Source organism: Schistocerca piceifrons, chromosome 8 (genome assembly GCF_021461385.2).
Source record: "Schistocerca piceifrons isolate TAMUIC-IGC-003096 chromosome 8, iqSchPice1.1, whole genome shotgun sequence".
In the NCBI taxonomy this organism is placed as follows: Eukaryota; Metazoa; Arthropoda; class Insecta; order Orthoptera; family Acrididae; genus Schistocerca; species Schistocerca piceifrons.
This window is the reverse complement of record NC_060145.1, coordinates 318,502,069-318,565,501: the sequence shown is the minus strand read 5'-3', so window position 1 is coordinate 318,565,501 and position 63,433 is coordinate 318,502,069. Positions and strand designations below refer to the sequence as shown.

At 41.6% G+C, this 63,433-nt stretch overlaps 1 protein-coding gene across 1 annotated transcript; it reads right to left on the bottom strand.

The window, feature by feature from the left end:
- Window positions 1–4,659: 4,659 nt before the first annotated feature.
- On the bottom strand, window positions 4,660–48,316 carry LOC124711574 (charged multivesicular body protein 1b). The gene is made up of 4 exons (XM_047241721.1): window positions 47,946–48,316; window positions 41,701–41,945; window positions 14,289–14,509; window positions 4,660–5,960 (listed from the first exon to the last, which is right to left on the bottom strand). The coding sequence occupies exons 1-4, from the start codon at window positions 47,965–47,967 to the stop codon at window positions 5,843–5,845; spliced, it is 606 nt and encodes a 201-aa protein (XP_047097677.1). The 5' UTR covers window positions 47,968–48,316; the 3' UTR covers window positions 4,660–5,842.
- Between the last annotated feature and the right edge of the window lie 15,117 nt (window positions 48,317–63,433).

The window sequence follows — 63,433 nt, the reverse complement described above, 5'->3', positions numbered from 1 at the left end:
ACAAAAAGGCCATTCTGGATTAGCTAAATATCTGCTGTATCACTTGTGATAAGCTACAGAACATAACTCCAATCATAGAATTCAAAATAAAATGTTCTGTCCACTGTTCTATGAAATGTACAATGCATTGTGTTACAGACATTCTGTGTTGAAACCCACATGATGACAATACATAAGTTTACATTAGTAGGCACTGTACATATGAGACATCCTGCAATTTGAAGGGAGCACCTGGTCAGGAGGCAGTGACCATTATCTGGCTGGGTTTATACACAGTATTGATGGCATAAGTCCTAAGGTGGACAGCCATTCGAGAACCTTTTGTCACAAAAAAATTTCTGAACAGAAATTCAATTACTGGGATGTCAAATTGAAATCAATTGTCACTGTTATTTCCACACACAATCTTTTTTTTAGTATACTGATGTAATACAACACAAAAATTATGCAATGGGTGACCAATGTTGGATCTTCACACTATTGACCACTAGACCACCAGCACAGCAAGTCGGTGAAAGAGGACAGAAATTACAATGTTGTATGTCTAGTATATTGCTATCGCCAACCACTTTCTAGCTCAACATCTACACCATGCAGGAAGCCTACCCTTGGCCCACAGTTGCTTCTCCTGCAGAGACTTAACTGGATTCACTAGTACATTGTATGATGTGGACACACTACTCATTACAAACAGTCTGATGACAGGCCAAATGCTAGCAGGCACCGCCAGGGGCACCATCGTCACTCACAGCCAGTGCACATGACAGCACTGCAATTTAAGAAACTAGCTTGTATCTGTGGGTCAAGTGCCTGTGACGTTCTTCCGTCTGCTGTGTATTTAAATGTTGGCTCACCCACAGCAGGCAGTACTTCGCTCATCTCCAGGCCAAGAGCGGGCCACATCCTGCGACCCACCTGTGGGAGTCTACACGACTCCAGTTACATCCTCCACCCATCACCATGGATGATACTACACGACTGGACTGGTATTGCCATAGTGGAACTTTGACTGTGTAGTTGTGCTAGTGTGATCATTGTGACCATCATCACTGTGGACTTGGATTCTGATACTCTTACCTGATCAAGGATGATCATCTCAGTTGTTCTGCAGTGGGATAGATAAAAAACTTACTCATCAAGAGGCAGTAGGATAACACACAAATAAAGGTACCAAAATACGCAAGCTTTCAGAAGCAGTAGATGCTTCTTTTCACAGAAGGGTTGAAGAGGAAGTAAAAAGAGGTGAAAGAAAAGGGTTAGTGAAGTTTAGGAAATGGAGAGTTCAGAAAAGGTGCTCAGAACCGCGGGTCGGGAGACTTAAAAGATGGGATTATATTTTCAAAAATTGATTATTTCAGTTTTTATTATGCTGAACTCAGATTTGTTGTGATGCTGTAATAAAAGTGTCTTTAATAGCTATCTGGGAATACTCCTCAATCATTGGTGTGTTGTTTAGAATAGAATCATACAAAAGCCGGCTGGTGCAGATCACAAATCTGACTTCTGAAGACAGTCTAGTTTATTCTCACATTAGCAACTGACTTGGACTTCATCTCTGTGGTGGCCAGTTTTCTGCCAAATCAAAGTGATGTGAATCCCTACATCTTCTTACCAAAAAATGCTACTTGCAAGTGAAGGTTATAAAAATGAGATGTTGAATGTGAAAAGTACAGATGTTGTGCAAGGTTGTTATTTGTAATTGCATGTGGCGAGCTATACCGAGACACGACGCACATCTTCAACACGCAACAGTGATCAAAGTAAGTTTGCAAGAGGAAGTTCCTGCTCAGATATGGGAATAAAATTTCCCTGAATTGCCAGCCTGCCTTCAAAATATGCTGAATTCCAAGGCACAGATATCTGAATAATGGATGTTACTTAATGAAAGACATTAAAATTATCTTTATTAATTCATTCTAATTCTGCATACTGAACAAAGGAGATTGATATAATCTAATTACTGTATGTTTGTGATGGCAATACACAAGTTGTTAAATTCAACTGAAATTTCACTAGCTATTTGGTAGAACTGCAGATGTGTATTAATTCTACATTATAATGCAATAACAGGCAAGGCAGAAGCCCAGGAAGCGTACAAAGCCACAACGGTCATGGTTGAAAACAAAGACGATATAAATTATATTTGAAAGTTAGCTGATATAGAATGCATATCATAGGCAAGCAGCATCCATGAACAATGCAAAAGTCGTGCAAAAAACCGAAAGTCATTAGGGCAGAAGCAAAGGTGGAACTGAATATACGTGACATGAATCAAAAGGCTACATTTGAGATAGCATGGACTTCAGAAAGAAACCAAATGTATATGGGAAGCTAAAGGGTTATTACAGAATAATTCGAACAACATACCAAGAATTCTGAGAACAAATGGCTAGGTATACCGTATTTACTTGAATCTAAGCCGCACCTGAAAAATGAGACTCGAAATCAAGGAAAAAAATTTTTCCCGAATCTAAGCCGCACCTGAAATTAGAGATTCGAAATTCAAGGGGAGAGAAAAGTTTTAGGCCGCACCTCCAAAACGAAACAAAGTTGGTCCATTGTAATATGAGACAATTTAGGTCGAACGAATGACGATACAGCTACAGTAGTTTGGTTCAAGTCGTAAACTTAGCAGTTAAGCTTTACCAGGTAGCCACTGCTATGCGTCAGGCACTCCGTCTGTATTTATACGGGTACCCTTCCTTTTTCACGTGCTTCGTCTGGGTTGAATTGATTGCTTATTTTTCTTTGATCTGATAAGTGCCATTACTTTGTTATAGGTGTTTACGTTACTCTAAGCTGAAAATGCATTATTGTACTGTGTCACGCATTGTTTGTCGCATTCTGATAATGAGTGAGTGTTTACGACCTGTCGCTGCTCGCAGCATGGCTTGCTTTTGTACGCGCTACCGCCGCTTCCAATTGGAAAAAATAAATAAATAAATAAATAAAATCATCTCATTAGCGAAACAATGGCAAGAGACTGCAATTTGTTGTTACTTACACTGCTGCTTTCTTTGATAATGATCAACAAGAACCAAATAATAGACTGCGTGTGATAGAAGATGTTGTGAAGGAGAGTTTAGCAAAAATTTTTCTCCGTTTGAATATCTTTGCAGATGCCTCTTTAGTACATTACCTTCTGCACAGAAATTAGTCATCTTAGATTTAAAAATCTAGTCAGTTGTCGTGCTTCATTTCCGACTGTATCTCTAATCGGCGCAAGAATAATACTAATATAAACATGGGATGATATGTATATTCTTCCGCGATTGCTGTTGTCTCACTCTAGTTTTGTAGTTTATTAGGCAGGCAGGATTTAAATGAACTAGCAGCAAACACAAAAGAATACATGGCAAAATGTTTATATTCGTATTATTCTTATGATGAAGAGAATACTGCATGTGATTCACAATTCATAAAAGTTCCTATTAGCAACCATCTCTTGTCACAGGTAGGAAAAAATTCAGAACGTAGAGTTGGCCATATTGACAAACATCCCAAACAGTCTTGCCAGTCGGATTTTCGTAGTACATTGAAAGGCTGCTACATTCGAAGATGAACAATACGGAATTTGTATTTACTTCGTTGAATAATGTATGAAAATGCAGTGGTCGAAACTCGGGGCGGAGAAAAAAGTTCGTCTTCCACCTTTTTCTTTTTTTAATTTATTTACTGACGCAGAGGTTTTGGCGCCAGTATTTATCTTTGTGCCTGCAAAGCATGCCTGTGTAGCGCTACGTATATTCGACGGCAAAAGTTACTTGTGGCAGCACCTACCAACATTTTACAGAACTTCCCGCTTACTTTGCACTCGATTCTAAGCCGCAGACGGTTTTTTGGATTACAAAAACCGGAAAAAAAGCGCGGCTTAGATTCAAGTAAATATGGTAACTGAAGATTGTATTGAAATTAAGTTTTGCACAATAATGGTTCTATAGCAAGAACAAACATTATCTATGGAACATAGTACTTTATAGAGGAACACATAAGATACAATTAAGTACAGGTTGTGCGTAGCACTGAAAACATTGACTGGACAACAGCAATACAGGTTACAGAGTAGGCCGAGCATTCGTTTGTGATCACAGAAATAATACTGTTTCTTTGGCGGCTCACCAGAGCGTGCCAGGGTGCGACCCAGGTGGCCTCTACAAGTGCATCTGTGAACTGTATGGATGTACAATCTCTGAATTTGCGCACATCATGAGTGAAGGTACATCAGACAGAAGAGGGTGAATTCAGCATGCAGGCTGCTTGCCGAATATACCCGAGAAGTTAAGATTCGTTTCAGCACAATAAAACCAATATCTTACTCTAGTGACTATTTGATTCATGGGTTACATAACTGTACTGTGTTACTAAAACTGTATAAATGAGCTAAAAGCAACCAGAAAAAAAAACTCTAAATGCCCAATATATTTATGTTCTCATTTTTAGTGATTTTATTCCAAAACAGAAATTCTGAATATCACACTTAATTAACATATAAACACCACAATGTATTTTGGAGATACTCTTCTGGATAAAACACTCTTAGATGTTAACAATGATTCGAGACTGAGAAGTAACTGAAGTGGAGTGCAATAGGAAATAATACTACATGTGGAAAATCAGAGTTAAAAAATATATTTATTTTTTGAAAGCGAACTAATCAAATTAATAACTGCAAGCACAACTCAACTGTTTTATTATGTTCTTTAACATTCTGTGAAGTTAATATCTCTTGGATGACAGTTCATATTTACAAAAGAACTAGTGTATCAAAACAAGTGCAATGTTTGTTATTATCAACAGTAGGAGTGCAACATTTACAAGCATCATATCTTCACTAACAAGAGCAATTTTTTATACTTTATTTCAGTATAATCACAAATGACAGTGGCCATACAAGGACAGTCTACAAATAGGTTTTCAGATTATCTCTCCGATGCAGTCGCATAATAAATTTTAAATTCTATTGTGTCTTCATATCAGGATCAAGTCATCTGTAACGAACACCCAAGCTTTATCTGTACGTCAGAAACTGAATGTGACACTGAACCAAGACTGGAAACAAGCAGTAAAGGTGGGAAAAGCCGTCAAATTCCCTACACTTGAAACCATATCTTCCATTAGTGCATTATATAGAGGTTGCCATGGGATATGAATCAAGTCACAGCACACTGAAATTCTATTTGACCATTTTCAGTTTCTAGAAACACAAGATACCCTTGTAATTAGTGTTTAAATACCTTCAACTAATGATGAATCAGACAGTCCAAAGCACATTATACACAGGCAGCATGAAACCACTAGAAAAAAAAAGTCCTTACAATACACAGTTTATGATTGCGTTTCCTTTATAAGGAGCTTTTGTATCAAAATTAAACTGGTAGTCACTATGACAAACTAAACACAAGAATTCCCAAAAGAAAGTGCAGGGTTCAGTGTGCCTGCAGATATACTGATAAAAATATTACCGGAGGTCATCTTTTGCCTGTAGCTGTAATACCTGCAGAAGCACATTGGCCTTCTGCTAAAGAACAAAATGTACACAGAACAAAATTAATAAAAATGAATTTAAAAGATCTATCACCTTAGCAAGTCACTAAAAATAAAAACAGCACTCATGCGCACTCACAATTTTACTCTCACTCTACACACACACACACACACACACACACACACACACACACACACACACACACACACACAAACACACACACACTTATTTCTCCAAAACTTCACTGACAGATTATGAACAATGGGCCATACATGTACAATATACAAAGATATATTAATAGGCAGGGACTAAAAGAGGCACAAGCGATTCCAGCACAGCACCAGTCTCCTGCACTACTCAAACTTGTCGCAGACGAGCCAGGCGCTGAGTTAGTTCATCCTGCTCCTGAGACACTTGTGTCGATGCCCCAACAGAGCCTAACTGACCCTCTGGCAGTTCCATGTTCAATTCCAACCTGTATAGAAGAAAAATCATAAATTCTTTCAGCACCATAAAGACCAATTGTCATCATATACGCTAATGAAAACCTGCTATTACATTTTTTTTTTATTGACAACTTACCCAATAACTTTCACATAACATGACAGCAAAAAAATGAGAATACTATGCTATGAAATTACAACCATGATAGCTAATATTTCTCATGTAGGCAGACAGTTGAAAATGTAAATTGCACAATGAAGGTTTTATAGCATTTGTAAGCTTAGAGAAATATGAAGTGTGTTCAAAAAGAAACCAACTTTTGAAATAGCGCACCAACCAGCAGAGAAAGTGTGGTGCAGCTACTGAGCACACCTAGTAGCAGGTTTAGACAGCAAACTGCCATTGGCCTCTTGTCGTTCGGACAATTAGCAAGCGAACCACAGCCTCTGAAGTAAGCATGTGTACAGCCTGCTCGCTAAATTAGGACAATGAAGGAGCTTGAAGAACAATGTGTGTGTGTGTGTGTGTGTGTGTGTGTGTGTGTGTGTGTGTGTGTGTAATTCTGCTACAAACTTGGCAAAACTTTCACAGAGATATTTCAAATGCTTAGCCAAGCATACGGGGAGAACTGTATGAGTCGCACATAGTGCTACGAGTTGTTTAAATGTTTTCAACATGGCAGAATGTTCGCCTGTGACGACTCCAAGTCTGGACATCCTTTCACATCAACATATGATCAGCATAAGATCATGCCAGCAAATTTTGAGTGAAAAACTTGAGACATGTTGTGTCAGTGCCAAATTCGTACCGCGTTTGTTGACTGAGGATCAGAAACAGACCCGTGTTGAAATGTGTGAGGAACTACTTGCTGCTGTTAATGACAGCGAAAACTTTCTTAAAAACATCATAACAGGCGATGAGATGTGGGTGTACAGCTATGATGCTGAAATGAAGATGCAGTAATCGCAGTGGGTGGGCAGAGGGTCACATCGTCAAAAAATAGCATGCACGAGTTGGTCAAAGATCAAGACAGTGATGATTGTGTTTTTTTACTATAAAGGCATTATGCGCCAAATTTGTGCCACATGGTCAGACTGTAAACAAGAAAGTCTACCAGGGAATCCTAGAGCGCATGCAGGATGCTGTGCACAGGAAGACACATGAATTGTGGGAAAACCAGAGTTGGATATTGCTTCATGACAACGCGCCAGCTTATGCGTCACTCCTTGTCTGCAGCTATCTAGCGAAACACCACATTCCCGTTGTGCCCCATCCATAGTATTCTCCGCATCTAGCCCAAGCAGAAGTTTTCCTGTTTCCCAAACCGAAAAATACGTTGAAGGACGTCGTTTCCAAGCCATAGAGGAGATACAGGACAATGTGATGAGAAACCTGTGCATCATACCACAAATGTGTTCCAGGAGGCATTCCAAGACTGGAAGAAATGATGGGAACAGTGTATTTCCAGTGGAGGAGACTATTTTGAAGGGACAGTGCTTAAAATGTTGTATAAACCTGTACAGCTAAAGTTCGGTTTCTTTTTGAACACGTCTCTTATTTTGGCAATCCCTTCAAAATTCTGAAACTATCAGGGATAAAACACACGGAACAAAAGGTTATCTATAACTTTTACATAAACCAGATTGCACTTATGATAACCTAATAATATGAAAAGGAAGCAACACTCAAGGAAGTAAGACAGGGCGCTAGCTTCTTCCTGAAGTTCACCGTGCACAATGAGCTAAATGTGAAGCAAATCAAGGAAAAATTCGGAAAGGAAGTTAAAAACCAGGGAGAAGGAATTACAACTCTGAGATTTTGTCAAGAGATGATAAGCGACGAGAGCAACTGAACAAAGCACAAAGTGTCTTGAAAAAAGGTTGTAAGATGAACATCGATGAAAGTAAAACGAGGTAATGCAATGTAGTCTAATTAAATCAGGAGATGCTGAGAAAATTAGATTCGAAAATGAAACCTTAAAAGTGGTAGATGAATTTTGTTGTTTGGGCAGCAACATAACTAATGGTGGCTGAAGCACAGAGGCTGCAATCCACACACTGGCAACCGCATAAAAAGCACTTCTGAAAATGAGAAACTTATTAACACCAAATATAAATTTAAGTGTTCTTTCCTCAAGGTGTTTGTCTGGAGGGTAACTTACTGCAGTGGTGAAACATGGACGATAAACAAGTAAGAGAAGATGCTTTGGGAATGTGGTATTTCAGAATAATGTTAAAGATTAGATGGGTGTACTGAATATCTAATGAAGAAGTACTTAAACAAATTGGGGGAAAATTAAAACTGTTGCATAATTTGACTAAAAGAAATAAACAGTTGTAGGACACATCCTGAAGTATCAAAGAATTGTCAGTTTTGCAATTGAGGGAAGTGTGGAGGGTAATAACTGTATAGGGGACAAGGTAAAACTGTATAGGGAGACCAAGAGATGAAATCAGTAAGCAGGTTCAAATGGCTGTAGGTGTCAATAGTTATACAGAAATGTAGAGACTTTCACAGGATTGACTGGTGCAGAGGGCTCCATCAAACTTTTCTTTTACACTGAAGACCACCACCACCACCACCACCCACAACAACGACAACAGCAACAACAAAAAATTGCTGGTGAATTATCTGTCAGAAGAACAGAAACTAACTTTGCGACATATCTGACTGGCATAAATCCCCCCCCCCCCCCCCCCCAACATTGCTTGCTACTATTTTGCAGTAGATGCTTCACAGTGAAGAAGCAACATTAAATCTTTTCTTGAGTGTTGAGATACTATTTACCTTGATTTTTCTTGCTGCGATATTGGTAACAGAGCGAAGTATAAGCCTTTTAGAAATAGTAATTGTTACCACTACAAAGTTGGAAAGTAGTAATACCTTCAAGACTGACATAAATGAAATACAACAGTCAATGTAAATCTGGTACATACTTGTAAAAGGAACTGTTTCCATATACAAGCAATATACGGATGATACCCTTTCTTACAGTGACATAGTTCAAGAATGACACTTGCAGTGATACACGCCACTTTAAGGGGGTGAGGCGCATTCAGTTCTTACTGATGAATGATGCTTGAAATGGAAATAGGATTAATGTATTTCTCAGATATTGCCAGCCTCTACATCTGTATGTGCATGTGGAACAATGTATTTGGGGACAAAGCAACAAGTCTTCAGAGAGAGACAGTAGCCATGGTCACTTAAAAGGGCATGCCAGGAAGAAGTTATTGCTCTGGTGCAGTAACAGAGTCTCTTTGGAGCACAACGTTCTACCCTGGAAGTGTGCCAAGATCCCTGGAGCTTTTATAAAAGATTATAAAGAAAATGAGAATGAAAATAACGGACTATCATATATATGTGAATAATCCACACCACTGAATAATCTGCACACCATAATTTCATGGGGGAAATTTGCATTAATTTATGTTTTGTTTACAAAAAAAATTCTAACATAATGATTATATTCGTCATCACTTGTGAAAGAAGTGATTCTCACTGCTATCTTCCCACAGAGTGTCGTACTCAGTTCTGTCCAGTGAATTTCTGATACTACACTTTTGGTTGGATTTTTTTGACAGTGGTATCAGAATGGGGTCCCATGCACATTTCACCCTCACAAATCTGTGACAAATTTGGTCGCTTGATTTTTCCACTCAGCGTGAACTTGTGGCTTTCATCGGCCATCCATCGTGCATGTTGCTGTTTACCTGCAGCGTCGAATGGCCGACTTATACTCACATCTAGTGGTTGCAGAACAGATGTTGAGCTTTCACAGATAACGACCAAGTCAGTTATTCCTTTTTTCAACTTGTCTCGCACACCACTGTACAACTTTGCTTCTCATTCCTGCCAGTTCATATCATGACACTTGATTCTCCTTTCCTGTTCATGGTGCTGTTTAGCGGCATTTCAAAATAACTGGTGTTTGATCCGTGTTACCAATTTGTGATAATGTATAGGAATGTTCACAGTGCAAATTTATCACATAGTGATGACAATACACTATTTTTCCTCATAATCACATGGACACCATTGAGCGATGGTACTTTTCCTCCAGAAGCCTAATCCATTTCAATTGAAAAATCTTGATAGCCTGCCCTGACTAGCTTTGAAACTGGTGATGCATAGTTCTTTTGCTAAAGCCAATGCTTTGAGTTGGCATATTTGACTAGTTACTGCGCATCCATATATTTGCTTCTCATAAACATAATCGAAAAGCCTTTTTTTGAAGTCCAGATGTTTCATTTCTTGGCCGCATAATGCACGACGATCACCATCCGTTTCTTGAGTTTTTTAATGCATCCTTTGCTCACATTGCACTTTCTTTCCACAGCCTGGTGTTCAACGTTCTCTGCTTTGTTAATAATTTCAAAGTTTTTCTTTTTCTTTATCTGTGTATGAATGGTAACAAGAACTTGTAGCTTGTAGCCATAATTAAGAAGTTAACACTTGGTTAATACTTCATTTCTAACAGGCCACTGACATCACAGACCAATGCGACAACAACGCTATTTTATAACAGGCTCTATTGTTGGAGCCTGAGCAGTACCAACCTTATTACAACTAAACTGCGCACCCCAGTTTTTACTCTTTAAATGTGGGAAAAAATATGCATGGATTACTTGTGTATATGTGGTAGTTTGGTCTGTTGATGTGGAAGTAGTAGTGCTGTAGCCCAGCATAGGTTGTATTTGTCCTTTGAGTAATTAATATATGAAACATTAGACAGAAGCACTGGTGTCTGCCAGTTATTTAAAGAGAAGTATGTGAGATAATATTACAGGTAGTGTATGATCAGTGTTACAGTTTTATTTAAGCAACAAGATCATCATCAGAGAAGAAGTTCAAGTATTCATCATAGGAAGTTGTACAACCAGGTAAGTTTAAATAGTCCGATGTTAAAAGTAAATACATTGTTATATATGCACCTGGTCAAGTAACACTGTATATACTTTTTATAGTTTGTTGGAACTCACAGTTACCATTCACAAATGTGCAAGGCAACCAGATTTAAAAACTGAAGCATTGGTATAGTATGAATCAATGTGGACTTTATGATCAATTTAAAATTCATATAAGAATGGCTACTTAAAAAGAAAAGCTGATTAACACTTTAGCATCTCGATGGAACAAACATTACATTAATTATAAAAATATAAAAGTTACAACAAAGTTAATGGAATAGTGTTGAAACACACACACACACACACACACACACACACACACACACACATTAACCAAGCCCCCCGTCCCCCACCACCTCGTGTCTAAGTATAGTTCTGTATTTTATCAACTGCTGAAGTATTCATGTTATTGTCCTTTTTCTATCTATGGCATCACTTCTGCCAACTTCTTCTTAATGGTCTCTGGAGTCCGGAATGCATCACTTCAAGATATCACAAACTTGTGTATGAAAGTTGCTCCTTGGTATATTCAGGAGACAAAGCCACACATTACCAAACCATGTAAGTCTATGAATAATAGACTCTTGCCTCCTCCCTCCCCTCACTGCCATTCAATGAAGGGTCCCAGGACTTACAGAAAGTAATTATATCTGTTTTGCACAATATTTTCTTAAAGACCTCCTTCATCTTTTCCTCCTCTTAAAGGAAGGCTACATTGTGGCAAGTGGCATATCATATGATAATATGCCTGCCATTTCTTACCCACCCCCATCCCTTCTCTAACCTGCATCCAAAGCTGATTTGCAAGACCTTTTCAGGAAATTGGAATTTGCCCACAGGCACAATGCCTACTGTGACTGTTAAATTTACGATGATGCCAGTTAAGAAGTCAGATGCATTACCTACTATACATATTATGCACACCCCTATCAAAGGGCACACAACCTTACAAATGAAGTTCTATGAAATACCAACAAATATCTGCACAGAAGATCCCAAACTACTGGAAGCATATTAGCAAACATCTTTAGATATAACATCACAACTCTGTTTACACAAAGGAAAATTGTAACTGATATGGATGGACGGACACACACACACACACACACACACACACACACACACACACACACACACACACACACCTAATACATGCACATGCACTGCAATCACATGCATAAAGATGAACAGTATATTCATAACTGATTTGCTACTTATTATTATTATTATTATTATTATTGCTGCTGCTTGGTCATGCAAGTATGGCACAGACACTTCACAAACTACTTGACAATCAAACAAAAATTGTATGACATCCACAATCATGCCCTTAAAACAAATCTACTAGTGCTGAGCACTGATACATCAATAAGTGGAAAAGCACAAAATTAGAATCCAGATAGAACCTTACACTTCCTAGCACTCCCTCATTAACAAAACTGTACAGCTTTTATATGCTCAAAAAGATATATGAACAAATATTATTATTATAACATCAGGAAAGCAGGCAGATTTAATTTATCACTTGTTTTGAACAAATCAGAGGTAATGGGAAGATATAGCAAAATACTGATGTCCCCTGATCACTGTCAGCTTGTAAACAAGAAGGAGACAATAATGATGATAATAATAATAATAATAATAATAACAATAACATCATCATCATCATCTCCTAACCTTCTTCAATTATTATTATTATTGTTAATAACTACAACAACAACAACATTAATTCCCTGTTACGGAGAGCACTGCAATACAAGCAACTTTCATCCAATTTCTTTCTGTCTCTCTCCTTTTTTCTTCCCAAAAAACCTCTTCTGTATTCACTGTGTTTCTTCTTTCTCTCTTCTGCCCAATTCTTTCCTGTTTTCTTCTCTTTGGGCATTTGCCAAAATTTCTGTTCTCTGATGTTTTCTCAGTTTTTTCCCTCTTGAGGTCTCCCATGATTTTCTTTACCCATTTGGTTTTCAATGTACTAGTTGTTACTAAGTTAAAAATTTTCTTGGTCAATCTACTTTCGTTCACCTACTTTCGTTCATCCTATGTATGTGTCTGTAGAACTTTGCCCTTCTTTTCCTGGTGATGTTCGTAATCATCTGTGTGTTCGTACAGTTCTTTTGTTGGTCTCTCTCTATCCAGATCAGCTCTTTCTGAACTGGCCCGTACATCTTTCTCAGTATTTTCTTCTCTTATTTTTCCATTTCCTTGGTTTTTGTTCTTTAATCGATTACTGTTGTATCTCGGACACACAAGGCCTCTGGTAAGGCTACTGTACTGAGGTAGTTTTGTGATCCCCTCTTCATTGGATGTTGAATTGAGTCCTGTTTTCTGTATAATCTCTCCCAGGTATTTGAATCTATCTTCTTGTGTTATCCCCCTCCACATGAGAGGAGGAAAAACAGATGCTAATAACTACAGAGGAATTTCACTATTGCCTGTGACAAACAAAATTCTATCAAAAGCTCTATTAAATCAGCTAGAGCCTCAAACAGAGCCACAGATAGGAGAATGCCAAGGACGGTTCAGAAAGGAAAGATCATGCAGTGCACAGATGTGGCACCTGAGAACGATACTGACAACAAGAAAGTTCAGGAATACCAAAATAAAATTTGTTGACTTCAAGAAGCTCTACATCTACATAGACAGAGAAACATTCTTCAACACACTGGAACAAATGAAGGTGGTCAACAAAACCAGAGAGTTAATCCAGGAAACATTAACAAATGCAATATCCAAAGTGAAGTTTACAGGAGAGATCTTTGAACCATTCAAAATCAAGGAAGGAGTGAGGCACAGGGAGGGCCTGTCACTCATTCTATTTAACTTGGCTTTGAAGAAAATAATCAGGACATGAGACAAGGGAACCAATGGGGTAAACATGGGGAGAGACAAGAACCATCAACGTAACATGTCTGGCCTTTGCCAATGATACAGTCATCATAACAAATACCAGAAAAGAAGCCAAGGAAGTTCTAAAGACACTACATGGAATCTCTGTGGAAACAGGATTACAAATCTCATATGAAAAACACATTACATGGACACAAAATCCACATACACCCACCCACTGGTAACAAAGTATGGAAAGATAACAAAAATTATTATTATTGTTGTCTTCAAGGCAAGCAATACCGAGAAAATTCATTAACCAATAGATATGACAGCAAAAATTGGGAACTCATTTCCGTTGTTTTGAAACCACCTGTCTTGCCTTTAGTAATGTGAAAATTGACTTCCTTAAAGGAAATACTGGTCTTTGTACATTGCATACTAACTGGGACATATCAAACAATTAAAAACAAATTAACATCAAAGAATGAAATTATTATGATCGTAGGAATATTCCATTATTTTCAACCACTCGCATTACACTTCACCACTTAACGCAATTTTACTATGAATTATTCCTTCATTGCAGTATACTCCAATAATTAGGTAAAAATACATACCCTGCCTCATCAGCAACCTGCTGCATCAGGTTTTCGACATCACTCTGTGGCACTGTTGTGGTGGTTGTCTGTGACATGGCATTTTCCATATACGAACTTTGAACATCCAGGTCTTCAAACTGGCTCTCAAATTTGTCCATAAGGCCTGATATCTTTTCTAAATTCATACTATTCATGGCAGCATCCATTGCTTTCACGACTCCTGCCATTGACTGAGTAACCTGCAAAAAGAAGAAATGTGATTGCATTTCAACTGTAGATGAAGACAGCGAAATTCGCAAACTGCACAAATCAGAAAATTTATGTTCTCTTACAAACAAGCTTAAAAAAGAATATATATATATATATACACACACACACACACACACACACACACACACACACACACACACACACACACACACTCCTGGAAATTGAAATAAGAACACCGTGAATTCATTGTCCCAGGAAGGGGAAACTTTATTGACACATTCCTGGGGTCAGATACATCACATGATCACACTGACAGAACCACAGGCACATAGACACAGGCAACACAGCATGCACAATGTCGGCACTAGTACAGTGTATATCCACCTTTCGCAGCAATGCAGGCTGCTATTCTCCCATGGAGACGATCGTAGAGATGCTGGATGTAGTCCTGTGGAACGGCTTGCCATGCCATTTCCACTTGGCGCCTCAGTTGGACCAGCGTTCGTGCTGGACGTGCTGACCGCGTGAGACGACGCTTCATCCAGTCCCAAACATGCTCAATGGGGGACAGATCCGGAGATCTTGCTGGCCAGGGTAGAGCACGTTGGGTGGCACAGGATACATCCGGACGTGCATTGTCCTGTTGGAACAGCAAGTTCCCTTGCCGGTCTAGGAATGGTAGAACGATGGGTTCGATGACGGTTTGGATGTACCGTGCACTATTCAGTGTCCCCTCGACGATCACCAGTGGTGTACGGCCAGTGTAGGAGATGGCTCCCCACACCATGATGCCGGGTGTTGGCCCTGTGTGGCTCGGTCATATGCAGTCCTGATTGTGGCGCTCACCTGCACGGCGCCAAACACGCATACGACCATCATTGGCACCAAGGCAGAAGCGACTCTCATCGCTGAAGACGACACGTCTCCATTCGTCCCTCCATTGACGCCTGTCGTGACACCACTGGAGGCGGGCTGCACGATGTTGGAGCGTGAGCGGAAGACGGCCTAACGGTGTGCGGGACCGTAGCCCAGCTTCATGAAGACGGTTGCGAATGGTCCTTGCCGATACCCCAGGAGCAACGGTGTCCCTAATTTGCTGGGAAGTGGCGGTGCGGTCCCCTACGGCACTGCGTAGGATCCTATGGTCTTGGCGTGCATCCGTGCGTCGCTGCGGTCCGGTCCCAGGTCGACGGGCACGTGCACCTTCCGCCGACCACTGGCGACAACATCGATGTACTGTTGAGACCTCACGCCCCACGTGTTGAGCAATTCGGCGGTACGTCCACCCGGCCTCCCGCATGCCCACTATACGCCCTCGCTCAAAGTCCGTCAACTGCACATACGGTTCACGTCCACGCTGTCGCGGCATGCTACCAGTGTTAAAGACTGCGATGGAGCTCCGTATGCCACGGCAAACTGGCTGACACTGACGGCGGCGGTGCACAAATGCTGCGCAGCTAGCGCCATTCGACGGCCAACACCGCGGTTCCTGGTGTGTCCGCTGTGCCGTGCGTGTGATCATTGCTTGTACAGCCCTCTCGCAGTGTCCGGAGCAAGTATGGTGGGTCTGACACACCGGTGTCAATGTGTTCTTTTTTCCATTTCCAGGAGTGTATTTTTCAAAGGATATCCCACAAAAGCCTAACTAGTTGAAATCTGAATAATGTACCATTCTTGCAGCAAATAGTATACTCATGCTTCAAAAAAAAAAAGCCATTAAGGTCCTGTACTCACACGTTGTATGGGGATTCCTCAAAATTTGGAACCCTCTGTATATATCAATTGCTGTGCTGCAACAGTCTTAACCTTCAGTTGGCACTGTGGGATCTCCCCAAACCTCACTTTGTTGTTACACATTTGGAGCATGAGCTAACCACATTCACTGGCCACATGGCTTTGAGTACCGTTTCCATCAGTTGCCAGCCAATTGTGAAAGAGAGCATGTCACTGACCAGGATACATAAATATAGTTGTTTTGAAAAATCGGAGACGAGGTCATTGTGGGGTCAGTGTGGATCCCACAGTACCTTGTATGGAACTGCTCTTTCAAGTGGGGACTGGATTGGGTGGAAACTTACGTTCACAGGCTTTTAACCTATTACTGCAAACATGCATTCTCTTCTGGTTGACCTTTTCTCTTTCGTAGAAAAATGGAGTGCATTTATAAGGACAAAGACAGTATAAAAGAGCTACAAAGGCAAAATTAGGAGAACTGTGTGGTAGTGCTGATGATCCTGAAGAGTTGTACAGTGAAGTAGAAGACAATGTCGAAATTCATGACTACGACCAAGATGATCAATTCAATGTTCTGACTGAGGACAAAATCTCACTCCCAGAACATTTTCCATCATCTCAGCCTTCTCATCATCCTCTGGCGATGAATGCAGAACTTTTAATTTGGTGAAATAGCAAACAACTATTTGGACAGATAAACTCTATTGCACTTATGGTGTACCTGGTAGGAACATCATTATTCATCTCCATGGAGCTAAAGGAGATGCTAAAGTTGCTATCACCAAGGTGGACTTTTTCACTGTTTATAGCTGACACAATGGCTGAGACTTTTGTCCTTTACACTAATGAACAGATAGCCTGCATGGAATCTACATACGAACCTGGACAATCTGTCAGAGGGCTCAGAATTACTACTGAACTGAAAGCTTTGATTGGTTTGTTGTTCTTCCCAGGAATGCTGAAAGATTCAAATCTTAATCTTGATGCCTTGTACAGTCAGAACTTAAGCAGTTTTTTTTAAAAAAAAAAAAAAAAAAAAAAAGAGGGGGCATTCGGTCAGGAAATGGTGAACCACCGAAGGCTGATGACAATGGGCACGAAGTGGTGGGGGCTCACCACTTACACGGCAATGGCTAAAAAACCAGTGCCCTATATGTAACCTAACTAAAATGATCTCCTCACAATGATAGGAGGTCGGCCAAGTTGCTGTGAAAGGCTTAATTCCCCAGAGCTTGTTCCTGTGAACAAAAGACCAGTGGTGATGAACAAGTGACACCATCTGTCGAGAGACGGCAACACAGAGATCATGCCAAGGAATAGAAGAGCTAGCAGGGCAAGTTAGAAGGACTGCAGCCTTGGCAGCAGTGCCAGCAGCTTCATTTCCCATCACACCAATATGACCAGGAACCCATATGAATATCACAGTGGCTCCCTCAACAGTGAGCAAATGGAAGCTTTCTTGAACCCACTGCACTAAGTGATGGACTGTGTACAGCACACAGAGGCGCTGAAGGGCACTCAGAGAATAGAGCATATGAAACAATTAAAAAGTTTGTGTCACCAGATGTACTGGGTGGCCTGATAGAGGGCGAAGAGTGCTGCTGTAAAAATTGTGCAGTGTTCTGGAAGCCAATTCCGAAAATGGTAAGTGTGAATGATGAAGAGACACCCAACGCCACAGTAAGCCTTAGAGCCATCAGTGTACACGAAGGTGCCATCGCTAAGTTGCATGCGAAGGTTGAGAAGCTTCACTATGTATCAAACCTGGATTACTGACCTTACAAAGCAAATGAAGTCCAAGATAAACACCAGCCGCTGCACGAAGGCAAGGCAGTGAAGGGTTGGGAACATGACAAGTAGCATGAAGCTAAGCTGCTGCAAACAGTAGATAAAGCAAACTCCAGGACGGGACAAAGAAGAAGGGTGCATCCCATACTGCAGTCAAGGGAGTTATCGAAAAAGAGGACATGGATAGGTGGCAGGGCATGGCAAACAAATGGCATGTATATCTGCTGAGGAAGACATCACACCAGTAGGACAGTGGTAGTTCAGCAGCTTCTGCATAGAAACTCTCAACTGGGCTGGTGTAAGAGACACCCGTGGCCAAACGTTTTCCAGGATGGTGGATTATTTTGAGACTGCGTAAGAAGGATGGACATGCATATCAATGAATGAAACACCCATCATCTAGTTTTAAACAGACAAGGGATCAGTACAAAACAAAGGAGGGTTGTCCAATCGGCTCCCCAGGAAGTCCCGCTTAGGACACTAAAGGACTGGGTGCTGCGTGCGGCCAGGTGAGACACGTGGAACGACAAAGAAAATTTCCTATCAAGCATGAGCCCAACGAATTTGTAGTTTCAGCAAGCACAAGAGCAACAGGCCAAAAATTTAAGGACAGTGGAAGAAACTCATTGACATAGAAATTCTTAAAAACGGTTTTGCCAGTGGAAAAGTGAAAGCTGTTGTCGATGCTCCATAAGTAAAGATGATTAAGACATCGCTGAAGATGCCACTCAAGGAGACAAGTCCATGGAGAACTGCAACAGACTGCAAGGCTTTCCATGAAAAGGGAGCCAGAGATGCCTGGTAGGAGACAGTCCTTAACAGGGTTTATGGCTATAGCAAAGATGACGACACTCAAGATAGAGACTTAAGGCACCCTATTCTCCCGGATAAAAGTCTTTTTTCTTTATGGTTTTTGGGCGCAAAACTACTATGGTCATAAATGCCCATTCTGTGGCTTAGGGAAGGGTAAAAAACCGAATACTAAATCAGCAGCAATGGGAGCGAAACTCAAAGAGAAGGGAAACTAAAAACGGTAGGATATCTTAGAAAACCACTACTGAAGGGGGAGTTGTATTCCCCAAAAAAGAACTTCAAATGACCGATGTCATCTCACTGGCACTGACAAACTCAAGGACGCGATCGGCTGAGTGCATGTCATCTTCTAAAAGGGAAGATACATCAGGTGACTACAGTAAATGGGCACATAGCGGATTAAAATAGGGGCACTGAGGTAAAAGGTGTCTCGTCCTCCACAGCTGAGAGCAGTGGGGGAAAAAGCGGGACAGCATCACCACTTAAAAGATGTCGATGGCTAAAAAGATAGTGCCCCAATGTAGTGCTTCGAGAATTTTTGAGTAAATTCTAGAACCACTCGATCTTCCACTGTTTCGAACACCCGATATTTTAGAGGTAACTGGGAGAAATGAATACGCCCTACTGTGCATCGCCTATTTGTATATGCAGGTCAAAAAACAGTTACGAGAAAAAGATGGACCTGGCGGCTGAACGGCGGCAGACAAGTACCTGCTGTACGGTCCACAGAGTTTCCATGTACGGGCGGGTGGTGAAGATCAAGAAAAATTTATGTAGTATTCTGTGCTCTTTAGTGCCTGTGTTGACTGTAAAAAGACTAACGAACAATTGAATATAGATTTCTATGTACATTCACGTCTTGGACTTGCTAGAGGCAAGACGTAGTTCACATTTTGTGAGAAGAGGAATGGTTATTAAGCCAAGTCTCTCATAAATGTTATTTAATTGGTCTCTGGAAGTTATATATTTAAGTGAACATGAAGAAACTTATTGTGATTTGAGTCAACTACATCGTTAATCGACGAGTACGTTGACAGTAAAGCTTGTATATGTGATCATCAGATTACGGAAATAAGAAAATATTTTTTGCCACACATGTCAAAAAATGTTAGAACGTGGTGACCCAAATGACAGGACCCAAAGAAAACAGGTATTTCAAGACAGAAACGGGAAGAAGATATTAGGTGTTGCCATAGCAACCAGGCCTAACAAGATACGAGAACTGTTTCCAGTATAGTATTGAGTCAAATAAATCAATGGAAGAAAGTTGAGCGTGCAATGCAGTAAAAGACGTGGGAAAGTAATAGCAGCAAAAAAACGGAGAGAAAACCTCAACCTTTCGACTACGAAGATTGGGTGTGGAGAGTAAGCCATCTTCACACAATGTACATCGCACTGACGCTGACACAGTAACCAGCCACTGATGCCGACTACACCAGCTGCTGCTCACTGGTGCAGACTCTACGTCCGCTTGCCGACAACGATGCTGAAACCAACATTCAATGCCGCCGGCACCAGGGTACGGCGCCAGTGCTGTACACTGGCGCTGATTGCACATTCGCTCACCAACGCAGCTAGAACTCTACGCCGGGTGAGTGAAAAACGATAATTATTTGGTAAAGTTGAGGGAACTGTTGAATGATAAACTGTTAGTATAGTTATTATACTCAGAGGTGAATTTTTTTTAAGATCACCAGAGCTAAGAGATGGATCAAGAACATCAACTAGCAGAACCAGTCACAGCTATTAAAGTGACTAGGGAAATGCCAGACTTGTCTGAATTAGTGAATTTAATTAAAGCCTAGCAAGTAGATTCAGCAGCTGTAAACGCTCAAATTGCTGCTTTAAGAAAAGAGATAGGCTCAGTATATTCTAGATTAGATGCTAAGTTTGATGACCAGAAGGCTGATTCAGCCACTCTAAGTGAAAAATTAGATGCTCAGAGAGAAATCTTAAGTAATCAAACTGAAATCTTGAGCAGTCAAGCAGCAAATATAGTTTTATTAAAGACTGAATTTGACTCTCTAAATAATAAGGCAGAAAATCTGAAGTTAGATTTAAAGAGTGAACTCACTAGTTCTTTGAATACTCACGTTAATAAACTATTTACTGAATTTAACCAGAAACAGGATGAGCAACTTCAAGATTTAACTAAAAAATTAGAATTTGACATTTAAGATAAATATAATAATATAGAATCTGAATTTAGTGAAAAATTAAAATTTTGTAAAAATGTATGTAATGCTAAATTTATTTCCATAAGACAGGAAATGAATACTTTGAAAGAGAGCACAGATCGACCTAAGGAAGTAATGTCTATTATTCAATTGAAAATCCCAGGTGTTACTACATGCGTTGTTAGTTCGCAAGTAGATAATATAGGACGAAGTTTTAAAGGAAAAATATCCAACTTTGACACTGTAAATGTAAGTAGTTTGGCGGAACCGTTTGAATTAATGAAAGATCGAGAAGTCACCGAGAGTATAATCTCCAGAAACTTTTCGACGGTTGCTTTTTCCGAACTTAATGATGCTACTAGGTCTACAACTTTGCTTCCGCGGTTTTTTCCTCGAAGTTCGGGTTTTATTGTGAAAAACTTACAAAAAAATTATGTTTCATAGTATTGCCCATTGCTGGCCACTACATTCTCCCATCTCTCAGATAGCATACAAACCCCGCGGCGGAAGAACTGGGGACATTTGTGGGGATACACGAATTGATTCAATTTTGCACTTGTTCATATGATCAGAAGTGCTGATCAGCCAGACTGTATGCCACTGATCGAAAAAAGATGGTAGAGAGAGAGAGAGAGAGAGAGAGAGAGAGAGAGAGAGAGAGAGAGAGAGAGAGAGAGAGAGAGAGAAAGAGCAAACGTTTGAAGAATACGGAGGGAGAGATAGGACTTCTCATTTCAACATTTCCATGTATATTCTGACAGGTGTTGCGACATGGGGGTTGAGCACTGACCTGCTGCAAAATTACCTTTGTGTGTCTATCGCTGTATTGTGGTTGGTTGTGTTTCAATGCTGGGCTCAAACGCATCAATCACTTCGATAATGATGTCCTGTGACTGTCTTCGTCATTTTCAGTAGCTACGAAAACGTTCTGTCTTCCACTGCCATGCTGGTCTTTGACATCAAAATCACCGTTCTTAAGGCGTTGAAAACATTCTCTGCGCGTTCTTCCACTAATAGTTCCCTCACCATTGGTCTTATCCAGCATTTTAAGAGCCACAGCCACAGATTTCTTCATGTTAAAGGAGAAAATTAAAACTTCCCCCAAATGGCGAGAAATGGGTACGTAAGTTGACATACTTAATTGAGAATAACATATTAACAGAATCTTCTGTCGGTTCTTGGTAGAACAACATTATAATAAATGAAAAGCACCAGTTTGATTTTGTTCTACAATATTACTTTTATTGTAAACCAGTTTTCGGCTTACAAGGCCATCTTCAGACATTCACACAAAATTTAATGAGAAGTAAGGTCTAAACTTGCTCAAGTGAGGTTAATATCAGATCCATGGGATCCTGGTGGAGTCACATCTGTCTCCCAGGGACGTTAACATTCTGTGTTAATGGGCGGAGTGACGACCGTCGGATTCCAAATTGTTTTCGGTGGTTCTTCTATACCCATACTATTTTTCCTGCACCAAATTCCCTTCAAATCTTAAACTAGTCTGTAGTCTATTCTTGAATTCTTAAACTATCCTATAATTTTAGCATATAGAAAACCAGATATGACAGAAAAATAATAGACAAGAGAATCGTGTATAAAATATAGTGTAAAGTGATTAACTAAAGAACTATTCGATCTTAGTGTACAATTGTCTATTTTTATAGAATATTTTATACCTTTTATGAGATGTGATGTATAGGGGAGGTTTTGTATTAGTTTTGGAAGGCGTGGGTAGTGTAAGTACAAGCATGACTAACACCAGACACACACCACACCTTTCAGACAATCCTCGCAGACATGTGCGACTGATTCTTTTCTTCACCATTTGCCGCTCCATAGAAGTTGCTAAGATTTTCTTCAGGGACTTCAAAGGTGAAGGTCAGAATGTCCGTTCTGTTGGAGGCGTTTAACATCATACCTTTTCTGGCTTCTCACTCAAGTACCGACGAAGTAGGGATCCTGGGGGAGGAGGATGGGAAGGGTTTCCTGTCTTTGGGGCTATCCTCTTTCTCTTCTTCAATCTTAGCAACCATTTCTACTTTTTTCCTTTCTTACTTCTCATCTGAGTACCGGTCTATCTTTCCCTCTTTCCATAAGCATATACTTCCATCGCTGAAGTCCTCCTTATTTTCTGTGGTTTTCAATAACCTTCAACTTATTTCATATAAGTAGGTCGAATAATCAGGCTACACAAACACACTTCCACATACACACACCATAAAACGAAGACGCAAACAATGAAAGTCCAGATTAAAAGAATGTGAGAACCGTCAAGTGTTGTAGGTGGAAAGAACGTGCACATAGAGAAATATGCACTTATGGTTGTTCATTGTGTCGGTTCTACATCGCCTAGGTACTTGGAAAAAAAAAATCATGTTGATAAGGAGCATAACTAATGAGCATAAGTCAAGAAGGAACTAATTGTCATAATTATCCAGGAATGTCAGTCTAACAAATATTCTGACGACTTGTAGGATAGTGGGACTCTTATAACCTAAGTAAGCATATTGTATATTAAACAATGTATGTAGGCATGAAGTAGATGCTGGAAACACAGAAGTTGATAAGTAAAGAAGGACTCTAGGGTATAAAAGAGAAATATGAAAAAGCGAGTGTCAAGGGTGAAGTAAGTTTTACCAGATAATATTTAGTTATAGTGTGCATAAAGATGTATACTAGTGCAATGAACCATGAGGCCTACTCATGAAGGATAAGGGGGGATGCACCAGCATGTATTGAATGAGAAGGGCAGAAAGGCATACCTAAGAAAGGCTGACCTACACTGTGTGGACAAGGGCACCAAGATGGGGGCTTGACCTGTACTATACTAAAACAGGAATTAAAAAAGGGGCACACCTACCAAAACAGAAGAGGATAAACATGTATGTGAGGTATAGGTACTGTTTCTAGAGGGGAAAGGACAGTATCGTGACAAAAGTCACAAAATTTCGTAAAAATTATTCTGGTAGCATTACTATGTTTTATGAGTGTCAATAGGAACACTTTTATTTTGCCCAGTTCCTCCAGACAACAAAAAGTTTATAAATAATAAGACCACTGCATGATAAAGAAGTAGTACAAATAGCTGGAATAAAGAATAAAGTATTTAAATGTCATGAACACCTGGAGTTTGCGACTGGAAATTGAGACAGAGTCCTAACAAATCCTAACTATTACGTAAAATTATGTACGGAATATTTGGGGTTGACGTTAACATAGAGTGAGAGTAGAATAAATGAAAGATTAGCTAAAATTTCTTCTAAATCAGTACAAAGATCTATGTTCTAATGTATATTGTTAGAGTTGTATGTGATATAAATTTACATAATGACTGTATAAAATATTGCGTGTTTGATTTAAGGGAGAGAATATATAGTGCTTTGAGAATTTCAGAGTAAATTCTAGAACCACTCGGCCTTCCCCCGTTTCGAACACCCTATATTTTAAAGGTGGGGGGAGAAATGAATATGTCCAACAGTGCATCGCCAATTCGTGTGTGCAGGCTAAAAAACAGTTACGAGAAAAAGATGGACCCAGTGGCCGAACAGCAGCAGACAAGTACCTAGGTCCACAGAGTTTCCGTGTATGGGTAGAGAAGAACAAGAAAAGTTTATATAGTATTCTGTGCTCTTCAGTGTCTGTGTTGATTGTAAAAAGACTAATGAACAATTGAATATAGATTTCTGTTTACATTCACGTATTGGACTCGCTTGAGACTAGAGATTTTTAACTTGCTTCATGTCTTGGCTATGAATGAAACAAGAGACACGTTTGATGTTCATAAATTATTTGGTTATCAAACAAATGATATTTGAATATGTGTAAATGAGTCTAATGTTTAAGGACTAAGTTAGCTTGCTGAAGTAGTTGTTTGTAGAAGTTGAAAATATAAAGTGATTGAGCTTCTACAAGTATCCACATTATTTCAAGGACAGATAAGTAGTTTAATAAATTCCTTTAACCAGCTATAGTCTTCGGAGAAGCAGCTTTTGGGAGATCGACATAACTGATTACCCAGAGCAGAGGATCGGCTACACACAACATGCAAGTTAACTGACTTGAGAGACGTGTGAGCCTTGCAACCCAATACCACACTGTCTCCAATCGTCCGAAAAATGTTAGACTATCCAGAGTCTAGTTAAAATTACCCCCTCTCGATGATGAGGCCAGGAGGAAGAGGTCCAAGCACAGGGAAGAGGTTTTATGTCCCGTAATTTATTATCTGGAAATGTAGACCGATGTGTGTGCCATAAAAAAGCAACACGACAACATAAAACGCTCTGCAATCAACGAAGGGAACCATGAGAGCACTGGCCAAGGAAGAGAGACTGCAGCCTTGGCCGCTATATCAGCTGCCTCATTTCCAGGGATACAAACATGCCCTAAAGCCATAGGAATGCCATAAAGATGCCCCTGAAGTGGAGCAAGTGGAGGCTGTCCTGAATCCGGTGGACCAGAGGGTGGACGGGATATAGAGCTTAGAGGTTGAGAAGAGAGCTAAGCGAATCCGAGCATATAATATATTGTAGCCGCTTATGGCAACAGATGTATTGGACAGCCTGGAGAACAGAGTAAAGCTCCGCAGTAAAAACCGAACACTCGTCAGGAAGCCGAAATTTATTAGGGGTGTTTAGGGGTGTCACCAACAATGTAAGCACTCCCAACACCAAATGTGGTGTTTGAACCATCAGTGTAAATAAATGTGGCATCCTCCATTTCGGCACACAGAGCAGCAACTGTCCAACGATAAACTATGGGGCGGGGGGGGGGGGGGGGGGGGGGGGGGAGGGGTTACTACCCTTTGGGAGCTGACAAAGGTCACAGAGAAGGCAGGTCCAGGGACGAAGCCAAGGTGGCGCCGTACCCTCATTTGTCAATAAAGTTTTCGCAAAGTGGAAGGAAAGAGAACATAACAGTTGACGGAAGCAGCCTCCCGGTGGTAGTAGAGAGGAAGGGCAGCCTGCATACCCTAAATCCAAGGAGGCGTCGAAAAGAAGGGCGTGGGTCGGATGGGCAGGCATGGAAGACTAGCGTAATGACTCAGTAGGACAGCTCGCCGATTGGATAGCGGAGGTTCAGCAGTCTCAGCATAAAGGCTCTCCATGTGGCTGATGTAAAAAGCTCCAGATGCTAAATGCAGTCCACGGTAGTGGACAGAGTCGAGATGCCAAAGAATAGATGGCTGTGCACAGGAGTAAACTATGCTTCCATAATCCAATTTCGAGCACACTAAGGCACAATATAGGCATAGGAGAACCACTCGGTCCACTCCCCAGGAGTTACCACTCAGAACACGGATGGTGCTGACAGATCACAGACAGCGAGCTAAAAGATATGAAACGTGGGAAGTCCAGCACAGTTTTCTGTCAATCGTAAGTCCCAAGAAAAGATGGTCTTACTGGGAGAAAATCAGAAGCTGGTTTCAATACTCCATGAGTGGAAGCGATCAAGACATCCTTGAAGACATCATTCAAGAAGGCTGGTCCATTGGTGGGCATTGAAGTTCCCAACCAGCTAAAACGGGGGGGGGGGGGGGGGGGGGGGGAATAAGCGAGGAGATGAAGGAGATTGGCTGTTGCCATTGGTATGGACGATGGAGTGTATACGGTACTAAGAGAGAAGATGTATCCAGACAGGGAAAGACGTACGGCGACAGCGTGGAAGGAACTGTTTAAGGGGATTGGGTGATAATGGACAGATCATGGAGAAGAATCTCAAGTCCCCCATGTGCCGGAGTGCCATCAGCAGAGGGGAGATCAAACAGGACCGATTGGGAATGAGGGAAGGCAAAATGATCATGGGGATGTAGCTTTGATTCCTGAAGACAGAAAACGACCGGGGAGTAGGATCGTAAGAGGATCGACAATTAATCCCAATTGGAGCGAATTCTGCAGAAATTCCAATGGATAATTGACACAGGGTGGACAGGAAAGGGAAAAACTCTCACCATGGTTGCCATCAACTCAACGATCGCTGAGAGCCGGCGGCTGATGGTGTGGAATGGTATTCAGCCACAGGCAGAAGATCCTGTTCCATAGGTTGCTCGGAGGCATCTCCTGCCGACAGTGATCGGCTGGTTGATTGGCTGTCAGTGGTACGTCTCGGCGACATGGAAGACGGCCAAGGGCGGCTGCCACTGGGTGGCACTGTAGATGAGACACGCCATGGCGGAGGAGAGGAACTTTGTTTCTTTTGAGCCTTCTTGGAAGCAGGATGTTGACAGGAGGGAGGAATCAATGGTTGGGAGGTCGTGGTATGTAAAAAATCTTTGCGGGTATGTTCTTTTTTGGAAATCGAGGCATCCGATTTTGGGGCCCATGATTTAGCAGGATCCAATTGAGGGTGATCCTTAGAGTGAATAGGTGATAGTGGGGAAGTTGAACGGGCAATCTTTGGGCTGGCCAATCTGACAACTTTGGCGCTCTAGGCGAGATCTCAAGTCTGTGTGGCTACCTCCTTAGCAGGTCGAGGAGATGCAAGGACAGTGCTATATTTACCCCCTGGGAGTACAGTGGGCTTTCTACTGGCGGATAACTTACAGGCAGCAAACGTGGACACCTTTTCCTTCACTCTGATGTCCTGAATAATTCATTCATCTTTGGAAATAGGGCAATCTCTTGAGGAAGCAGCGTGGTCGCCCATATAGTTGATGCAACGAGGGGATAGAGGTGGACAATCACCCTCATGGGCACCCCTGCCACATCTAACTCATTTGGCCAGATTGGAACACGACTGGCTAGTACGATTAAACCGCTGACACCAATAGCCGATGGATTGAGGATGTAAGGGCGAACTGAAATGATCTCATATCCCGCTTAAATGTTTGATGGAAGTTGAACTCTGTCAAACATCAAGAAGAGAGTACAGGTTAGTACCAAGTCCTTGTCAAACCTTTCCATGACTATGTACAGCCCTCACACCCTGGTCAGACAGGTAATTTTGTATGTCCTAGTTAGATAAACCATCAAGTGAGTGGGTTCAAACCACCCTGCATAATGAATTTAAAGTACGGTGCACTTCCACCTGGACAGGTAAGGTGTGTAGCAGTGTAGTTTGCAGCAATTTTTGTGCCTGGAGGGCACTGATTGTTTCTAATAAGGAAGTGCCATTTCATAATCGGGAACAGAACAATTGCATCAACACCTTACTGAATAATGAAAGGGTTGCTCAAACAGTCCACGGGTGTACTGCCAGTCCATAGTGTCCAACGGGCACAATATTGTGATGATCAGATATGTCGCCATAGTCAGGTGCGCTGATGAACTGAGCTCCTGAGGGTGGGCAGCCGTCTTAAATCCCCTGCCCCTGCAAGGTGTTCTCTCTGCGGTCTGTGGTTGCTGAGGCGCTAGCGTCAGCATTTGTGGTGGCGTCGGTGTAATTGCCTCATCTGCCCTGGTCGCCCATTTGTTTTCTTTGCTCAGTGTCTTTTTAATTAGACTCAATGCTGGTACCCATGCCTTGCTGAGGTTATAGCTGCAATCTCGGTTGATGAGTCTGTCCCTGGTACGAATTTTGATAGCCTCTCTAATAACGTTATCTCAGTATTTAGATGTCTGTGCCAAGACCCTGGTATGTCGGTGGTCCATTTCGTGATTTTAGAACAAACAGTGCTCTGCGACCACCGACTTGAAGTACCTAAGTCGAGGGTGCCTCTGATGTTCTCGGCAATGATCTCTGCATTAGAGATGGTGCGCATCCTGTGCCCTAGTGGTTTTAGCACCCCATTTCTCTGCAAAGGGCGGTGGCACCTATCCGCATGCAAATACAGGTCGGTGTACGTTTTCTTCCTGTATACCCCGTGGCCCAGGCTGCCATCCACTCTTCTTTTGACCATGGCATCCAGGAATGGTAATCTTCATTCTGCTTCAGTCTCCACAGTGAATTTGATGTTCGGGTGTACGGAGTTCAGGTGTTTAAGGAAGTCTAAGAGCTAGTCCTTTCCATGGGGCCTGATCACGATCGGGTCATCCACATACCAGAGAAAACAAGTACGTGTCCATTTGGATGACGCCAAAGCTTCCTCCTCAAAATATTCCACATAGAAACTGCGTGAGCACAGGCAAAAGTAGGCTCCCCATTCTGACTCCTCCTGTTTGTTCATATTATTCTCCATTAAAGATAAAATACGTGGAGGTCTGAACATGCCTGATAATTGTCAAATTGGATATCCGAGTCTTTCAGCTTGAAGTTGTTGAGACGTTTTACGAAATCCACAGAATTACGAATGTGATAAGGGCATTTACCCACATAAGGGCTTAGTAGTTCTGCCAGGTATTCGATCAGCAAATATGTAGGTGCCCTAATGTTGCTGCAATTGGACGTAACGGCACCCCTTCTTTGTGGACTTAGGGAGTCCATTAAGTCTTGGCGGTACAGGTCCTTGACGTGTCAATTTCTTGGTGGCACCCTCTGGTAAATCCACATCCTTGAGCCTAGTCCTTTTCTCCACCTTCTTTGTGGGGTCAGCATTGATCTACCTGTAAGATTCGTCATTTAGCAGGCTCTGCATCGTCTCAATGCAACCCTTATGGGAAAGAACAACTGTAGCATTGTCTTTGTCAGCCAGTAAGACAACAATCTCATGGCTCTGTCTCAGGTCTTGAATGGCTGCCCTCTTCCTGCTGGCAATATTCAACTTGATCGGTTTAGTTCTTGTCAGAGTACGGCAGGTTTCCTGCCGTACTTCTTCAGCTGCTATAGGTGGTAGTCACGCAGCAACCTGTCCAACTGCACTGACAATGTCCGCTACCGGCATGCGAGCAAAATTGTAAGTCCCTTCTCCAGAACAGAAACTGCATCCCCAGTCGGCTCAGTGTCCGTGAGATTGATGACCATCTTGCGTGGGGCCTCCAGCAATGGTTTGTCAGAGAGACAAGAGAATTTAGATATCTGACGTCCCGAGGCCTTCTTAAATGCAGAATCAACGGTCACCCAGGTAACACCATCAATCCAATCCCAGGACCCGGAATTAAAATGATTGGCTAGCTGTAGATGCAGTTTATGTAGTTCCTGGGAGTTGTACACAAGGCTGCGACTGGTAAAGTGCACCCTTTCACGAACCAAGGCAAGGCTAGCACGCTTCTTAATTCTCTTAGCTCGTGCAGGATCGATGTCATGCATGACCTTAGCAAAGTTTGGCACAACATCTCTTCAGAAAAGCAAGAGCACTCAGCAAATGGCTCCTTCGGGGGTGCAGCTTGTCTAATTTCTTCATGCTGTTGATACATCTCCTCCCCGTAGAGATATATGATGTGATTCTTAAATTTCACTGGGAGAAACTGAAGAATCACATCAATGAAAGGGTCAACTGTGGAGAAGTCTTGACCTTCGTCAGACTGAGAAACAACTAGGAACTTTGGCACTGATGGAAGAAGTGTCTGTGGCTGAGATTCATCTAGCTTTCTCTTGTGGGCAGAAGTTGAAGTAGAGAAAACCATTGCAAAAGTATCCCCCATGATTAACAGCATCTCCAATGGCGCGCTTCTTCCTCTATGAGGACACTCCCGCTATAGGTGATTGTCCACACTTCAGGTCACACCTCTCCAGAAACAGATGGAGGGACCAATCAGCACATTCGGAAGTTACCAGGTCAGGCATTCACCCCTCCCTGGGCCTGGCTTTTACCAGGGGGTATGTACGTGTCCTACTTGTCTACCTGGGATGGGGAATTACGCTTTACACCATCACCGGCTACGCGTGGGAATGCATGGGTCGGCCTTCATACACGCACAGGGAAGAAAGAGAGAGAAAAGGACGAACAAAGAAAAGGAAAGGAGAGGAGAGGAGAGAGGTCTCAATGCCGCAGTGGAGAAGAGGGTAAAGAGAAGAGGCAAAGAAAACTGAAGGACAAAGGGAGGACAGAGACTTTCCAGCATAGAGAGCAAAGAAGAGACACTACATCTTACAGTCGTAAGCATCCGTCTCCAGACGTAGGCACAAAACAGACTCCCAAAGAGAGGGAGAAGGAAAAGGGATGGGGCGGGTGGAAGGGAGATCGGAAACGGGGAGGGACGTGGAAAAGGAAGGTACGTAGCCCGGAAAGGAAAGAGAGCTGCACTAGCTCCGGGTCTCATGCTTGCCACACACATATCCACAAAAGAGTTGTGGACCCCCTGGGGGACTGAATGAAGGTGTCTGACAAGACCGAACCCACACATACCTTGAAAGCTCTGTCTTAAAAATTCCTGATGGAAATGGGGCAGGTAGCCTCTGAAGTGCCATATGTATAGAGTACAGAGGATACCAGTCCTCCAGCAGATGTCGTTGGCTTTCTGCAAATCAAAAAAGCATGGCCACAGTCTGGTATTCCTGCAGAAAACTGTTCATGGCATGGGTTGACAAAGTTACAAGACCGTCAAAACTACAAAACGGCATGCTCAAAATCCACACTGTGCAGTGTTTAGTAGAGCATGAGAGTCAAGCCACCAAACCAGCCAGCCATGAATCATACATTCCATCACCTTGCAAACACAGCTGATGAGAGAGTGGGACAGTAGCTAGAAGGGGGGTGTTTGTTCTTACCGGGATTAGCTATGGGTATGACAGTGTCCTCATGCCAGCCATCAGCATAAATAAGACTGTATGTACAAAGTAGAAAGTGCTTGCCCACAAGAGTAAGGTGCTGCAACATCTGAATGTGAACATCTTCCAAGGTCGGGATGAAGAGGGACCATAGTTTACCTCCCTCTTAGTAAAGGTGGCATTGTAACACTCACAATTCCGAGAGAAGGATATCACCCAAGCGACCTCCACTCGTGTCCAAGGGAGGAAGGCAGGTTGATAGTGGTCGGGACTAAATCCCAGCAAAATAGCGGCCCCAGGTGTCGCAGACAGATAAAGGGTCCACAATGACATCATCTGCTGTGGTCAGGCCAGAAATTGGGGAATGGGCCTTGTCCCAGAGAGTTGACAGATGTTACCCCCACATAACGGAAGAGGGAGTGAAACTGATAAAAGAACTATTAAATGAATTCCAGCAAGCAACAACAATGTGCACGCAACTATTTATAACGAATACGGTTCGAAATCAGAGGGTGACTGTTAAAAATGTGGGGAGCACATCTTTGTGCACGAATCGTGTCATGGTACACGTCAGTCCATAAGGGGACTGGAACATGGCAGCATGGTAAAGATGAACTGCGAGGGATGAGCCATTCTACAGTGGTAAGGATAACGTTCATAAGATACTTTAAGTTGTCATCACAAATTCATGGCTTTGGCAGAGCTGTCAATATTTTATTTTGTAGATGGGTACAAATATTTTCTGTAGCATGCCTAAAATGATGTTTGTATAACCTGAAGAACACAATTATTGATTTGTTTATTCCTGCTAAGCATGTCACCATGCTCCCACAGCCACTTGTACGCACTGCAATGAGGTGGGGTCCACGAAGACCCCATGGTACCTTATGTGTCATGTTTTCCTGATGTACCATCAGAGGATTAACTAAAAGGATGCCACTGTATCATTTGCACAGTTTTCAAGGTACTAGCCACTCACTGTAATCAATTCTCATTATTAAAGCACGAAACTTCGTCAAAATCAGCCTTCTCTTTTTTAATAACAACTAATAGTTTTTGGCATATTCTTTCACATCTGCTCATTAATTGTTCAATCAAAGACTCTCAGCATAGTGACTGAAGAGAGTAGCTGTTTGGACATAAGAACAAAGTATATAATCCCTGACATTCATTTGTTTCCAGTTGCAACCAACATTATCTTTCAGTATTATTTACTAACATGCAGACATTTTTAGGTCATATTGTTTATGTGTAATTATGGTCTTGTGACTATAATAACAACAGAAGACATACACAGTATTTGATGCTAATAACAGTTTCGTTTATTAGTACGTATGCACACCAAACACAAAGTTGCCAACTAGTTAAAGTCAACTAAGTTGGCAGTACCAAGAAAGCTGTTAGTACCAACTGACGTGATTCCATTTCTGTCTAAACAGCTACTCACATCAGCCATCAAACAGAGTTTTCCTAGAGTGAACAATTAATAGCAGGCTGTATGTTGACACCTACCAATGGTTCCGCCATTTCACTGATGGCTGAATATTTTATCAACATTTCTGGGGATGAATATTACTTTCCCTTATGAAACAGAGTAGCTTTCTCTTATCATCCCTATCTGTGCAGCATTCTAATCAGACAAAGACCTTTACCTATCATCACGCACCATGTTGGTTGTAAAACAATTTTCTTGCCATCTGGATCACATCCTTGACACTGCTCGTGTCTCCCTCTAATAGCAAGTTTTCTCCTTGGCATTTTCAACCAGTAACTACAGTGATCACAACATAGCAAAGCCCATTTCATGAATGGAAGAAAATTCTGTAAGATGATCACTCATTCCAGCAGACAGAAACGGTGAGTGGATACAAGCAGAAAAATCAGCTGTGATATCACAATATCCTAAACATGGTATACTCAGTAACATATTAAAAATGTCCTTGGTGTTAGATTGATCAAGTTTGAACTGTGTTCTCTCCCCATCATAGTTTCAATACTTTTCTACCTCGTGTGCTAAGTTTCTATCAACTCCTTGCAGTAACTGTGCAGCATTATTCCCAGCATTCATTTTCCACATTTCATATTTGACCATTCCTCAAGCTGTGTTTTTTCCATTGCCTTCTTGACAGTTTACAACTTCTCTCATCTATCCCTATCCTCCCAAGTGCCTGTCTCATCTATGCTTCCGTTTCGATATCCATCTTTTGCCCCATGCAAGATCCTTAGTTTGTCATCCTACTTTTCTACCATACACATTAACTTTAACAATTCCAGAAATTAGGCTTTCAAACTCTTATATCATGTCCATGACACACTCACCCCTATTTTGCAATAATACACAATGAACTTTTTCAGTGTCCTCCATCACTCTTATCTGATGGTTGGTTGGTTTGGGGAAGGAGACCAGACAGCGTGTTCATCGGTCTCATCGGATTAGGGAAGGATTGGGAAGGAAGTCGGCCGTGCCCTTTCAGAGGAACCATCCCGGCATTTGCCTGGAGTGATTTAGGGAAATCACGGAAAACCTAAATAAGGATGGCCGGACGCGGGACTGAACCGTCGTCCTCCCGAATGCGAGTCCAGTGTCTAACCACTGCGCCACCCCGCTCGGTCACTCTTATCTGATACAGATTTCATAACATGCAGCAATACTACAGAAAAGATTGAAAAGGTGTAGTGTAGCCAGCCTCTTTAGTATGCCTGTTGCATCTTCTAACTGTTCTGTCAATAAAACAGTCTTTCGTTCCCTTTGCCAAAAATATCTATGAGAGTGTTCAAATTTAAGTTATTCATAATAGTAATCCCTAAATAGTTAGTGGAAGTGATTTGTGGGATTCAACATGTAACAAAAATTGAACAGATTCTTTCTATGCTCAAGTGGATGACCTCACATTTTTTTCATTATTTCAATTCAGTTACCACTATCCACACCATACCCACAGCTGCATTCATATATCAGTAGTTTTGTTATAACGAGTAGCATCGCTGTCGAGCAGTATATGCAGAAGGTGATGGGCAGGAGCAGAGACCTATGCATTGTTCTATTAAAGTAGTTATACATTATAAGTGCATAATAATCAACAAATTGAACAATTTTTTTAACATGGTTTATGTACACTGGTGTAAAAACGTAACATTCCCTACTTCAACCTCTTAGGGGTTTACTACTACTACTACTACTACTACTACTACTACTACACCACCACCACCTTAATTAGCATTTGTTCCTCCTCAGGGTTTAAGCTATCTATCTCCATGCCAAATTTCATCACAATCTGTTCAAGCAGTTTTGTCGTGAAAACTTAACACACACACACACACACACACACACACACACACACACACACACACGTTAGCATTTATAATATTAGTGTGGATTAAGTAACCGGTTCCCCACTTTTTTGTTCAGGAAATTGTACTTCTCACTTCAGTATGTTGCAGGGACACACATAGGAAATGAAGTTTCGGGTATGGACAAAGTACACCTTACAATAAATCCACCACTGTCACTGACTAGCATTCTGAATTTATCATATTTATAACAAGACAGATGAGCAAGTAATGTTTAACATCCATCTATTAGACTTTTACATTCTGCTCTGTGTACTTACAAGTTTAAACTTTTTGTTTCTGATGTGGAGATGGAGAATCAGCTTGAAATTTGCCAAGACAGTGTGAGATACCAGGATTACAGAAGCATCAGATTCCATTCACCTGCTTTGACTGATGATGTCATCATTATGGCAGAAACGGTTTCTTCCAGCAAATACAAAATGACAATGACGTCATTACATACATACGCCAACAAACACGAACAAAAATAAAAATGACACAGTAATGTCTCACTCCACAAATAAAACTAAACTAATGGGACAACCACAGGAAATTGGTGGTTTACGATGGGGACATGCTAAATATATAACAATAAAAAAAAACACCGCACCATCCCAAAACATAGTTTACATCCACATTGGAGCACTAAAATCAAACAGAATACAACAGTCTACAACGATTAGGTTTAGGTCTTAGCAGTCAGCAGTTTCTTTATTTCCCAACATTTCTTCATTCGCTGTGATCTGGCTGCTCGTTATTCTGCAGATATGACATACTTCCTCCATTCTGATAGTTTGAATGTCAGCCGTGTGTATTTGTTCTTCACAAGAAGTTTCTCTTCTCTGTGTTGAATTTGATGTGAGGTGATGTTCAGTTCACCCAGATCAATTTTTGCTTCTTTAAACCTGATGTTTTTGGTTTTACTGTTCCAGAAGTAGTCAAAAAGTTGCTTTAGGATTCTAGTATTTGGTAGGTGAGATATGTGGCCAAAAACTGCAATCCTACTTTTCCGCATTGTATCAATACTGGATTCATTTTCTTTATACACTACTGAATTGGGCAAACGTCTTCACTGCCCATTAACTTGATGTTTTTTACTGATAATTGTTTGGAGTATTCCTCTATCAGCTTTCAGCAATTTGTCAGTTGTTGCTTGAGTATTTGGTCTGAATAGTGTTTCACTTGCATATGTCGCTTCTGGTTTAACAACGGAGAAGTAATATTGAAATTTAGCATTTATTGAGAGAGATCGTTTTTTGTAGGTTGGCCATGTGGTTCTCTGTACTCGTTGTAGTTTTAATGTTCTACTATCTGTTGATGCTCTTTCACTGGCATTGCAGGTGATAATCTCACCAAGATATTTAAACTTATGGGATGCGTCAACTGGGAAGCTGGGCATAATTTCTGTTTTCTCAAATGAAATTTGCAATCCAACCTTTGCTGCTAATCATTCTAGTTGTTCTATCTGAACCTTTGCTTCATCTATATTGTTTGCTAACAGTGCCATATCATCTGCAAATGCAAGGCAGTTAAGTTTAATCTTTCTTCCAATCTTAACAGATGGTGGGTATATCTTTTCCATTCATGCACAATTTTCTCCAACACACAACTGAACAATAATGGAGACAATCCATCGCCTTATCAAAGGCCAGTATGAATCTCAAAAAGTTCAGAGAATTAATTTCTGAACTTCACCCTAGCTTTGGTATTTCAAAGGGTGACTGCAACAAGGTTGACAAGCTTCTCATGTAAACCAAATTCTTTAAGAATTTACATAGAGATTCACTGTGGATACTATCGTAGGCTTTTTTAAAATCGACAAAGGTGATCACCAGCTTCTTATTCCTGACCCACTGATGTTTCATTATCCATTTGAGACTAATAATGTGATCAGGACAGCTTCGCCCTGAACGAAAGCCTCCTTGATATTCGCCTAGTTCACCGTCAAGCTGTTCATGAATTCTGAAATACAGAAACTTGGAAAAATTTTACAAGTAATATCCAACAGGGATATACTCCAAAACAAATAATATACAAAAAAAAATTAAATTACAGCATTCCGCTACACCAATAAAACCACAGGAATCTGACATTTTCCTTGATCTATATATCTCAATCACAGCCACCAATACAAAAAAAACCAACACCTACAGCTCAGAGAAGTGGAATCGGACATATCCCTTGACCTTTATAGCTCAACCACAGCTATCAATACCAAAAAATCAACACCTACAATCCCAAAAAGTGGACTCTGATATTTCCCTTGGCCTATATAGCTCAACTGCAGCTACAGATATCAAAAAATCAGCACCGACAACCCCATTTCTCTTGACCTATATAGCTAAACTGCAGCTATTGAAAAAACACAACACCTACAACTCCGTAAAGTGGAACCAAAACCCCAGCAATTCACAAACCCAAATACCCCATATTAGCTACATCAATTGAAACACAACTGACCTACCATAAATACACACCTAGGTTGGCCACACACCCACACATGCACGTGTGCGCCATATTCAGCAAGAAGAACGAACATCTGCAGAAACTTTATGACAGACATCATATCATCACCCATCTCAGAACGATAACGATACACTCATGAAATTCATTGTCATATCCATACCTAAGAAATTAGCACTCTCTCTCTCTCTCTCTCTCTCTCTCTCTAACTCACTGAAAACACTTCTTCAACCCATGTTACCGCACCAACTACCTAAACTCAAAACCACATTAGCACAATGACGACCAAAATTTAAATGAACCGAATACCACATGTTAAACTCAGCACATCCACAGCCACCACCAGAGGACAACATCAAATGCAACAACATGACATCTACAAACACAACCAACTCAAAAACTCCACATTGTAGTGATGTCACATACCACTATTCCATTACGTCACTAGTCAAAGCAGGCGGGTGGGATCTGTCACTTCCATTGACCCGAGACAACAATTAAAAACCACACTCAGGGTGGTCGCGTAATACACTTGTCAATTCAATATGCCAATTCTTATGTCAGTCTTGCAATTTGGTACTACTCGCATAATGCTACATGCTTTACTGTTTACTGTGATTAGCTTCGTCAACATTTCTGCATCACTGATGTGATGAACAAGGATATTTTGAGAATACAGACATACAGAATATAGAAAATGAGCTAGACTGCACAAAACAATCATACGCTAAAGTCATTTCAATTCTGACAAAGGTCCACTTGGTCTTAAGAGAATCTGGCATTTCAAAGCTCAGAATGTGTTTCTGAATACCGCAGAAAAATGGAATAAAGACATGCATACTTCTGCCACATAGCTGTCAGATTCATGCCATGCATGAATTGTGTCACATTCCTCCAGTGGATAGCTTGCTTTACACATCCAATGGCCAAATTTTCCCCGCACACTTCTGTAACAGCACAACTGCCTACTGAGCAATCACATCTATCAAGTTAACCAATACTCACCTTCTAGAACTACACAGAATGTTGTTGATCCAAGAAGTATTATCTTCTAGCTGAATTAATTCCAAAAAAAGGACTAACCTTATTATCACCAGTAGTCTATGGTCTCCCATAAGTCCAACCCCTCGTCCAAGTCGTGGGAGATGGGCAACGGCACAAAGTAGGGGATTGCCTTTAGGGGCGATGTACAGCGGGGACTTCGTGTGCCCCAGGACCGCTACGGTAGCTGAGAAGGCCCTATGGGAACCCTGAAACGTGACGGCTAACGGGGCTCTGGTGAAGCTGCGATAGGCCTAGCAAGCCAGTAGTGGATAAATCAACTGCTTTCAAAAAGGGAACATGCCTCGGATCACGGAACGGATTTAAAGGAAACGGACCAAGCAATGGAAAAGGATTACGAGATGGTTTACGGCTGGGCACCTTAAACATAAGGACTCTAACTGGGAAGTTAGAAGAAATTGTAGAAATGATGGAAAGGAGGAAATTGGACATCTTGGGACTTGCTGAGACTAGGTGGAGAGGAGTTGGTGAAAAACCACTAAGTAAAGGATGTAAACTGTACTGGATAGGGAATGAGAGGGGAAGAAATGGAGTGGCAATAGTGGTCAGAGAGGGTCTGCAGGAGGAGGTGGAAGGTATCAATGATCGAATGATAAAAGCCAGAGTACGGGTGAAAGGAAAAACCATTGAAATCATCCAAGCATATGCCCCACAGGTGGGGTGTACAAAAAAGGTGAAGGAGGAATTTGAAGATGACATGCAAAAGCAGCTAAATGGAGGAAATCAGATTATAATAGGGGACCTCAATGCACATGTTGGCACAGACAGGAAAGGATTCGAGGAGATAATGGGACCAGAGGGCTGGGGGAACCGAAATAGAGAAGGAAAATTGTTGCTGGAATTCTGCAAGAGGAATGGGCTGGCGATCGCAAATTCGTGGTACAAGAAGAGGAGTAGTCACAAAATAACTTGGTACAGTGGGGACTGGTCCCAAACTTCAGTAGTAGACTATGTACTAGTGGATAGGCAGATGATGAGCAGCCTCACAGATGTTAAGGTCATACCATCTGAGGCCTTAGACAGCGACCATCGGCTGTTGGTAGCCACCCTAAGAGAGAAAAAAGATAGGAGGGCAACAGATATACAGGAGAAAAGGTTGAAGACATGGATGCTGAAAGAGGATGAACGGAGGACCCAGTACCAGACACTGATCAGGAAGAAGCTGCCAAAGGAAGATCAGAGAACAGTGGAAGAAGAATGGGGCGATTTTAAGAGGGCTCTAGTTGAGGCAGCTGAGACTGTGTGCGGAAGAACTAGCACAAAGAGGAGAAGTAGGGAAACCCCATGGTGGAACAACATATGTAAAGAGGCAGTACTTCGAAAGAACAAAGCCTTCAGAGAATGGTTCCAGACCCGAACAGAGGAAGCTAGGGTAAAATATAAGGAAAGCAAGAAAGCGGCACAGACCATAGTAAGGGCGGAGAAGAAGAAGTGGATGGAAAAATGGACAAGAATGTTAGAAGAGGACAGTGAAGGGAACAAAAAAGTACTTTACACCATGGTAAGAAATAAGAGGAATGACAGAAGCGAGTGCCTGAGGATCATGGATAATAATGGAAGAGTTGTGGAGGAAATGCATGAGCTCAAAAAGATTTGGAAGGAGTACTTTGAAGATCTGTTGAATGCTGCCAAGCAGGTAACTAACAGCGATGGAGAGCCTAAGGCAGCAGACGATTATAATAGTGGGGAAATTGATGATCTAACTTGGAATGAAGTGGAAGAAGCCATAAAGAGGATGAAAGGGGGCAAGGCACCAGGTTGGGACGAAGTAACAGTGGATATGATACGAGCAGCAGGAGAAGTAGGAACCCAGTGGCTATACAGAGTGCTGAGGGTGGTGTGGAAGGAGAACAGAATTCCTGAGGATTGGAAGAAAGGAATTATAGTCCCGATCTTCAAGAAAGGGGATAAAAGGAGATGTGAGAACTACAGAGGAATCACCCTGCTATGCCACTGTGGAAAAATCTATGAAAAGATGCTGGAGAAGAGAATAAGAAGCAGTATTGAAAGTAGACTGCAAGAGGAGCAGTACGGTTTCAGACCGGGAAGATCAACAACGGACCTCATATTTGCGGTAAGGCAACTGCAGGAAAGGCACTATGAGTACGGGAAGGACTTAATCATGGCCTTTTTGGATATTGAGAAGGCGTATGATAGTATCTGTAGGGACAAGCTCTGGGATGTGCTGAACGCAAAAGGGATAGATGAAGAGATTACACGAAAAGTCAGAAAAATGTATGAGGGAAGTGAGAGTTGTGTGAAAGTGGGGAGGGAACGTACTGCATGGTTCAAGCTGGAAAATGGGCTGCGACAGGGAAGTGCACTTTCGCCTTTATTGTTTATTATTGTTATGGATGAAATCCTACAGCAAGTATCAGATGCAATTGGAGATCATAAAATGAAAGCAGTGCTTTTTGCCGATGACCTGATGTTATGGGGAAATTGCGTGAAGGAGGTGCAAGAGCAGTTAGATGCATGGGAGGCAACGGCAGCACAATATGGAATGCATTTCTCTGCAAAGAAAAGTGAAATAATCGTCACAACAAGGAAGAAGAATAGGCCAAATGTGGATATAACTTGTGGTGGGGAAAAACTACAAGTGGTAGAGAACTTCAAGTACCTGGGAAGCGTGATTGAAAGTAAGGGGGGAAACGCAATGGAAATAAATGAAAGATGCAGAAAAGCAGGGCAGTTCTACAAATGCATTAGGGGGCTTATTTGGAGCAAGGAGGTGCCACAGAAATCCAAGGGAATTATATACCGAACCTACTTTGTCCCCATATTGACATACGGAAGTGAGACATGGGTAATGCACAAAAGCGACAAAAGTAGAATACAGGCTAGTGAAATGAAGTTCCAGAGGAGCAGGTTGGGTGTAACAAGACGAGACAGATTGCGAAATTTGCATGTGAGGGAAAGACTAAAGGAGGAACCAGTACAGGACAGGATAGAAAAATCAAGACTGCAGTGGTATGGACACATGAAGAGAATGGATGAGGGAAGAATTCCAAAGAGGATGTTTGATCTGCAACTGGAGGGGAAGAGGCCCAGAGGAAGACCAAGAGATAGATGGGTGAAGGGAGTGAAGGAATGTGTGGTGAGAAGAGGAGAGAACTGGACGAAGGTGGAAGAGGGGGAGTGGTGGAAAGACAGAACACGGTGGAGAGGCTTGTGTTCCCGACAGACCCAGCCAGTGGCTGGAAACTGTCCAAGATGATGATGATGAGTCTATGGTTGTTCCGAGTAAGACCCTCAGCTATGAATTTTGTTCATAATGATGGATCAAATACACAGTTTCACAAAATGATATTAAAATCAACATTTACCCGTCTAGTTGTGAGAGCTGACTGTACACGGCTGGCCACAGCATCAATTCGGGCACTCATCCGGAGGTAGTTGAGTGCCTGGTTCTTCTGCCGAATAGCATTTTCAGCATGGATTCGTGCTCCTTCCATATTGCCCTTCTGGATGGCCTTTTTACATTTAGTCTTCTCAACTCGTTCCTCCTTCTCACATTTTTTCGAGTTTCTTTCAAGCTCTTTGACAGCAAACTTTAAATTGAACAAATGCTCTATTGTGATCTGTTAAGGCTGCATCCAGATATTCAAATTTGCTTCAGCTACACATTGTTTTTAGTAACACATTCAAGACAGATAAACCAAAATAAATTACTTTTCACCATTTATAATCCCAAAATGAAAATGTTCTTCACGGTTTACAGATTACATAACAAATCCACGGCACAAGCAAAAACCATGCTTTATACATTGGAGAGAAAATGTATTCACCACCCAGATGCAGGACACACAGATAAAAGAAGGCTATAATTGTGCAAGGTTTTGGAGCCAGTGGCTCCTCCTACTGGCAGAAGGATTGAAAGGGGAGGAAGGGAGATGAAGGAAAAGGACTGGAGAGGTCTATTGTCAGAAACTGATTGCTTTTGCTGTTATGCTACACATATTGTAATATTAAATGTAAAAGAAAGGATCAACATGTTGTTTATATTCATATAGCTCATTACTAAGTTGTAAAATTCCACAAAAATTACGAATTAACATTAATGTGCTAATACAAATATTATTAGAGTAAAAGCTATCATTTTTAAGAATACTTGTGAAAGTATTATTCTTCAATGGAGTAGACTTTCGCAAAAAGTTATTTACTTCGCACACATGTACTAGAAAAAAAGGAAACTATCTCGATTGGTCAGAAACAGCTCTGACACAAATGCTATAGATCACTGCAAAACATACTGCAAAATATTGAAGACGGTACTACAAACATCAGAGCAAATGTATAATCAGAAAAGGTAGTCAGAGCAGATAACAAACTAAAGATTTTGATAGATGCAGTGAAGGACGAGACTAGTGGAACCAGAGATGAAGAGGAGCACATAGCATTAAGAGTAAATGATGCACGAGTAATAGATGTGTGCATTGTTGCTGAAATTTTCAATAAAGCACTTGATAACTGTTACTGAAAAGATGCGGCTTTCAGGGACAGTGGATGCCGCCATGGGATATCTCAGACCAGTCATGTACAAATAACTATAGTAATGCAAGTATAACCCTCACTACTCCAGTAGAAGTAATGCCCAACATAAAATTCTTCAGATTAAGAAATTCTAGTGGCTATGAAAATATATCATCAAAGCTGATTAAACAGTGTGCCTCTTATTGTAGTTACATTTTAAGTTATTTGTGTAACCAGACTTATCAGTGGAACATTTCCTGAATGCTTGAAAGATGCTGAAGCCTGAAGGTTCAAAATTCTGTCCAATTTCACTTTTGTCCACATTCCCAACACACGTCTGCAATCTCAGAGAGCTGAAACTACCAGCTCTCAGACTATAGACGTGAGTGCAAGTTTTGTGTGTGTGTGTGTGTGTGTGTGTGTGTGTGTGTGTGTGTGTGTACTGCTGACAAAGACCTTAATGGCCGAAAGCTATGATTGTGTGAATCTTTTTATTGTGCCTATTGCGACTCAGCATCTCCGCTATATGGTGAGTAGCAACTTTCCTTCTCCCGTATTGTTACATTCCACATGGATTTTCCATTATAGATAAAAAGTTATTTTTGTGACTTCTCCATATACAGTATTAAAAAATGATGCCTATTATTTAGTATACATCTGAAAACATAATTGTAGTTATGAATGAGACCACCTAATAATTGAGAGGTAACAGGTTCAAATCATACCCCAAGCTTGACTGCTTACTTTTTCTGAATGGCACCATGCAAATTCTAAGATGATTTGTGTAACAAAGCTGTTATTCACTCACCACTTTACTGAATGAACCAATGCAATTTTTTTAAAGTGGCTAGATGTTACAGCATATTTACAGAAATATCTGTCCATGAATCAAACATATATTTTTTCATTATTTGTGAATATTTTATGATTCCATGGCAATAAACTTATAGTGACCAAGTACCAGTCTATTTGAACATAGGACTGAGAAAGAGACTGGTGACTGGTCAAAATTTTGTTTAGAAAGCTGTTTTAGCATCATCTTAGGTGATTTTGTGCAACCAACATTCAGAACACACAAATCAGTCTGTGAAGGTTACCATCATGTAACTAATGTAAAAACAGCTTACGCATCATTGTTGCAACATTGCCGGCATTGATTTTTCATTTCCACTGCATTATAAAATACAAAGCAGTTAACAAGACATTATGGATGTTATACATTCATGTGCGTTAGGATTATCCTAAAGTGTCCACAAATCCATGTCTCAAATTTTTGTTCACAAGTAATTTTATCCGGTATCACTGTTCTGAGGCAACAAACACATATCCTATGTTTACTTACTCTACTACTCAATCAGCATCATTTGATTACAGACGCACAATTTTCATGCTGTGTATTCTTAGGTTTTGTCACACTTAAGCATTTTGAACGGTTATTACATGTAACGTGTTGAATCCACTCACTGTCATGCATTAGCGTTTTTTTCCTTTGTGCAGGTAAAAAAATTAGTTCATCCTGCTGAGTCGGTGTAAACCACCCAGATGCATTTCGTTACACATGTGCAAGTAGGCTATACACTGCCAAATCACAGTTAAAAAATCACTGACTTTGTGAAACAGGCAGATCTCTGTTATTTTGGTACAGCTTAGAGACCAAGATAAGCTGGGGATCTCCATCATGTATGAAAACATGTGGAGTGTTTGAGACAGTGGAAAAATGGAGCAAAACGACATTTACATTTCGGTGTGCCTATGGTGTGCAAAGAGTCCATGAAACACCACGAAGACTTATTTTATGTAGTGAATGTGAAAGGGTTCAATAGTTACAAAAACCGTAAGTGGGAAGACCCAGATTCTGAATCTGCAAGATGACCTCTGCTGCAAAATGAAGATGTCTCCACTGTTTACTAAATTGCCTTATGTACCCTTTTCAGACAATGAAAAAATGCAACACATAGACATGGAAGCAGTGGAAGGGATCCAGTATGAGACGTCAGTTGCCGAAGTTCTAGTTTCAACAGTCAAGGATAAAAACGGTCTACAACCAGACGCTAAGATAACAGCTTATCAGACGAGAAAAGCAACTTCTGCAATACTTTGGTCAAGATGATGAACTTTTATAGCCCTACTGCAACATTTCAGGACTACTACACGAATTGGGATATTGACCACAACAGGTCCATCAAAAGCTTAAAATGCATTTTACTGCATATCAGTAAACATTATGCAAGTCTGCTAACTGTGCACTCAACATAAATTACCAAAAAATACAAAAATGTCAAAATGGTCAGGCAGAAGTTCTCTTTTCAGAAGCACCAGTGGTTTTGTGCATTGATCTCAGCCCAAGAACACTGGGAAAAAGTGACATGGCCCTCGAGGAAAATATGACACTGTATGGAGAGATGCCATCAATGAGCCATAGGTTGACAGAAGGTACATCGTACTTCCACCTCTTCATATCAACCTAGGACTGATAAAGCAATCTGTTGCAGGTTTGACTAAAGATGGCAGTTGGTCCAGATACATTTGTGAATCACTCTATGGTCTAAGAAATGCAAAGCTGAAGGCTAATTCCTTTGATTGTCTTCAAATTCAAAAACTCACCAATGATCCAAATTTCACACAATCTGTGACTGATACAGGAGCTTCTGCCTGGTGTGTTTTTGTTGGAACTGCCAAAAATGTCTAGGGTAACAGGAAAACAAGCAACTATGAGGAGTATGTTATTAATTTAAAAAAAAAAATGGGTTGTAATATGAGCATCAAAGTACACTTTCTCTATAGTCATCTTGACAAATTTTCTGAAAACCTGCGTGATTACAGCAAAGGACAATGTAATATGTTTCACCACAACATAAAAGTTATAGAGGTAAGGTATCATGGTAGCTGGGATACGCATATTGTGGTGGATGACTGCTGGCACCTACAATGAGTCTATTCTAATGAGCCACTTAAAAGAAATCTATACACACAAAGCTTAACCATAAAGTAGTTATTACAATGTGATTCAGCTTGCTGTGTATCCATATAGTTCTGTCCTCATTCTGTATTTCACTTTTATTGTATGTGACTGATTACTAGGTATAAATTTATAGTGTCATCCTGAACATTTTTCACTGGAATCTTTGATTAATGCAGAATCCCGGTACTTCTAGGTGGAAGTGACAAACATATCCTATTACACTTATTTCAGCCACTCTCAAGTCAACAAGTAGTTCCCAATCTGGAATAAAATGCACTGTTTGTGCATTAGATCTCTCACTCCCAGATTACAGGGAGCCCACTGTATTCCAAAAATCTAGAGTAAATCTGATAAAAATGGATGACATTTTCAACATCAGTGACCTTAACTTACACTATAAATATTGAAACTTTACTGACTGCCAGCCTGTCACCCCCATGAAGGAATATGTATAACCTAGATGTCTGCATGCAGTGTTATTCACATAAAAGTGGGCAAAAGTTTTCTAAATGTTCGTGAATTGTGAAGGTGAGGTGGGACTTTGCTAACAGACCAGTGGTCACCTAATGGGATGTGGGAAACCGCATAAAAACCATGTACAAGCTGGCCAGCACAATGACCTTCATCGTTAATTTGCCAGGCGGTTTTAATACAGGAGGGGAGCACACCTCCTTGCCCTGAAATGGCGTTTTAACATGTAAGTTACAGCTATATGGACAGATATTGCAACAGTAATAATAAAGATGTTTTACAGAAGGCACAAAAACTAGCCGTGTATACTGCTTAATATGGTCAGACTTTTATCTCAGCGCAAACAGTAAAGCAAGCATACATATAACCATGAAGTCTTTGATGATATCACTTTGAACAATTGTGTGTACAATGTATAATTCACAAATTATCACACCTGATATAGACATTATAGTTACTTGTAATGTCAAATATCGAGTACAAGAGAGATGAAAGATGCATTACACTTCCTGCATTGTGTTTCAAGTATGAAGCACATGCTGCATCTGGCATTGCGTGGGAACCAATACCAGGGACACAGGCTCCATCTGCAGCACACACTTTGACCCATTCCTCAGACTCTGGCAGATGGGTATGTTTTAGTCACACTAGCTGAATCAGGAGTGGCTTGAAAAGAAGTCCAGTCTGAGAAAATCGTGCACCATTTGGCACTTCAGATGGGTATGTCGGCAGCATGTGCTCAGTGCTGTGCACAAACTGAAATTGAAACTGCACAAAGTAACAGAGGGAAATCACCTGATCAGCTAAGAAACTGTTGCAACTGGCTATTGCAGACTATGCACAGTGGAGAGGTTGATTGTAAAAGACTTTTCTCTCCCTTTTAAGCATGGCTGCATTTGTTGGAGTATGTGACCTCAAAGAACAATCAAGAACAGAGTTCTAAAAATCCTCATCAGTTACATCCAGTGCTTCTGACAGGTGTGAAAACAAGAGTGTGGTGCACAATTAGGGCAGCATGAATTACTGTGCTGAACCGGTTCTCCAAACCATAACTTCTGATACATATGTGATGAATAAAAGTGCAACACCTTCTTCTCTCTCTCTCTCTCTCTCTCTCTCTCTCTCTCTGAGAACTAACAACAAAATTCTTACCATCATTTGATGTAGGTACCTAGAGCAATCATAGAGCACATACCAATGTGCCTATGAAAGTGTTACAAAGACTAATAGCACTCAATGCGCCTACTTCCTGATAATTTAAAACAGTTCTCTCTATAAGTTCACCAATCCCAGCTTCACAATGTTTTCGACAACAACTGTTCACTCTATTTAATTTTAATATCACGCTTTTTTTGCCAAGTTAAGATGTGACAACACTTTTGCTGGAATTTACATACTGTTCTTTTGTTTAAAAATATTATACCTGCAGCAAGCATGGAAATTCTTAGAAAATTCCATCTAACATGCAATCGCGACGAAATGTTCAACTAACTTCCTCGGCATAAATACAGCCCTATGTGATTATGAGTCATCGTACGTCTCATGATATAACGATAAAAACCATTTAAAGTAACGAAAACACAAATACATGTGAATGTTGATTACAGTAGTTTGGTTGACAAACTTTTGTGTACAAATACATTTTAATATAAAAATAAAGGATACTTTCCATCGACGAGACAGACATTGCTACCGCAAATGATTGGACGAAGAGCTATACCACGTAACGATGATGATGATATAAGACGTACTGTCAGATGCGTTGGTTCTTCTATCTCTCGTCTGAACAACAAGCAGACGTCTTTAATCAATTAACAAATACACTCCAAATATTAACAAACACAACTGTCACCTCGCCCAAAGAGTACGTTGAGTAAAAACTGTGGCCCAAACCACAGAACAATAAAACCAGAGTGACTGTGGTAGAATTCTGAGAACTGCTGTAAACCAGAGGCAATATTTATGCGCTCATTTTATGAATGGCCTACAAAGAATATTTTTATGTGTATATTCCAGTTTCGCATTATAAGTTTTAACTGATCAAAGATTCATCCATTTAAAACAAATGCCGTCGTAAAAAACTAAGCCGTGCGGTCGATCGGCAACACTATCTGCTGTTACATCCTAAACGAAACCATTACATTTTGCTGGATTGAGATATAGAATAATCCCCGTATGTCGTTAGCCATAAAGTATTATTGATAAAACATTCAACATGTTTACATGGAGCTCATAAAACCGGATTTCGTTAACCGCTTTCCCATAGTAACACCTTCGAAAAACGGTTTTCGAAATTCGGTTTTCATCTTACGGACGATGTGTCGCATGTAATTGTAAACGTCGTGATTGAATGCAATGTATACGCGTAAACAGAGTTTACGTCGTGCTCGTTGTCGTTATTGCACCGGCAGTGATTTGCTCTTTCGCTTTATTTTGACAAATTTTAGTGTGGTTTGTTTTTTTTGAATGAAAAAATTAATACAGCTGTCTTTGCGTGTGAAAGGTCTCATACGCTGAGACACGTTATTTTGTAACCCCAGAGAATATCGTACTACACAGGAGGATCACTTGTGTTTTAGGGTTCAAAATGAAGTTTTATATTCTTGTGGAAAAGTCTGAAACAGGTTGTTGGTCTGCACTGTAAGTACCTAGAGCCGCCCTTGCTCATATAGAAATTAAGACTTCAGTCGTCTACAGGCATTGAAATAAGTTAGTGGTGAATGTTGAAAATATGTGCAGGACCAGGACTCAAACCCAGATGCTCTACTTCTTTGGAACAGTTGCCTTAACCGTATCTGAAATATGGACACACTTCTCATCTGACTCAAATGCTTAACCTGTCATACATAAATAGCACCCCCATCCATTAGCCCCACTGTTCATAGGATTCGCGAAGACCTCCAGGGGTTCAGAGTAGGCTATATGGGGCATCTGCACTGAAAATACCTAGAGCTGCCCTTGCTCATGTATATATGAATGTGTGGTGTCTGTTCTGTCAGGCACATCCACTGGCCCTTCCCACCGACACTAGGGATCCTTTAGTATTCACTGGCCATGGTATGATGATACTTCATCAAACTAGCAGGGTCTACTATCCAGACACGCAGTGTTTAAGCTCCAGCCTCTTACATTGGTATCTGCTTCACTGATGTTGCCGACTCATTCTGCCGTAGGTGTGTCATGTAGTGTAGCGCTGAGAGACAGTGACCCAATATACCAATCCAGAACAGGATGATACGGTCTTTACATACGGACAGGCAAATGGCAATGGATGGGTGGCAGCATGACTGTACTGGGAAAATTACTATTGCCAATAGCAATCACACCGTAAGCTATTTGCACCAGCATTTTGTTATTTGTGCGAGGCAGGCTCGTTTATGTAAATGTGTAATCATGAAAGGCAAATGTGCCCTTTACAGATCCAAGTGTTGAACACTGTAGAACATAACAGCACAAGGCAAGTGGCGTGCCAGCATTGGGTAAGCCAGACAATGTGTGGAACATTCTCCACAGCAACTGCCATTATCCTTATCACTTACAGCGGGTGGACAAAAATATGGAAAAACAACACATTACTGTGGCTGATATTGTTTGGGGAATTTCATGAATCCACCACAAAACATTAACAAGTTGATAATACTGCACTTTATTAGCAACCTGATACAATACTCCTCATAGCACAAAACATAGAATATAATACACTCACAAAGAACCAAGGGACAGTCATACAGTTATGAAGAGTGCTTCACGCACTGTGTATAAACATGCACACGCCGTGCTGAGGTGCTGTCTTGGCTTGGCAGCCATTGAGAATGGAGCTCCTGTTGGATGTTACCGCCAAGTGCGAATTGCACGCAGTTATTTGGTTTTTGAATGAAAAGGGCACTGTGCCAATTGAAATCCATCGCCAATTGACGGAAGTGTATGGTGAGTCGTGCATGGATGTCAAAAATGTTCGCAAGTGGTGTGGAGAGTTTGCGGCTGGTTGGACCGAAATTCACGAGGAACAAAGGAGCGGGAGACCATCAATTTCTGAGGAGACAGTGTTGAAGGTTGAGCAAAGCATGCATGAAGATTGGCAGATCGCCCTGAATGGTCTCTGCACATTGGTTCCTGAGGTTTCCCGAAGCACCAATCACAGAATTTTAACGGAAACATTGAACTACCGGAAGGTGTGCACAAGATGTGTGCCATGCATGCTGACTGACGACCACATGCGGCAACGAGTTGATGTTTCTTGTGCATTTCTTCACCGCCTTGCAACTGAACATCCACAACTTTCTAGACTCAATTGTCATGGGTGATGAAACCTGGGCATAGCAGTTTACACCTGAGACCAAGCAGAAGAGATTCATAACTTTCTGAACAGCATGGCGGCGAGCTGGCATGACATGGGCATACAAAAACTGCCACAGCATATACAAAAATTCATCGACAGAAATGGTGATTATGTCGAAAAATAACTAAATGTTCAAGCTGTAAACTGATGTAAACCATTGTAGAAATAAACAGGTCCATGTACGGTACCTATAAAAAATAGGAGACCTTACTTTTGGGATACCCTTGTATAATATAAACAATTTCACAATAGTTTACTTACACAGCTGGAGTAGGTTTAATAGATCCAGAGTCCCCAGGCACTACCGTATGACAACAGTGGACCACTGTAGTTTAAATGGTTCAAATGGCTCTGAGCACCATGGGACTTAACATCTGAAGTCATCATTGTGAACAATCAATGATTGACATATAACAGAAGCGGAGTATTTTATATATAATACATAATACATGATTATTAGAGGCTACCCTTGCTGCCTCTGAATTGTCTTCATAATCGGCAGGTTTCAGCCGATCTATTGATACTGTGTCCATCTTGCCATTTGTCTCCACACTGAAAAAACCTTAAAAGAACCCAGTTAATGTGGGGAAAGTAGCAGCCTAACTGTATTGTCTCTGATCCAAAGCGACATATATTCAAGTCATATGGAAAAATATGGGACTTACACCATGTTTTAAAGTTTTTCGGTGCCAGAAAGTGTATATGCATCAATAGGTTGTGCAAAAACTTTACATAGTCTCTGATCTGCAAAATAGAAGGGAGTGAGGTCAAGAAGAAATCACTGGATACTGGTACTTTCAACACTTCACTGTACACTAGCTGTATGGCAGACAATCCTATGCCCTCTTTTATAACTGTATATAATTCTAGTAAAATCAGTGGTAGTGTAGAAGACTAAGATTCCACATAGCAAGTCAATGCCGTCTTCCAAGTTTGGTGCCTACATTCCACCATTCTGTTGCTGGTGGGACAGTGGCTAATAGTACAGATATGTTTCGATCCACATATTCACAACAACTCTGCATGTAATTGGCACTCAAATTGACGATCCCTGTCCCTGTCTCAAGTTGTTATCTGTGGGATGCCAAAACGCGAGACCCAATTACAAACCAAAACACGAGCCACGAAGATTGCCAAATATCCTGTGCAGGCATTGCCTCTGGCCATCTAGTAAAACCCATCATTTGGAGGGAGAGGGCCTATGAAATCCACATGCAAATGAGAACATCTCCCAGAAGGAGAGAGGATATCACCAATAGGAATTGAGATGTGCCTATTAATCTTGTACTTTTGACACTGTACGCATTCCCTCACCCATTGTCAGCAGTCCTGGTCACATGACTTTATCTGCTATGAATCACACAGTTGTCCTATTTCGAGGGTGTCGCCACTTAGCCTTTTCTTCAGATATATCATACCAGATACCTTGATTTGAACCATGCAGCTGTAGGTGTTTGATGCATAAACTCGTTGAGGCCAGTCCATCTGCCAATGGACTAGGACCTATTCTGATACCATGTCCACCCAATCAGTAGTTGTAACCAGCACACAGGAGCATTCTGCCATCACATTATCTTGCCCTGAGATATCTACACCTATATCTATAATTCGCAAACTACTGTGAAGTGCATGGCAGAGGGTACATCCCATTGTACCAGTTAGTAGGGTTTTGTCCCGTACCACTCACATATGGAGCACTGGAAGAATGGTTCTTTGAATGTCTCTGTGCATGCAGCAGTTATTCTGATCTTATTCTTGCGATACCTAGGTGATTAATGCAGAGTGGGGTTGTAGTATATTCCTAGAGTTGTCATTTAAAGTTGGTTCTTGAAACATTTTTGGTAGATTTACTCAGGATACTTCAAGAGTTTGCCAGTTCAGTTTATTCAGTGTCTCCAAGACATTTTCCCACAAATCAAACAAACCTGTGACCATTCGTGCAGCCATTCTTTGTATGCATTCAATATCCCCCGTCAGTCCTATTTGGTGCAGGTCTCACACACTTGAGCAGTATTCTAGAACCGGATGAATAAGTGATTTGTACCCAATCTCCTTTGTAGGCTGCTGCATTTCCCCAGTATTTTACCAATAAACCAAAGTCTGTCACCTGCTTTCCCCATGACTAAGCCTATGTCATCATTCTGTTTCATATCCCTACAAACTACTGTACAGGCATTTGTATGAGTTGTCGAATTCCAACAGTGACTCATGGATCCTTCCCACCAACACCAGCTTTTCTGAATTCCACAGGTGGGAGCTTCCCCTGCAATACATGCTATGTTCCCATAAACCTCTTGGCTTCAACCTTTGTTAGTGCCGTCCTCACACATCCAGCCCCTTTCCTGCTCCAATTCCAGCACTACAGAGCCGTCATTCCATGACCACATCCAGTCTCATCCCCCTCCCCCCCACCTACTTCCCCCCCCTCCCCACCTCTCCCCTGCTTGCCGCCCAAACTGTAGCACTTCACTGTCCGCCATCCCCACCATACTATCCCTCCCCTTCCTATCGCCATCCCAGCTTCCTCCTTTCCGCCACACAGTCCCCACTCCTATCATGCACTGCTGCTGCTGCTTGCAGCGTGGTTTCAGTTGCCTGAGACTGCAGTCGTGTGTGTGAGTTGTGTTTGCATGAGTGTGTGTGCGCGCGCATGTGTGTGTGTCTATTGTTGACAAAGGCCATTGGCCAAAAGCTTTAAATGTGAAAATCTTTTTGCTGTGCTTATCTGCGACTCAGCATCTCTACTATACAGTGAGTTGCAACTTTTCTTTTCATAATATTGTTTCATTCATATTACAGTCATAGAATACCATAGCTTTTCGTTTTATGAAGTGCACAATTTTACATTTTTGAACATTTAAAGCAAGTTGCACAGTCTTTGCGCCACTCTGAAATCTTATCAAGATCTTACTGAATATTTATGCAGCTAACTGCATCATCTACTAAAGACCTCAGGTTACTATCAATATTTTCAGCAAGGTCATTAATATATGACATGAACAGCAAGGGTCCCAACACACTACCCTGGGGCACATCTGAAGTTACTTCCTCCTCTGACGAAGAATCTCCATCCAAGATAAGATGCTGTGTCCTCCCTACCAAAAAGCCCTCAATCCAGTTGCAAATTTCACTTGATACCCCATATGATCATACTTTTGACAATAAGTGTAGATGTGCTTTTGAGTCAAGTACTTTTCGGAAATCAAGAAATAGTGCATCTACCCCACTGCCTTGATCCAAAGCTTCCAGTATGTCATGTGAGAAAAGTGCGAGTTGGGTTTCACATGACTGATGTTTTTGGAAACCATGGTTGGCATGGAGGAGGTCATTCTGTTGAGATACTTCATTCAGTTTGAGCTTAAAATATGTTTTAAGGTTCTCCAACAAATCAATGTCAAAAATACTGGATGGTAGTTTTATGGATCACTTGTACTTCTCGTCTTGTTGAAGGGTGTGACGTGTGCTTCATACCAAGAACTGGGCATGGTTTTTTTGTTACAGGGATCTACAACAGATTATAGTTAGAACAGGGGCTAACTCAGCTGTAAGTTCAGTATTTCTCAATACCACTGGCACTAATACTTATTTCATTCATCTTTTCAGTAGTACAAGGATTAAATTGGGGCAATTCTTTCAGGTCTTTCTTTGTAAATGAACGTTTGAAATTGGAATTAAGCAATACAGCTTTTGCTTTGTTACCCTCAATTTCAGTTCAAGTCTCATTTGCTAGGGACTAGACACCAACTTTTTGACACATTACTCTCTTGACAGCCAAATGTATTTCATTCACCATTCCTCTATTTATAGCTCTATGATTTGTTTTACACCTGTAATGCAGTAATCTCTGTTTCCTTAGAAGTTTCTTTGCAGTGACTGTATACTGTGGACAGTCCCTCCCATTATGAATTGTTCTACTGGGGTCATACATATCCCATGCATGGTCAATTATTCTTTTAAACTTGAGCCAGAGTTCCTCTACATGCCCCTGTCCTGAGCTGAAAGTTTCATGTTCCTCACTGAGATATGACGCCACTGATTTTTTATCTATTTTACTGAACATATTTATCTTTATGCTTGTTTTGGTTGTCCTTTGTACTTTGGTAATCATTGTTGCCACAACTTCATCACGATTGCTGATGCTAGTTTTGATGAGGATGTCCTTAAAGAGGTCAGGTTCGTTTGTTGCGAGTAGATCCAATATATTTCCATCATGAGTGGGGTTCCAAACTCTCTGTTCTAGGTAGTTTTCACAGAAGGCACTTAGTTATGTTTCAATGTATTAGTTATGTTTCAATGGATGTCTTATCACATCCACCACTAACAAGACCGTAATTTTCCCAAATGATTTTTGAATGATTAAAATCTCCACTGATGATTACAATATGATTATGTACAAGTGAAGGTTTTCTCTAAAGTTTTCGGTTACATCAGTAGACGAGTATGGTGCACAATAGAAGGATCCTATTATAATTTTGAACCCACCTCTGATACTGAATCTTGACCAAACAATTATAAATGCTGAATATCAGTCGAAAATTGCACAATGAATCCTGCTTGGCATACCTTCTGTGGGAAATTAAGCTCTGTAACTTATCTGAGGGTAATTATCACTTGAGGAAAATAGAAAAAAATCTGATCTTCAAACCATAGACAAAAATGTTCCACCATTAAATAAATAGCTACAAGCTCTCAATCAAAGGCACTCCATTATTGTTCAGCAGATCTAGGAAAAGGTGAAGCCCTTTTAAATTATCAGGAAGGGGTATTTGCATGATGTCATATGCTTTTCCAGATTTTTAGTCTCCTTTGTCACCCACAGTTTGTTTAGTGAAGTCAGAGAGAGCCACACAGTATTCCAGATCCCTAAAACTTGGCAGCATCATACCAAACAGATGTCTGTTTCGCAAATACTGGTCTCAAGAGTTAGCTTACTGGTACCAGTTTGGCCAGGCTATCAACAAGTTCATTCCCCATGAGCCCAAAGTGGCTCGAGGTTCAGATGTAGCTCATTGAGCATCCACATTATTCGAGGGCATACAGGGAATCCTGGATAGCCATGACCAAGGGATGGCGAGGGTGACACTGGTTGAGAGCTTGCAAACTGCTCAGGGAGTCATTGTAGATGAGAAAGGACTCATTGGTACAGGAACAGATATGCTCAAGAGTGCAGGAGATGGCTACCAATTTCACTGAAAACACTACAGCCATCCAGCAAGGAGTGCCGTTCAGCATGTCCCATGTGAGTATAAGCAAAGCCTATGTGACCAGCAACCATCGAGCCATCAGTATAGACTACTCCTGAATCCTGGGATGTACCAAGGATGGAGAAAAATTGTTGGTGAAGGGTCTCAGGATGAACTGAGTCTTTCAGACCTTGTGATATGTCAGGATGAAGCTGTGGTCGAGTAATGCACCACGGAGGTGTATGTGTGTGGACCGAGAAGAGAGGCAGTAGAGAAAACAACTGGAGTTCAGAGGGGAGGGACTGGACACAGATCCCAATCATAACCCCTGACCTGAGCCACTATTGTGGGAGATGTATTTCCATTTTTGGAAAGAGGAGACGGTAGTTTGGATGCTTATGGAAGCATAATTGACAAGCTGTTGTTGCCATCTGATCCGCACTGGAGGGTCCCCAGCCACCACAAGTAAGCTGTTCACAGGGCTAGTTCAAAAGACTCCTGTTGTAAGTCAAACCTTGCACTTGTGTATTGGATCCAGCATCCATAATGCTGAGGGTGATACTGAACTGTATGCCAGACTCCAATAATCAAGATGGGATTGTATCAGGGCTTTACAAAGCTGCAAAAGGATAGTGCGCTCTGCACCCCTGCTGGTGTTACTCAGGCAGTGAAGTCTATTAAAGTGTGGGCAGCACTTTCACTCAAACTGGCAAAGATGGGAAATCCATGCCAGCCGACCATCAAAGAGACTTCTAAAAAGTGATAAGTCTTCACCACATTGAGCAGTTGGTCGTTGAGGTAAGCTCTGGTTGTGGGTGAACGGTATGATGTTGACAGAAATGCATGGCACGAATATTGGTGGCCGAAAACTGAAAGCCATGAGTGAAGGCCCATGCCTGTGCCATGCTTATGGTGCTTTGCAGTCAATGTTTAGTGACACCAACACTAGAGGAGCAACAGCAGAGGCAAAAGTCGTCAGTATACAAGGAGGGTGATACTGAAGGACGCAAAGCTGCTGCTAGACCATTGATTGCTACTAGAAAGAGAGGGACATTCAGTGCAGAGTCCTATGGGACCCCATTCTCTTAGATATGGCAGATACTGTGGGAAGCACCAACTCAAACCTGGAAAGTATGGTGCAACAAGAAGCTCTGAATAAATATCGGAGACAGGCCCTGGAGACCCCACTCATGTAAGGTAGCAAGAATATGGTGTCACCGTGTGGTGTCATAAGCCTTTTGCAGGTTGAAGAAGATGGCTATAAAGTGTTGACATTGCGCAAAAGGTGTCTAGATGGCAGATTCCAGGTAAACCATATTAACATTAGTGGAACAGCATTGGCAAAAAACCACTGTGGAATGTAGCGAGAAGATCATGAGACTCAAGGAACCAACACAGCCGCTGGCTTACTGTGCATTCAAGCAACTTACAGAGAACATTGAGGAGACTAATTGGGCGATAACTGTCCATCTTTAGAGTGTTCTTACCCAGTTCCAGTACTTGGATGATTATGCTTTCTCGCCATTGTGATGGGAACTCATCCTAGCTTCAGATGAGGTTAAAGGTGGCAAGGATACAATGCTGACAATCCAGTGTTAGGTGCCTGAGCATTTGGTTGTACATGCCGTCTGGCCCTGGGTCTGTATCAGGGCAGTGTCTAGGATACTGATGAATTCCCATTCGCTGTATGGAGCATTTTATGGCTTCAGGGGGCATGTAGTAAAAGATAACTGCTTTCACTCCACCTGCTGTTTTGCTGTTTGCTGAAAGGCAAGTTGGTAATTCTCATTTGCAAGGGGTCAAGCATACTGCAGGGTAAAATGCTGGACGACTGTGTGTGGGTCAGTGTAGACAGCACCAATCAAGGAAATACCAGATACACCTGCAGGTGTCTGGTATCTGTAGAGATGTCTTATCTTTGCCCTAACCTGTAAAGGTGAGGTGGTCTGATGGTTGAAATGTATCATTCACACCTATGAGAAGGTGTCGGGTGGAATTTGCACATATGTTCTGGACACTCTGTGTAGTGAACATGTGTCTCTTAATATGCCTTTGGAGGTTGTGGATGTTCGGGTAAGGGCATTTCAGGACATTACCATCTGCAGTGCTTACCTTCCTACTGATGGTGAATTGTCTCAGAACATATTGCTTGCAGTGGTTTCTCAGCTCCCTACACCTTCCCTAATCTTGGATGATTTCAATATCCATAACCCTTAGTGGGGTAGAACAGTGATCACTGGCTGTGATGTCATTTTATTAGATGGCAGACCTTGTTACAGAGCCACTTAAAGTCAATGAGATGCTCGATTTACGGATGCTTCTTATGGCGTTGGAGAGTCTCTAATGGCCTCTGCGAATTCTGATGACCGCCAAGGTACTGTCTTCTGTCGGGGCAGTCCCAAGGAACAGGGGACCACTAAATCAGCCACAAAAAGAGTAGCTGTTGTTGTAGTCTGGACTGCCTCATTGATATCTCCGTGCAGTGGGGAGCCAAGGGCAACAGTAGAGGTGAGAGCACCCCAGTCAACACTGTTGAGAGCTCATCTGGGCAGGCATCCAGGGGAATGACATTGAGAGAGAGACAGGAAGATTGGGAGGTGGTCACTACCATACAGGTCATCATGGGATCTCCAGTGGATGGATGGGAGAAGACAAGGACTGCATATGGAAAGGTCAATGGCCGAATTCTGTGTGCCACCCTGGAGTGTGTGGGGGCACTAGTATTTGAGAATCCAAGGTCAAGTTGTGCCTGTAAGTCTTTATCAGAGCCAGTGATCACTGTTCCACCCCGCAAAGGGTTATGGGCATTGAAATCATCCAAGATTAGGGAAGGTGTGGGGAACTGAGAAACCACTGCAAGCCATATGTTCTGAGACACATCACCATCAGGAGGAACGTAAGCACTGCAGATGGCAATGTCCTGAAGTGCCCTTAGCTGAACATCCACAACCTCCAAAGGCATATTAAGTGGTACAAGTTCACTAAGTAGTGTCCAGAACATATGTGCAAATTCCACCTGACACTTTCTCATAGGTAGCTTGATTCTTATAATACCCCCAGTATCCATTAAGGGCTGGGGTTCATGTTGCTGAGAACCAAGTATCCTGAAGGGCAGTGCAGAAGTCAGGGGAAGTGCTCAAAATATGTGTAGCTCAGCCAGGTGGTGGAAAAAACTGCTACAATTCCACTGGAGAATAATGTTGTCGATGTACTGTGAGGCTCTGAAGGGATGAAGGAGGCAGGTTATGCCCTACAATCACCGGCTGCCACTGGCATAGATGTTAAGGCATCAACACACAAAGACTATCATTCTGTTGTGTGGTGCAACCTGAAGCCTCGGAAGCTGCCAGAATCTCCACCTCAGTCACAGGAGTGGAACAGGTGGGATCCGAAGATGTGGGGGAGGCTTGGGTGGGGAGTGGAAGGGTGGGGAACAGTGAAGTGCTGCTGGGGAGCACGTATGGATGAGGTAGAGAGAGGGTAGGGCAGCTAGGTTAGATGGAGGGCAGGGGAGAGGTGAGGAGGAAGGGGGTAGCGGTAAAGGAGAGAAGTAAAAAGACTGGGTGCGATGGTGGAATGAGGGCTATGTAGTGCTAGATTGGGAACAGGGAAGGGGCTGGATGGGTGATGATAATGACTAATGAAGGTTGAGGCCAGCAGCGTTACGAGAACGTAGGATATACTGCAGGGAAAGTTCCAACCTGCACAAATCAAAAAAGCTGGTGTTGGTGGCAAGAACCATATGGCACAGGCTGTGAAGCAGACATTGAAAGGAAGGATGCCATGTTTGGCAGCGTGCTGAGCAACAGTGGTCCATTTCTTGGCCACAGTTTGTCGGTGGCCATTCATGTGGACAAACAGCTTGTTGGTTGTCATGCCCACATAGAATGTAGCACAGTGGTTGCAGCTTAGATTGTAGATCACAAGACTAATTTCACAGGTAGCCCTGCCTTTGATGGGATAGGTGATGTTTGTGACTGGGCTGGAGTAGGTAATGGCAGGAGGATGTATGGGACAGGTTTTGCATCTAAGTCTGTTACAGGGGTATGAGCCATGAGGTACATTCCACCATCTCACCCAGTCTTTTTACTTCTCTTCTTTTTGCTAGCCCCTCCCCATCTCTCCTGTGCCCTCTGTCTGACCTCCCGATTGCACATAGCTGCCCTACCCTCTCTTCATATCATCCCTGCGTACTCCCCAGCAGCACTTCACTGTTCGCGACCCTTACCCTACTATCCCTCCCCCTCCCCACTCCAGCCTCCTCCCCAGTCACCGCTCCAATCATGACTGGCGCTACTGCTCGCAGTGTGGCTTCAGTTGCCTGTGACTACAGTAGTGTGTGCGTGTGTGTGTGTGTGTGTGTGTGTGTGTGTGTGTGTGAGTTGCACTTGTGTGTGTGTGTGTGTGTGTGTGTGTGTTGTCTGTTTTTGATGAAGACCTTACTGCTCGAAAGCTTTATTTGTGACAGTCTTTTTGTTGTGCCTATCTGCGACTCAGCGCTTCTGCTATATGGTGAGTAACACCTTTCCTTTTCATAATATTGCTACATTCAGCCCTGGATTTTGCGTTGTTTGATCTCTTCTTGGAGGATTTTGATGGTAGTGAGTGCTTTTCCAAATCAGTTTCAGGTAATGAAACCTTATTATCTTTTGGCCCCAACTGGACACAACTGACAAGTGTAGATCCCCTCACTCCAAGATGGCTCATAGCTCATCATCAGATTGCAAGATCTGGTCTTGGTGGAAAATGATGCCCTGAGCCATATTTAGACTCTTATGGTGAGTGACATTCACTGGTGTGTCACCCAGTTTGTTACAAGTGAGCAGCTCCTGTGTCTGGGCAGGGGATGCTGTTTTGATCAAAACTGACTCGGCTGTTACTTACCCAAACTTGTCTTCTGTGGTCTCCACAAAGAATAAGAGCCTTGTGGCTGAGAAAGAATCTCAATCAGTTCTTGGGCAAACCGAGTGTTGGAGGGAGTATTCCTCTGTTTGCTGCATATCCCTACATTCTCCCATGGTGTAGCCAAGGAAGGGAACATTTTAGGGCCGTATCTCACAGGATTAAATGAAGATTTTCCATAGAGACTGCTTGGCCCATAGGGCCACCAGCAGCAGGTAAGTTCATCCATTTCATTTGCAGCCATGGTGCACCCGCTCCGAATGGGAACTCTACCCATGAGTGCCACCCAGCCTCAGCAATGGCCATCTGGCCAGTAATCTGTTGTTCGGAGTCCCTATGCCCTAGTCACGATGGGCACATACTCCTTGGCATACATGCGGAGTTTACAGCTCTGGCAGCAATTGTGTGATTCCTGCATGGTCAAGGGGCTATCACCGTGCAGGTACCTTACAACCCCCTACAACAGGATGGCTACAGTGCTTAATTTTGGGTGTACTACCTTATTAAAAGAAAGGATGCAAAGAGAGAAAGGCACAAAAATGGAGCATACACCACATTTGGTGACCTTCCCTGCATGATACACACTTCTGGAGGCTTTTTGAAAATTGGTGGCAGGTCAAACCCAACAATGGGGATCAGGTATTTATTTAATGAAAAGTTGTAGAAAAGTTGGAATTGGAAACTCAAGTCCCAAGTCATGAACCAGGTACAAGCAGGGTTTCCACCAAGAAAACCATCCAATGGAGAGGCAGAGGGTGAAAGGGATAATGAAAGTATAAGCTTGGAGTATGGACAGGAACTAATGCTGCAAAGGCTGGGGGTCCATTGTGGCCAAGCACATACTCACAAAAGAGTTATGAGCCCTACAGGGATGTATTGCCTTGCCACTGCCCCAAAGCATTTGGTGTAATACTAGCACCAAGGATTGTTTTGCTGTTCTCTGTTTCATTCTCGATTAGTGGGAACCTGTCTGTTCAGTCTCATATTTACTCGTGCCAGATGGCTCTGTCAGTGCAGGCTGCTTGAGGTATGACTCCGTGCACTCTATAGCATTAATGAGTTGGTAGGGGCATCCACTCATAACCTCCTTTATGGTTACACTTTGACTGTTGTCTGCACGTGCAATAGCCACTGTATCAACTTTTCTAGCCAAATCATCAATCGAAAGCTCTGTTAATGCCAACAGAACCGTCCTCACATTTTTTTGGAGTCTCTACATCCAAAATATTTTTAAAGATGCCCAAAGTTTGGTACCCGCTAGAGCATGTAGTGACCAAGAGTATTAAAATCCTAATGGTACAGTAAACTGATGAAGCATTTGAAACAAAGTGCCAGTGTCTGAAGCACTCATGAAAAACAGTGACGCTCCTGTAATACTAGCTACAGAAAGCTGGTTGAAACGTGAATTTGATACCAGTGAAATCTTTTGTGAAAATTTAAGTGTATATAGAAAGAACAGGCAAACTGGAAAGACTGATCTCTCTGAGGATGTCCACTTCAAATCCGGTATCAGTGATCATGACACAGCTGTGGCAACAATGATTACCAAACTACAAAGGAGAACTAAAGCAAGCAGAAAGACATATATGTTCAGTAAACTAAATAAAAAATCAGTAGTGCCATATCTCAAAACAGAACATGAACCATGTTGAGGAACTCTGGATCAAGTATAAAAGAATAGTTGACCATGCGCTCAATAGATATGTGCCCAGTAAAATAATTCATAACGGAGGAGAACCTCCGTAGTATACAGATACTGTAAAGAAACTTCTGAAGAAACAGAAACTACTGCATAATAGGTGTAAAAAAGCATAGTGTTATAGACAGAGAGATGCTTCAATGACTATCATAGAAAAATATTGTCAAATGATCTTTCACAAAACCCAAAGAAATTTGGTCATATGTAAAGGCTGTTAGTGGCACCAAAGTTGGTGTCCAGTCCCTAGAGAATGAGATGGGAACTGAAATTGAGGGTCGTAAAGCAAAAGCTGAATTGCTTAATTCCAATTTCAAATGTTCATTTACAAAGGCAAACACAAGAGAATTGCCCCAATTTAATCCTTATACCACTGAAAAGGTGAATGAAATAAGTATTAGTGTCAGTGGTGTTCAGAGACTGCTGAAGTCATTAAAACTGAACAGAATTCTAGAGTGTTATGGAATCCCTGTCAGACTCTATAATGAATTTTCAGCTGAGTTAGCCCCTGTTCTAGCTATAATCTGTCATAGCTCCCTCAAAAAAAAGAAGGGTAGTTTAAGTGATCCACAAAACTACCGTCTAATATCCTTGACATCGATTTGTTTCAGAATCTTAGAACATATTCTGAGCTCAAAAATAATGACGTACCTTGAACAGAGTGACCATCTCAATGCCAATTAGCATGGATTTAAAAATATCAACTGTGTGAAATCCAACTCGCAATTTCCTCACATAACACACTGAAAGATTTGGGTCAAGGCAGTCAGATAGCTGCAGTATTTCTGATTTCTGAAAGGCATTTGACTCGAAGGCACACATATGCTTATTGTCGAAAGTATGATCAAGTGAGGTACCAAGTGAAATTTGTGACTGGATTAAGAACTTTTTGGTAAGGAACACGCAGCATGTTATCTTGGATGGAGAGTCATTGTCAGATGTAGAGGCAACTTCGAGTGTGCCCCATGGAAGTGTGGTGGGACCTTTGCTGTTCATGTTGTACATAAATTACTTTGCAGAGAGTATTAACTGT

Bases quoted from the DNA above. Each gene is read 5' to 3' on its own strand.
- LOC124711574 (XM_047241721.1), bottom strand. From the start codon at position 47,967: ATGTCTGTCTCGTCGATGGAAA. The intron at 14,510-41,700 runs GTAAATGTTGAT...TTCTTTTTGCAG, and splicing joins CAGCTCTCACAACTAGACGG to GTTACTCAGTCAATGGCAGG. The intron at 5,961-14,288 runs GTATGTATTTTT...TCTTCTATACAG, and splicing joins CAGGTTGCTGATGAGGCAGG to GTTGGAATTGAACATGGAAC.